Genomic DNA, 72089 nt, shown 5'->3' with positions numbered 1-72089 from the left:
CGTGGTCAACCGCTCCAGGATTAGGCAGGACGGGGGCCCTTGGGGGGGTAGCAATGCCACCAGAGCATCGCATCGGCCCCTCATACATGCGGGGTGGTGTTGTGGCATGTCCGATGAGGCGGCGCGCGTCTCCGGGGTGTGGCCTCCCTCACGGACGGCGATGACACAGTAGTAGGCGTTCTGCGGTAACGGTGCAGTGTGAATATTATTAAATACTTGGATTGCGATAAAATCATGAGTTTTTTACACGACGTGGGCACATGTGCTATAGGAGCGATGGTAGTTTTTCATAATTTTTGGTGATGAGAAGTATCCGAACACTTCCCTCTACGCGGATTGCCCTTCGCATGTCTACGACTGTGGCCGGCGGCCTCCGTGGGCTAGCATGCCGCCAATCTTGCGTGTGTGGCTTCTCACAAGTCTGAGAGTGTTGTGGCGGTTGCAAACACCCGGCACGCGTCTCCGGGGCGTGGCCCCCCTCACGGACGGCGCCGCCGCCAGCACCTGGAGGGGGGAAACGGACGCGTCGGGTCAACACGGAGGGGATGTAGCTGTGGGTTTGGCCCGGATGTTGCTCCCAGGTGTCCCTCTGTGCTGACCTGATACAGCCGGGTGGAGAGGTCCACTGTTCGAAGCCCGTCCGTGGAAAGTCAAAGGGGTAGATCTCGTGGTCAACAGCTCCAGGGTTAGGCAGGACGGGGGCCCTGGGGGGTAGCAATGCCACCGGAGCATCGCGCCGGCCCCTCATACATGCGGGGTGGTGTTTTGGCATGTCCGAAGAGGCGGCACACGTCTTCGGGGTGTGGCCCCCCTCAAGGACGGTGCCGCCGCCGGCACCTGGAGAGGGAAACAGACGCGTTGGGTCTACACGGAGGGGATGTAGCTGTGGGTTTGGCCCGGATGTTGCTCCCAGGTGTCCCTCTTTGTTGACCTAATACAACCGGGTGGAGAGGTCCACTGTTCAAAGCCCGTCCGTGGAAAGTCAAAGGGCTAGATCTCGTGGTCAACCGCTCCAGGGTTAGGCGGGAGGGGGGCCCTGGAGGGATAGCAATGCCACCGGAGCGTCGTATCGGCCCCTCATACATGCAGGGTGGTGTTGTGGCATGTCCGAAGAGGCTGCACACGTCTCCAGGGTATGACCCCCCTCACGGACGGCGCTGCCGCCGGCACCTGAAGGGGGGAAACGGACGTGTCGGGTCTACATGGAGGGGATGTAGCTATGGGTGTGGCCCGGATGTTGCTCCCAGGTGTCCCTCTATGCTGACCTGATACAACCGGGTGGAGAGGTCCACTGTTCGAAGCCCGTCTGTGGAAAGTCAAAGGGCTAGATCTCGTGGTCAACCGCTCCATGGTTAGGCGGGACGGGGGCCATGGGGAGTAGCAATGCCACCGGAGTGTCGCACCGGCCCCTCATACATGTGTGGTGGTGTTGTGGCATGTCCTAAGAGGCGGCACGTGTCTCCGGGGTGTGGCCCCCCTCACGGACGGGGCCACCGCCGGCACCTGGAGGGAACGAACGCGTTGGGTCTACACGGAGGGGATGTAGTTGTGGGTTTGGCCCGAATGTTGCTCCCAGGTGTCCCTCTGTCGACGACCCCCTCCCCCTTCACTCACCTGACGAACTAAGATACCCCCACCCCCACCATCGACAACCCCCTCCCCATTCACTCACCTGACGAACTAAGCTCCAGATCGAGCACGCGAGGCGGCGGCCATGGCGCTCCCATACCCGCGACCAGGCCACGGCCTTGGCGGACGAAGCTGCTCGAGTTCGGTGCCTCCCCTCCCCTCCCCTCTGTGTGGTTCCAGGAGAGGAGAGGGCTGAGCGGTTAAAAAAATAAAAAATCTATATAAAATAATAATACATAAAAATATAAAAAGGAAAAATATAACTATAAAAAAATTTAAAAATCTATGTGAAATAAAAAAGGATAAATATAACTATAAGAAAACACTAAAAAATTATATAAAATAAGAAAGGAAAAATAAAACTATGCCGACGGCAAAGTCGTCGGCATAGCTGCGGCCATACGGAAGGTGCTACGCTGATCGGTGACGTGGCTAATAAAAAATTTAAAATTAGTAGTAGATTTATTTTAAAAATATAAATTTGTTTCTAATAAGAAAACTAAAATTAAAATTAGTAGTAGATTTTAATTTAAAAAATTTAATTTGTTGCTAATAAAAAAAGAAAAAGATAAAAAAAATATGCCGACGGCTTATGCCACGTGGCATCGAGACATATGCCGACGGCTTAGCCGTCGGCACAGTTTCCCTTATCCATCCCCCGGCCGGTCACTCCCTCCACTCATTCCTCCCTAAGATCCCGCACGCACCCGAGCCCGACCCGCACCACCGCCGCCGCCCGCCGCCGCTCCTCGCTGCTCCACCCGCGCCCCTCCCCTTCCCTCGCCCGTCCCCTTCCCTCGCCTCCCGCTCTTCGCCGCCCGCTCCACCCATGCTGTGGCCGCCCGGAGGTCGCCTGGCCGCGGCTCCGGCCGGCTCGCGTCCCTGCCCGGCCGACCCTCCCTCGCCCGTCCCCTTCCCTCGTCCCTCCCCTTCCCTCGCCCGTCCCGCTCCCTGCCGCCCGCTCCACCCCGTGATGTGGCCGCCCAGAGGTCGCCTGGCCGCGGCTCCGGCCGGCCCGCGTCCCTGTCCGGCCGGCCCTGTTGCTAGCTCTGGTCGGCGGCCTCCTCTTCTCCGGCCGACCATGCCCAGCCCCGTCCCTCCCGGCCCCTCCATCGCCGTGACGCCCCTCTGCCTGGTGAGCTAGGCTCTTTTTTTCATTTTTCCTACTGTGACATTCATAGTTTCATGTTAATTTGCTGCAAATAACTACTATGTATGGAGCAATATGATATATAATGGATTATGACAATATATGCATGTGAGATTAATGGATTATGACAATATGACATATAATGTCCATAAGCCGGATCTTCTTTTGTGTTGCCATGCACAAGCATATGGGATTAATTAACAAAAAAATGTTTATATTTGTGAGTCTCGTGTGAGTCTCAAGAATGGTGTATTCAGCCCCTAAGTCTATTCACATATGCATGCAAAACAATTTTTTGAGTTAATGTTTGTGTCATCTTCTTTGAGTTGTTGACGTCTAGAGATGGCATGGATAGGAGGTGGAGCTGTGTCTAAATCCTTGCTATGTGACATTTAGTTTCTAAAATAGTTGTGTGAGATGTGCTCCGAAATTGGCATATGATGAGTGGTTATTTAATCATGATGATCTTGCTAAAAAAATTGAAGGACAAAATTTGACACTTGACAAAATATGAATTTTTTTCATAGTTTAAAGTGTCAATGCTTAACCTATTTTTTTGCACTCGGTGGAATTAATAGGATTTGTGGTGTTCCATCTTCATGGAGTGACCGTCGACGTTGGAGGTGTTGGTCCACGATCGTCCCTTCTTTGATCGACTACATCCTCTACATCAGAGGGTGAGCAACAATTCCATGACCTCGTCCACTTTTTTTCCATGTCACTAGATTAAATTTTCACATCACGTCGCGTAACCTAGGTCTCCCGTCCGAAAGGGTTGCATCGATAAATATGCATTCAATTGCATATTTATCACCGCAGCTCTTTCGGATTGTCCAGCGCTTTCCACGGACAGCCCGAGGATGTGTAGATTAGGTATGTTGTTCATGCTCTACCCTGTTCCGAGACGGGATTTCGGTGGCGCCTCCCTGTTGTTCTCCGAATGCACATTCTCTCGGCATTTTGCCGAGACGTGTATTTGGAGAACAGCGGGGAGGTGCTGCCGAAATTTTGTCTCGGAATGGGGTAGAGCATGGACAACGTACTCAATCTACACATTCTCGGGTGGGATTAGGACACATCTTTACCTATTAGAGATGTAGGTGGATTAAATGTCGTTTCTCGTCAACACTCTAAAAAATAAAATATTGATGTGAGTAATTTAAATGAATCCTTAATTTTGTTGTGTGGCTTCCAATAAAGCAGAGATGGCAGATAATCAGTGGATGTATAATGGGTTTTTCCGTCAGAATCAAGTAACAACAGAGTGGGTCGAGAAAAATGATGTGTTTTTGAAAGAGATATTCTGTAGTCCAATGAGGATGGTGCCAGAATGCCCGTGTGCCAAATGTAAGAGACGTATCCGCAGAGATAAGAGTGAGATGACTAAGCACCTTCGCACGAATGGATTTATGCCCAACTTTAATATGCCGATAAAATTTGCCCAGCGGGACCGTGGTAGAGAGGATGTGATACGACAACGCGTTGCTGGTTATGAGGATGATGGGGTTAGAGACATGCTAGGTGATGTCTTTGCTGCACAGCCGAGACCTCCGTCACATTTAGCGAATGAACCGGAGGAGCCGGAGGAAACCGCAAAGGCCTTCCTGGAAATCTTGGCCTCGTCAAAGAAACCTCTCTATGAGAGTGCCAAGCTGTCTGTGTTGGATGCCATCTTGCAACTGATGGCAGTCAAGGCTGAGTACGGCTGTAGCCGAGGTTTCTTCGAAGCATTTCTGGGAGTATGGGCTAACAGCCTGCCTGAGGGCCATGAACTGCCGAAAACCATGTACGCTACGAAGAAAATCATGAAGGCGCTCTCCATGGACTATGCGAAAATACATGTTTGTCCAAAGAATTGCCTTTTGTTTAGGCATGAGTATGCGGATGACAACTACTGTAGGAAGTGCGGTTCCTCTCGGTATATTGAGGTGGTCGATAAGCATGGTCAGAAGCAGCGGCTAAAAATCCCTGTGAAGGTTCTTCGGTATCTTGATTTTATAAAAAGACTGCAGCGCCTTTTCACCACCGAGGAGTCTGCCAAAATGATGAAGTGGCACAAGGAAGGGAAAAGGTACAATCCAAAAAAAATTGTACATCCATCAGAAGGTGAAGCATGGAAGTCATTTGATATAGAGTACCCGGAGGAAGCAGCCAAGGTTGGGAATGTCAGAATTGCTATAACAGGTGATGGGTTCAATCCATATGGTATGTCGTCTAATCCATACAGCTACTGGTCCCTATTTGTTATTCCACTCAATCTCCCTCCCGGTGCCATAATGCAACGCAAGACCATGTACATGTCGCTTATAATTCCGGGGCCTGAATATCCGGGGAAGAATTTGAGTGTGTTTATGCAGCCGTTGGTGGATGATTTGCACCATTCTTGGTACTTCCTGAGGTTGACATACGACCGGCATCTGCAGAAAAATTTCTTCATGAAAGTTTGGCTACTGTATTGCATGCATGACTTCCCCGGCTATGCCCTGTTCTACAGATGGTGTACAAGTGGAAAGATGCCTTGCCCAGTGTGCATGCAGGCCTTGATTTTCATTTGGCTGAAGAAGGGTGGCAAGTATGTTGCCTTTGACCTGCATCGACAGTTCCTCCCTCCAGACCATCCTGATAGGGAAGACAAGAAGAACTTCACAAAAGGCAAAGTTGTCCATGAAGTAAACGAGATTCCAACGTTTTCTGGTGCGGATGTGCTTGCTCAGCTGAAAGCTCTTAAGCCTACTGGTGAAGGGAAAGGCAAAGGCAAAGGCAAAGGCAAAGGCAAAGCCACAGGCGAAGATGAGGGCGAGGGTAAAGGAAAAGGTAAAGGGAAAATGTTTTGAAGGATATGGTGAGACGCACAACTGGACTCACATTACCCCCTTCACGCAGCTTCCCTATTTTAAGGACCTCAAACTTCCATACAACATCGACGTGATGCACACCAAAAAGAATGTCGCAGAGTCCCTTTTTCGCACGATCCTCAACATTCCTGATAAGACAAAGGATAATGTTAATGCTAGACTCGATCAACAGAATATTTGTGGTAGACCACGTCTTCACATGCAGCCTCCCACAGGCAGTCGAAAATCTTGGTTCAAACCAGATGCTGACTTCGTACTTAAAAGGATCATAAGATGGAGGCATTCAAGTGGTTGAAACACGTCGTGAAGTTCACTGATGGTTATGCGTCAAATATAAGTAAGGGGGTCAATCTTTCAACGGGCAGAGTGACTGGGCTCAAGAGTCATGACTATCATGTATGGATTGAGCGGATTATGCCGGTGATTGTTCGGGGCTATGTTCCCGAGCGTGTCTGGCGTGTTCTTGCGGAGTTAAGCCATATCTTCCACACGCTTTGTGCTAAAGAAGTATGTCCTGAGAAGATAAAAGAAATACATAAGAAGGCGCCGGAGTTGATATGCAAGCTAGAGAAGATCTTCCCGCCAGGCTTCTTTACTCCGATGACACATCTCATTTTGCACCTCGCGAACGAGGTATTGTTGGGGGGGCCTGTGCAGAATCATTGGCAGTACGGCCCTGAGAGACAGAACAAGCATCTGAGACAGAAATGTGGAAACAAAGCTAAGATTGAAGCTTCCATAGCTGAGGCAGTTATCCTAGAGGAGGTGGCAGACCTCAGGACAGCCTACTATCCGGACCATGTTCCCACGTTGCACAATAAGGTGTCTCGATACAATACAGAAGAACCCAAGTATAAACCCAAGTTGCCTCTATTCATCGGGCAAGGTGGCAGGGTTGGATGCTCGACACCTTATGTCATGCCACGAGATGAGTGGGAGGATGTCATGTTCTATATCTTGCACAACATCAAGGAAGTTGAGGATGAGTGGATGAGGTAATACTTTGCACCATTCGTTTAGTCAACTCGTTATGTTCACTTTGCCTAGTTATTATACCGCTTTTCTTATTGTAGTCGATTCATTGAGGAAGAGTGGACGGGAATGCTGCCTCCTACTGAAGCGGAGGCACTTGCTCTTCTCCGAAAGGGTGCTGATGGAAGGAAAAATTTTGTTGCGTGGTTCATGGAGAAAGTAATTGTTCACACTTCCCTATTACCCATTTCACACTTCCAATTAAACTCATGCACCCTATAATTTCAATTAAACTTGTAGGGAAATGATCCGAACGAATCAATGGATGAAGAATTGAGATGGGTTTCCATGGGTTTTGACCCTACCGTCATGACATGCCAAAAGTATGATGTGAATGGGTATCGCTTCCATACAGAGGAGCACCAGAATAGTCGTCCTGATCCCAAAACCATAAATACCAGAGTCTTCACCGAAGGAGATAATAAAGTAGATTACTACGGAAGGGTAGGAAAAATATACGAGCTTACATTCAAACATGGTTGTAAACACCTAAGTCTCACTGTGTTCAAATGCCAATGGTTCGACCCTAAAAAGGGTCTGAGACATACGCCTTCTGTTGGTTTAGTTGAAGTTAAACCATCAACCGTCTATGCCGGAGCTGATCTCTTTATCGCCGCTACCCAGGCCACACAAGTATATTATCTGCCTTACCTATGCCAGAAAGAGTACCTAAAGGGTTGGGAAGTTGTGTTCAAGGTGTCGCCACATGGTAAGATACCAGACCTGAACGATGATGATTACTACAACATAAACCACATGACATACGAGGGAGTGTTCTTTCAAGAGGAACATGATGACGTGGTCCGAAACAAGGTGGATGATGACTTGGGTTATGTTGACCTGGACCCAAACAACGACGGCGCACGGATTGATGGTGAGGCAGTTGTGAATCAAAGAGACATAATTATGCTTGAAAAGTTAAATGAAGACGCTGACGCTGACGATGAGGAAGAGCCTCCACCTCCGTCAGACAACGAAGAAGATGTGCGGGATAGTGATGATGAGACCGGTCGACAAATAGATTACAATAGTGATGATTCATATGGGTTCTAGAAAATGTAAGTTCTTTTAATGATCATTACAATAGTATGCTTAATGTGCTCTTCTGTTATTAATGTCTTTCCTAATGCTTGTTTTTTTATATCCTTACTAATTGTTTATTCTCTTCTCAATGCAGGTTTGCTAATCATGGGCAAGTCCAGCGGCGCCAGTTTCCTCAGTAAACTCAAAGGAGGAATTACTCGGAGTGGACGAGCCCACAAGGTTCCCTCCCGAACACACGAGGATGGCACCTCACAGGGAGGTGGAGGGGTCGGGGGAGGAGACCCTTGATACGTCTCCAACGTATCTATAATTTTTGATTGTTCCATGCTATTATATTACCCCTTTTGGATGTTTATGGGCTTTATTTTACACATTTATATCATTTTTGGGACTAACCTACTAATCGGAGACCCAGCCCATATTGCTGTTTTTTTTGCCTATTTCAGTATTTCGAAGAAAAGGAATATCAAACGGAGTCCAAACGGAATGAAACCTTCGGAGCGTGATTTTTGGAACGAACGTGATCCGGAGAGCTTGGAGTGCAAGTCAAGAAGCTGCCGAGGAAGCCACGAGATAGGAGGCCGTGCCGCCCCCCATGTAGGGCGCGCCCTCCTGTCTCGTGGGCCCCTCGGGCGGCCACCGACGTACTTCTTCCTCCTATATATACCTACGTACCCCGAAAACATCCAGGAGCACCATGAAACACAATTTCCACCACTGTAACCTTCTGTATCCGCGAGATCTCATCTTGGAGCCTTCGTCGGCACTCTGCCGGAGGGGGAATCAACCACGGAGGGCTTCTACATCAACATCCTTGCCCCTCCGATGAGTTGTGAGTAGTTTACCACAGACCTACGGGTCCATAGTTATTAGCTAGATGGCTTCTTCTCTCTTTTTGGATCTCAATACAATGTTCTCCCCCTCTCTTGTGGAGATCTATTCGATGCAAACTCTTTTTGCGGTGTGTTTGTCGAGATCCGATGAATTGTGGGTTTATGATCAAGTTTATCTATGAATAATATTTGAATCTTCTCTGAATTCTTTTATGTATGATTGAGTTATCTTTGCAAGTCTCTTCAAATTATCAGTTTGGTTTGGCCTACTAGATTGGTCTTTCTTGCCATGGGAGAAGTGCTTAGCTTTGGGTTCAATCTTGCGGTGTCCTTACCCAGTGACAGAAAGGGTTGCAAGGCACGTATTGTATTGTTGTCATCGAGGATAACAAGATGGGGTTTATATCATATTGCTTGAGTTTATCCCTCTCCATCATGTCATCTTGCTTAATGCGTTACTCTATTCTTATGAACTTAATACTCTAGATGCAGGCAGGAGTCGGTCGATGTGTGCAGTAATAGTAGTTGATGCAGGCAGGAGTCGGTCTACTTGTTATGGACGTGATGCCTATATACATGATCATGCCTAGATAATCTCATAACTATGCGCTTTTCTATCAATTGCTCGACAGTAATTTGTTCACCCACTGTAATACTTATGCTATCTTGAGAGAAGCCTCTAGTGAAACCTATGGCCCACGGGTCTATCTTTTATCATATTTGCTTTCCATCTACTTTTATTTGCATCTTTACTTTTTGCATCTATATTATAAAATACCAAAAATATATTTGTCTTATCATACTATCTTTATTAGACCTCACTTTCGCAAGTGGCCGTGAAGGGATTGACAACCCCTTTATTGCGTTGGTTGCAAGTTCTCAGTTTGTTTGTGTAGGTGCGTGGGACTTTTGAGGAGCCTCCTACTGGATTGATACCTTGGTTCTCAAAACTGAGGGAAATACTTACGCTACACTTGCTGCATCACCCTCTCCTCTTCGAGGAAAACCAACGCAAGCTCAAGACGTAGCAAGAAGGATTTCTGGCGCCGTTGCTGGGGAGGTCTTCGCTCAAGTCAAGACATACCAAGTACCCATCACAAACCCATCTCCCTCGCATTTACATTATTTGCCATTTGCCTCTCGTTTTCCTCTCCCCCACTTCACCCTTGCCGTTTTATTCGTCCTCTCTTTCCCAATCTCCTCCTCTCTTTTTCGTTTGCCTCCCCGTTGCCATGGCCGGATCAAAAAGAACTAAGGGCCATTTCCTAGGTTCTAGTACCTTGGATAACCCCTCTGTCCTCTCTAAGCTCATGAATAATGATGCTATAGAAAGACCCACCGGGGTCTCCAATGAGAGCTTGAATAATTTTGATGAGGATGACTCTGGAATTTTTCGCTATTTACTTGATGAGTCTTTAAAAGATGCTTGGGATAGGTTATTAAGGATTCGGGCCAGCTATGTGCCACAATATGAAATTGAAGATTACTTAAAAAGTTTTTATGTTGGCTTGCCCGCTTCTTTTAAACAAGTTTTAGATTCTATTTTTGAAGGAAGTTTTCTTGAAAGGGATGCTATAGATACTTCTGAAAAAATGAAAACCATATTTGGGCACCCTTTGAATGATAAGGTTGAATCAACTACTCTCTTGTGTTTTTATCAAATTAAAATTATCAAAGATATGAAGTCAAGTTTAGAGGCAAACTTCCATAATATTCTTAATCTTACTTCTTCCATTAATGGCCATGTGCTTACCTTAAATAGAAGATTGAATGCCATAGAGAGGAGATCCTCCTCTCCAAGTGCCAAAGATGGCACTCGTTATATCTATCTTCGCTTTTTATGCCTAGCTAGGGGCGTTAAACGATAGCGCTAGTTGGGAGGCAACCCAATTTTCTTTATGTTTTTTTGTTTTTGATCCTGTTTAGTAATAAATCTTGCATCTACCTTCTTTTTAGATGTGTTTTATCTTTTAATTAGTGTTTGTGCCAAGTAGAACCTATAGGATAACTTACGATGATAGTTGATTTGATTCTGCTAAAAAATAGAAACTTTATGCGCACAAATATAATTTTTTTAAATCACAGGAACGTGATTTTGCGTTGATTATTTTTGCTGATGTTCAATAAACAAATTGTCCAGGACTTCCTATTTTAGTAGGATTTTTAGAGTTCCATAAGTTTGCGTTAGTTACAGATTGCTACAGACTGTTCTGTTTTTGACAGATTCTGTTTTTCGTGTGTTGTTTGCTTATTTCAATGCATCTATGGCTAGTAAATTAGTTTATAAACCATAAGGAAGTTGGAATACAGTAGGTTTAACACCAAAATAAATAAAGAAGGAGTTCATTGCAGTACCTTATGTGGTGGGGTTTTTTTTCCACTAACAGAGCTTATAAGATTTCCTGTTGAGTTTTGTGTTGTGAAGTTTTCAAGTTTTGGGTAAAGCTTTTATGGACTATGGAATAAAGGGTGGCAAGAATCTAAGCTTGGGGGTGCCCAAGGCACCCAAATACATTCAAGAATAGCCAAAAACCTAAGCTTGGGGATGCCCCGGGAAGGCATCCCCTCTTTCGTCTTCGTTCATTGGTAACTTTACTTGGAGCTATATTTTTATTCGCCACATGATATGTGTTTTGCTTGGAGCGTTGTGTATTATATTAGTCTTTGATTTTTAGTTTGCCACAATCATCCTTGCTGTACACACCTTTTGGGAGAAGCCTATTTGATTAGAATTTGCTAGAATACTCTAGGTGCTTCACTTATATCTTTTGAGCTTGATAGTTTTTGCTCTAGTGCTTCACTTATATCTTTTAGAGCACGGTGGTGTCTTAATTTTTAAGAAATTGCTAGCCTCTCATGCTTCACTTATATTATTTTGAGAGTCTTCTAGAACAGCATGGTATTTGCTATTATCATAAAGTTGGTCCTAGAATGATGAGCATCCAAGTTGGGTATAATAAAAACTATCATAGGAAGTGAATTGGATGCTATGATCAATTTGATGCTTGATAATTGTTTTGAGATATGGAGGTAGTGATATTAAAGTGATGCTAGTTGGGTGATTATGAATTTAAAGAATGCTTGTGTTGAAGTTTGTGATTCCTGTAGCATGCACGTATGGTGAACCGCTTTGTGATGAATTTGGAGCACAATTTTATTTATTGATTGTCTTCCTTATGAGTGGCGGTCGGGGACGAGCGATGGTCTTTTCCTACCAATCTATCCCCCTAGGAGCATGCGCGTAGTGCTTTGGTTTTTGATGACTTCTAGATTTTTGCAACAAGTGCATGAGTTCTTTTGACTAATGTTGAGTCCATGGATTATACGCACCTCATCCTTCCATTATTGCTAGCCTCTCTTGTGCCGCGCAACTTTCGCCGGTACCATACACCCACCATATAACTTCCTCAAAACAGCCACCATACCTACCTATTATGGCATTTCCATAGCCATTTCGAGATATATTGCCATGCAACTTTCCACCGTTCCGTTCATATGACACACATTACTTTTGTCATATTGCTTTTTGCATGATCATGTAGTTGACATCGTATTTGTGGCAAGGCCACCTTCATAATCTTCATACATGTCGCTCTTGATTCATTGCATATCCCGGTACACTGCCGGAGGCATTCATATAGAGTCATATCTTGTTCTAGCTTTGAGTTGTAAATCCATAATAGTGTGATGATCTTCATTATTAGAGCATTGTCCTAGTGAGGAAAGGATGATGAAGGCTATGATTCCCCCACAAGTCGGGATGAGACTTCGGACTTTACAAAAAGAAAAAAAAGCAAGAAAAAAGAAAAAAATGAGAAAGGCCAAGAAAAAAAAGGAAAGGCCAAAGAAAAAAAAGAAAAAAAGGAAAAGAAAAAAATAAAATGAGAGAAAAAGAGAGAAGGGACAATGCTACTATCTCTTTTTCCACACTTGTACTTTAAAGTAGCACCATGATCTTCATGATAGAGAGTCTCATATGTTGTCACTTTCTTATACTAGTGGGAATTTTTCATTATAGAACTTGGCTTGTATATTCCAATGATGGGATTCCTCAAAAGTGCCCTAGGTCTTCGTGAGCAAGCGAGTTGGATGCACACCCACTTAGTTTCTTTTGTTGAGCTTTCATATATTTATAGCTCCAGTGCATCTGTTGCATGGCAATCCCTAATCACTCACATTGATATCTATTAATGGGCATCTCCATAGCCCGTTGATATGCCTAGTTGATGTGAGACTATCTTATCCTTTTTGTCTTCTCCACAACCACCATTCTATTCCACATATATAGTGCTATGTCCATGGCTCACGCTCATGTATTGCGTGAAAGTTGAAAGAGTTTGAGATTATTAAAGTATGAAACAATTGCTTGGCTTGTCATCGGGGTTGTGCATGATTAAATACTTTGTGTGATGAAGATGGAGCAACAGCCAGACTATATGATTTTGTAGGGATAACTTTCTTTAGCCATGTTATTTTGAGAAGACATGATTACTTTGATTAGTATGCTTGAAGTATTACTATTTTTTATGTCAATATGAACTTTTATTTTGTATTCATTTGGATCTGAACATTCATGCCACAATAAAGAAAATTACATTATGAATTATGCTAGGTAGCATTCCACATCAAAAATTCTCTTTTTATCATTTACCTACTCGAGGACGAGCAGGAATTAATCTTGGGGATGCTTGATACGTCTCAAACGTATCTATAATTTTTTATTGTTCCATGCTATTATATTACCCCTTTTGGATGTTTATGGGCTTTATTTTACACATTTATATCATTTTGGGGACTAACCTACTAACCGGAGGCCCGGCCCATATTGCTGTATTTTTTTGCCTATTTCAGTATTTCGAAGAAAAGGAATATCAAACGGAGTCCAAACGGAATGAAACCTTCGGGAGCGTGATTTTTGGAACGAACATGATCCGGAGAGCTTGGAGTGCAAGTCAAGAAGCTGCCGAGGAAGCCACGAGATAGGAGCCCCCCCCCCTGTAGGGCGCGCCCCCTGTCTCGTGGGGCCCTCGGGCGGCCACCGACGTACTTCTTCCTCCTATATATACCTACGTACCCCGAAAACATCCAGGAGCACCACGAAACACAGTTTCCACCGCCGTAACCTTCTGTATCCATGAGATCTAATCTTGGAGCCTACGACGGCACTCTGTCGGAGGGGGAATCGACCACAGAGGGCTTCTAAATCAACATCCTTGCCCCTCCGATGAGTTGTGAGTAGTTTACCACAGACCTACGGGTCCATAGTTATTAGCTAGATGGCTTCTTCTCTCTTTTTGGATCTCAATACAATGTTCTCCCCCTCTCTTGTGGAGATCTATTCGATGCAAACTCTTTTTGCGGTGTGTTTGTCGAGATCCGATGAATTGTGGGTTTATGATCAAGTTTATCTATGAATAATATTTGAATCTTCTCTGAATTCTTTTATGTATGATTGAGTTATCTTTGCAAGTCTCTTCGAATTATCAGTTTGGTTTGGCCTACTAGATTGGTCTTTCTTGCCATGGGAGAAGTGCTTAGCTTTGGGTTCAATCTTGCGGTGTCCTTACCCAGTGACAGAAAGGGTTGCAAGGCACGTATTGTATTGTTGCCATCGAGGATAACAAGATGGGGTTTATATCATATTGCTTGAGTTTATCCCTCTACATCATGTCATCTTGCTTAATGTGTTACTCTATTCTTATGAACTTAATACTCTAGATGCAGGCAGGAGTCGGTCGATGTGTGCAGTAATAGTAGTAGATGCAGGCAGGAGTCAGTCTACTTGTTATGGACGTGATGCCTATATACATGATCATGCCTAGATAATCTCATAACTATGCGTATCAATTGCTCGACAATAATTTGTTCACCCACCGTAATACTTATGCTATCTTGAGAGAAGCCTCTAGTGAAACCTATGGCCCCGGGGTCTATCTTTTATCATATTTGCTTTCCATCTAATTTTATTTGCATCTTTACTTTTTGCATCTATATTATAAAATACCAAAAATATATTTATCTTCTCATACTATCTTTATTAGATCTCACTTTCGCAAGTGGCCGTGAAGGGATTGACAACTCCTTTATTGCGTTGGTTGCGAGTTCTCAGTTTGTTTCTGTAGGTGTGTGGGACTTTTGAGGAGCCTCCTACTGGATTGATACCTTGGTTCTCAAAAGTGAGGGAAATACTTACGCTACACTTGCTGCATCACCCTCTCCTCTTCGAGGAAAACCAACGCAAGCTCAAGACGTAGCAACCCTAGAGGAGGAGGGGGTGGGGGAGAGCCCCTAGAGGACGAGGAGGTGGGGGGAGAGGCAGCCAGGGCCAAAAAACTCTGGGCCGTGTCCGAAATAGGAGGGTCTTCTTTGATGCCCTCCTATGCTGAGGCAGCTTCTGAGTCTTAGGAGGAGGAGTATGTTCCTGATGGCAAGGAGGAGGAGGGTGAGGAGGAGGAGGCCGAGGAGGAGGCCAAGGAGGAGGAGGAGGGTGAGGAGGAGGGCGAGGAGGGTGGAGGGGAGGTTGACCCTGAGTTGTGGGGTGACTTGCCACCGGGTGCTCCGCAGGGGTGGCTGCGTGGTACTGCCGGAGTACCTACACCACCTTCTATCAAGGCGCACAAGTGGCTCGTTGAACCTGCGGGGACAGAGTAAGTGCATCTCAATCATATTTTCAACACATGACAACATTTTCTTATTGTACACATGGCAACCCTTTGATTCTTTTGCAGTAATTGGATCCTTCGCGGAAAGGGTCGTAAACCGAATGGCCTTATCACTGTCCTGTTGAAGGAGTTTTGGCCTGGCCTATTCTGCCCGCGGCCAGACAGGGACCCGCAGCTGCGTGTTTTGGCCACAAGCTGGGCCCACTACGAGGCTTGCAGCAACGCGGAGTACGGGACGGCCGCTAAGGCCATGATCACCAAATTTTGGGTAAGTTCTCTTCTGAATCACTTGTCTTCAGTTTCGTTCATAGTTTATCATTGAATCACTCAACTCATGCCTTGTTTGCTTCTGGTTTATGCATGATTGCAGCAACTCTATAGAGTTCTTGACGAGCACATGGCCAGAGCCGACGTGGTCTTACTTGCGGCTGCAAAGAAGAAAGCTCGTCAGTTGCAGTACGAGGTGCATTGGGTTGCCGTCTCGCAGTACTACCACATCTACCTGCAACAAAAGATGACCAAAACTCAAGCACAGAAGCAACAACTTACCATGAGCAGGGAGCAGTTCATGATGGTAACTATTACTGACTTTTCATTGTTTCAAGCAGTCAACTATATGTTTCGTGCTCACATGTCATGCTTCCAAAATTTGCATAAGTTGTTCCTCGTTGGTGCTATGGAAGGCATGACGGATGGGCGAGTTTGGTGGATAGGTGGGTCGGTGACGATGCAGAGTTTGCTGCCAAGAGCATCAAGGCCCGGGCTAACCGTGGAAAAGACGGGACACGCGGCCAAGGAAACAGGAACCACTGGGGCTTCAAGGCCATGAAGGTATATCTATATGCATGATGCATTTTTGTTCTTCTTTACTGTCATGTTCTTATGTATGGCTAACTTTTGTTTGACATTGCAGGAGGACAAGTTACAGAGGCCGCTCTCAGACATGGAGTCGTGGAAGTTGGCCCGCGAGCGGAGTGATCGCAAGGACGGCGAGAGCCCGTACTACGGCAACACCGAGCAGCACCTGGAGTCTTACACTCAGAACTATCAGAAGTTGCATCCGGATGTTCCCGTTCCTGAGGTCACCCAGTCTCAGATCGACGACACGGAGGTGGTGGCCATCTAGGGTAAGTCCCATGGCCGGTATCCGTGTTTCGATGGCTTGATCACTTCGTCGATCTCATACACACGGCTTCGAGCTACCAACCCGAGCCCGTTAGAGAGTACGGGGCGTTTGCAGCCTCCCTTAGTCCACTAGCGTGCTGTAAGTACTTCCCCTTATCTTCTTTGTCTCTATCTTTCTTAGTTTATTTTCAGCACTGCCCACTTAGAAACAACCTCAATTTTGTAGGCATATCAGGCCTTTCTCGAGCATAGGCATATTGAGGTGCGGGAGTACTTGCAACGAGTGAAGGCAAACGATGATTACAGCCGTCAAGTGATGGCGGTTAGTTTTGCCCTCTTAAAACCAAGCTCAAATTTGCACTTTCATTCCTTCTAACTTTCTAGTTTGCTTGTTCAACTAACATCCAGGCTATGTTGGCGTCTTGGACTAACCGCACGGAGCCACCACAAGTTGGACCCCCACCACCACCTGCGGGAGATGCCCCACACATTCCCATGTTCGAGGAATGGGTGGCACTAGGCGGTGATAGTCCGGTTAGTACATTTGCCTAACTACTGACAAACTAGTTCTCGTTCATTCAACACTATCATGTCATATTTACCATTAGAATCTTCTCTCAAACATGTAGGGGACCGGTGGCTCGACTCCTACTCCGTCGACCCCAGTCACTCTGATCTGGCAGAGTGATGGTGGTCGCGGTGGCGGTTTTGGCGGAGGTGGTCTTGGCGGTGGTGGTTTTGGCGGAGGTGGACTTGGTGGTGGTGGTTTTGGCGGTGGTGGACTTGGCGGAGGTGGACTTGGCGGAGGTGGTCTTGCTTGATGTCCATGATGATTATGTGCATGTGGCCGTCGTGCCATGCCTTTCATGTTCCAACTTTTATGATGTTCCATGTCTTGCACTACTTTTATGTTCATGAACTTTCGTCGGTGATGATTTTTACATGATGAACTTGACTATGTTTAAATGATGATGATGAACTTGAGTATGTTTAGATGATGAACTGTCATATTTCTGCATAATTCCATATTATTCTGCTTTGAAATGCTGTCAAATGAACTGAAAAAGAGAAAACAGGGAAAATAATAATAATAACTATGCCTACGGCAAAGCCGTCGGCATATATAAGCCCAAGAGTTACCAGGACGCGCCACGTGGCAGAGCTATGCCTACGGCAAAGCCGTCGGCATAGATTTCCATCTATGCCGATGGCTTTGCCGTAGGCATAGCCCTGCCGCCAGGAGAAACCAGGAGACGACACGTGGCAAGGCTATGCCTACGGCAAAGCCATCGGCATAGATTCTAGTAGGCATAGCCCTACCACCAGGAGGCACCACGGATGCCAAGTGGCACAGATATGCCGACGGCTAGGCCGTTGGCATAGATTTCTACCTAAGCCGTCGGCATACCTGCGTCACGTGGTATTCCGTGAATCGTCAGCGCTTTTGATGGCGCCGTCCGTTGCCGTCAGAAAAAAAACACTGCCGACGGCTGGCCCGCGGCCGTCGGCATACGCACCTATGCCGACGGCTATACTACGCCGACGGTCTGACACATCTATGTTGACGTGGTCTACGCCGACGGGGCTATGCCGACGGCAGCCGTAGGCATAGATCTATACCGACTGCAAAGGGCCTATGCTGACGGCCCTGGGCCGTAGGCATAGGCCGCGAGTCTGGTAGTAAGCACCTTATTTCTCATCCATGGCTACGGGAGCCGTTGTACGGGACCAGTTTTGCAGCTGCTCGTTGCCTGAGCAACTGTCTGGCGACGCCGTCCCAGTCCGCCGCAGCAGCAACGGCCGTGCGACCAATCTGCAGGGCCATCCTTTAGGCGGGCGCCGCTGAGGCGATTAAAAGAACGCCTCAAAATCTACATCGGTTTTAGGCTTTTCTTGAGAACGGCTCCAATTCATGTCTGTTTAGCGGCAGTTTGAGAAAATTCAATGAAAGCTTAGTACAATGGGAGGCATTTTCCTGAAATGCCTTCTTATATACAGGAATTTGAGGCAATTCAAAAAAATGCTCCTTATATACAGTTTGGAGGCATTTTCCGAAACGCCCTTACCAAAATGCCTCCGATTAACAACCATGGTGTAGTGACTAATGATCACATTAGTTCTGGTTCGTAATGCGGCCGGGACTATTGCTCCGATCCCGCTAGAATCAAAGCCCAGTTTTCTACTAGTGAATATAGTTTTTTTTTTCTACTAGTGAATATAGTTTTGATGCCCTTGTAAAGACGATCGCCACGGTGAAAACGGATCATCAATCAGATGTGCCGTTAGAGAGGTAAAACATTTTGAATTTGTGGATAAGAGTGAATATCTATTTGACATCAGTTTCTCAAATGACGCTAAGCAGAAAAGCTAAATTGATGAAAGCGGCTCCAACCTAGCGTTTGATAGCTACACGTTCGTTAATAATATACTACCTTCATTTCAAAATAATTGAAGTTCTGGATTTGTTCAAAGTCAAACTTTTTAAGTTTGACAAAGTCTATAGAAAAAATATATTAACATGTAGAACACCAACTTAGTCTTTTGAGATTCTTTCTGACATATAGTTTCGTACTATGTGTATTCGATATTGTAGATCTTAGCGTATTTTTCTATAAAAATGGTCAAACTTAAGCAAGTTTGACTTTACAAAAACCTAAAACTTCAATTAGTTTGGAACGCAAGGAGTATCAATGTCCACTAAGAAAAAAAAGGAGCACGAAAGAAACCTCACAGGAATATATATACAACCAACAAGCTCAACTTAGTCTTTGATTAGTTTCTCTAAGAAATGAGGCTCGAGACGAGCCCAACTTTGAATTAATAAAGCCATCAACCGCATCGGGCATACAACCCAACAAGCACATTAGCACAACGAAACAACTAGACTGACAAATTAAAGCAACGAAAAAGGCAACGGCCCAAAAGATACAAAGGTGTTGAGAAAAACAGCTTACAACACAAACCCACCTACACTGATAGGAAAAGAAGCACCCCTTGAAGATGGGGCCGCCCTTCAAGCTCGAACACCTGTCGGAGAAGATAGAAACAGCGTCGGAGAAGGCATTGCCAGCCGCCTTGCCAACGATCTAAGAACCGAGAAGATACCACACCCCGTCACCAGAGAGCTTGATCTCTTGTCCTAAGATGAACTGAACTACCCCTCTCGCATCATGGATCGAGATGGAAGGTATATAGATTTCGATCCAACAGCTAGGTGGCTAAGCTAGCTCGTCACGATCAGCGCGTCATCCCATCTACGTGCATGGCGGGCGGCACGGTCGCCGCCACGCCGCCGCGCTGCTGCAGCTCCATGTTGGCGTGCCATCCTGCATGCATCCGCCGCAATTCAACATACGTACACCAAACGACGATCACGAACGCACGCACGCACGCACGCACCGATGTCCATGACGAAGCCGCGGTTGTGGAGCTCGCGGTACTCCTGGCAGAGGGCGCAGAACTCGCAGAAGCAGTGGACGCAGAGGTCCGGGTAGGGGGCCTCCTGGAGGCCGTACTGCGCGCGCATCTTGGTGCGGTAGAAGCAGGTGTAGACGGGCGGGAACCACCAGGAGGTGACCATCCCGATCAGCATGTACAGCGCCGCGCTCGCGCCGCTGGAGAGGGAGCCGCGGTCCACGATCTCCGCCACCAGCCCGAAGGTGACGCACGGGCAGAAGCACGTCATCCAGCAGTTCCCGGGGTCCTCGGCGCAATCGAACAGGCCCGTCGACCAGGGGTGGACCGGCGGCTGCGCGTGCACCAGCGCGCGCGTCGGCGGCGCGGCCGGCGCTGGCAGCTGCTCGGCGGCGTCCATGCCTGGCACGCGAATTGATTTTGATTCCTCCGGCTAGCCGCTTCCTCCTCCGGCCACCGGCGGGTGGTGTAAGCGCGGGCGCGGGCGCGGGTGTGGTGGCCTCAACAGGAGCGCCAAGGCTGTTTATATCATGGTTGATCCGGAGGTAGGTGACCATGCATGCATCCAAACAACTCTGATCCAATGCATGCATGATTGATCCCATGCATGGCTAATCCCTATCTTTAGCTACAACGGGCAAAAATAAGTGCCACGTGATTTTCCTGCCCTTTCTTCTCCGCACAAAAATAGTAGCACTAGTTTCAGTCAGTGGTACAAAATTTTCTCTTGAATTGTGACTTCAAGAGAAAACTAATTAAATTTGTATACAAAACATCATATATGCTAGTAATATGCATAAGGGGTCAAACAACGGACGCGGATTTTGAGGACATGCGGCCACGCGCTGCCGTTATCCCGTGCGTCCACGAGCGCGTCGTGATCGGTAGCTAATATAGCCTCTCGCCCCCCACGCGCAATACTGCAGTGTTAATTACTCACGAAATGGGAATACATCCGCTATACCCTCTCGCCTGCTCCGTTGCAGTGCGTGTTAATTGAAGTAATCAATTCATGCTGGGTGTCATTATTCGGTGCAGGGGAGCTGGGAGTATTGATGGTGCGCAGTGCCCTCTTTTATTGATGCATTCAAGTGAATGGCGGGTGACGACTAGGCGATGACTTCCTTTGGGTGGTCATCAGTAATTCATGACAACCCTGCTGTTTGGTGTATGCACATTTGCCTTCGACGTGTTTACATCTGTTTTATGATTAGGGGTAGATTAATTACAGTAGGGCGCGAGCTCACAACGGTGTCTAGCTAATTTTTGTTGATAAACCAGCTTGCAGCCTGCATGAGCAAGCTAAACATACGGCTGATACATGCAGTTCGGCTAGCAAAAGTAAAACATATAAAAAAGGAACGACAGTCCCTCGCAGAGGGGATAAACTACAGAGTTCTGAGGAGGCAGCTCATGGCCATGGCCGTGCGAGGGGTGCATGCAGTGCACTGAGCAGAAGAAGATGAACATGTAGCCAGCGTTTCATTCGGGACAACGGATGAGAGGGAGTGGAGGCATCTGATTGGCCGTGTGGTATGATGGAGGTGGTGTTGAACTACTATGGGACAAGGACGAACACATGCTTTGCAAGCTCAGCTAAGCTGGGAATAATGGAGAATGGAAAAAGACAGGGAGAAGCGTCGCCCAGATAGCCGTTGTGACTGAAGTGTGATCAACGCGCGTCTCGCTCCTGCCTGGTGCAGCTAGCCGTTGGCACTACCATGCAATGAATTCCTCTCGACGCGCCAGACGTTTCAATGCGTGTGGCTGCCATGTGGGCCTTTACTGCAGCGCGCAGAGAAAAATACGAGCGCTATACCAGCTGGTGTACGTTGCCCATGGGAGTTTATACGGCAACGTTGTATTGGAGTAGCACGAATCGCTAGGGGACGAGTGGTGCTGATAACGACCTCGCGTGGCTGCATGTGCACACATGATTTATCGTCAAACAACCTCTTATTTTCAAAAATAAAAACTATGCATATAGTATAGTTCGGCTTGTCACTCATACATTTCTTAAGCTGCAAATCGAAGTTGCATTTGAAATTTTGGGACATCGTAAGCATGTGTGTATATGTTGTGTCAATGATGTCAACAATTTCAGAAATTCTTAGTATCACGACAAGAGTCGTAAGTATATGGGTGAACATGGTTTTCACGTGCACCGACGTAAAAAAAGAAGGGGGGGGGGGGGGGGGGGGGGGGGGGGGAGGATACAAGCAAAATAAAAAGAATACTGGAATGTTGGGTATCACATTCTAGGCGGGAACGAAGTTTCGTGGAGAAATGACATGGGTATCTCATAGTGAAGAAAATACAATCCGACCTTATTATTCCTCCAAACGGTGCTTTCGAACATAGCTCAATTTTGTCATTTTGCCTAGAATGCCATGGGTGTCATTTCGTTGTAAAACTTCAGAATGTATGTTATAAAAAAATCAGTTTTTATTTTTCTCAAATTTACTATTCATAATTGGTGCACCCAAAAAATTCTTGTCAAGTAAAAAAAATCATGTCCTTTAAGAGGAAACATAATTCATATACAAAACACTCACGCTAGCACTATGCATACCGTGTACCTCCTTTCGAAAAAAAAACTAGACATGGCGCGGGGTGCAATTGGAGCCACATGCTCGTGGTTTTTTTTTTTTGCGGTAGGCTAGCATCTGGGCCATGTTGAAAGCAATGAAGATTTTATGAAAAAGGGTTTTCCCCCGCTTTATATTATAAAGCAATGAACCAAGCATCCAACAAGTCAGTACATAGTGCAATTAAGTCATAAAGTCATGTTGGGGGCACAGCGAGACAAGCCCCAAATAAAGCTAAAAAAGGCTAATCCGGCTCGGGAGGAGGAGGCGGCGGAGGTGGTGGTGGGGCAAAAGCCGAGGCCAAGGAACAGAGACCAGAAATGAAGTTGTTGATGACGTCGTGGTCCCGCTGCTTGCTAAGCGGTCTCCAAAGCTGTAAGAAGCCACACATTTTGTAGATTGCATCAGTCACACGACATGGAATCACACGTTCGATGACAAGTTTATTGTGGCAACACCATAACGTCCAGGCTAGGGTGCCCAGTGCCACCCAGATGGGTGGACGCCTGGGACCGGGTAAACTAAGGACCTCCTCAAAGAGGTCCGGGAGGTTGTCGTGGCACCAGTTGCCACCAACCACCTCCCTGAAACAACTCCATAGGAATTGAGCCGCCAGACACCGAAAAAGATGTGGTTGCAGTCTTCTGGGACCAAACAGATGGGGCACAGACCGTTCCCAGGTCCGTTACGCTTCTGGATTTCCGTACCCAAAGGTAAGCGACCACGTACCCATTGCCAAAGAAAAATACGGACCTTCAATGGAATTTTATTTCCCAAAGAACCGCCAGCTCAACTGGTCCCGGCGAGGGGACAATCGCCTGGTAAAGGGACCTAGTTGAGAACCGACCACTAGGTTCAAGGTGCCACGAGGGCACATCAGGCTCAAGAGAAGGGGGTTGCAGAGCGATACACGAGAGCAATTCATCCCATTGCTCACGTTCCGTCGCCCCCAAAGGTACGGCGGAATGCAATGGCGCCCAAGTCGGAGTGTGATAGGTCTTTTTTAGAACACCTTGAGAGAGTGGCACGAGGTCCTGCATTTCATTAAGAAAAAGAGAGTTGATCCAGTTTATAAGAAAAAACAAACCTGAAAACTTAACATTCTCAGCCAATGATGGAAAACCGAATGAAAACCCAAAAAAGATTAAGAAAAAAAGAAAACGAGGGGAAAAAAAGAGGCACTGGAACTTGGCGAGAGCGAACTCGGAGGTAGGTGACCATCCAAACAACTCTAATCCCATGTCTGATTAATCCCATGCATGGCTAATCCCTATCTTTAGCTACAACGGGCAAAAATAAGTGCCACGTGATTTTTTTCAAAAAAGGGTTTCCCCGTTGAAAGATCGTGGATGTCGCCTAGAGGGGGGGTGAATAGGCGTTTTAAAATAATTACGGTAGAGGCTTGAACAAATGCGGAATAAACCTAGCGGTTAATTTGTCAAGCACAAAACCTTACAACAACTAGGCTCACCTATGTGCACCAACAACTTATGCTAAGCAAGATAAGCAACTATGTGATAGCAAGATATATGACAAGGAACAAAATGGCTATCACAAAGTAAAGTGCATAAGTAAAGGGCTCGGGTAAGAGATAACCGAGGCACGCGGAGACGATGATGTATCCCGAAGTTCACACCCTTGCGGATGCTAATCTCCGTTTGGAGCGGTGTGGAGGCACAATGCTCCCCAAGAAGCCACTAGGGCCACCGTAATCTCCTCACGCCCTCGCACAATGCAAGATGCCGTGATTCCACTAAGGGACCCTTGAGGGCGGTCACCGAACCCGTACAAATGGCGACCCTTGGGGGCGGTCACCGAACCCGTACACTTTGGCAACCCTTGGGGGCGGTCACCGGTACCCGTCAAATTGCTCGGGGCGATCTCCACAACCTAATTGGAGACTCCGACGCTTGCCCGGAGCTTTGCACCACAATGATTGAGCTCCGAACACCACCAACCGTCTAGGGCACCCAAGCACCCAAGAGGAACAAGCTCAAGGGCACCAAGCACCCAAGAGTAATAAGCTTCTCAATTTGTAACTTCCATGTATCACCGTGGAGAACTCAAACCGATGCACCAAATGCAATGGCAAGGGCACACGGAGTGCCCAAGTCCTTCTCTCTCAAATCCCACCGAAGAAACTAGTGCTAGGGAGGAAAATGAGAGGAAGAACAAGAAGGAGAACACCAAGAACTCCAAGAACTAGATCCAAGGGGTTCCCCTCACATAGACGAGAAAGTGATTGGTGGAAATGTGGATCTAGATCTCCTCTCTCTTTTCCCTCAAAAACTAGCAAGAATCCATGGAGGGATTGAGAGTTAGCAAGCTCGAAGAAGGTCAACAATGGGGGCAAAAACGAGCTCAAGAGTTAAGGAACCATTGGGGAAGAAGACCCCCTTAAATAGGTCCCCACGAATCTGCCCATTATGTGCAGAAAGATGTAGGACCAGTACAACCGGTGCACGAACCGGTACAACCGGCCAAAGCAGAGGAAAAACCAACCTGGAAAAAGCTCTAAGTGGTACAACAGCCTGGGGAACAGGTAGTACCGGTTAAACCGGTAAAACCGGTCAACAACCGCCCAAGAACCGATCCAAAACAGAAACTAGTCCGGTGGTAGAGCGGTACATGGCCGGTACAACCTCCGGACCAATTCTCGAGCGGTACAACCGCTCCAAACACCGGTTGTATCGGTCAACCGGTACAACCTCTCTACGGGGCGGTACAACCTCTCTATGTAAAACAGGCAATATCAAAACAGCCACAACTTTCGCATACGAGCTCCGAATTCGATGAAACCAAGTTTGTTGGAAAGCTAGCAACAAGGGCTAACACAATCTTGATAGAAATATCAATAAGAAGCAAATGAGAAAAGGCCCATAAGAAAATGGTGAGAACCCTTCCTTGGATAAGACTGGTAAAACCTCCAACACCGAAAACATCATAGAAGACGCATGCGAACTCCGTTTTCGATGAACTCAAGCTTGTCATCAAGATGACCATAAGCTCTAAGACTCACAAAGAGAACCAAACAAGAAACAAGAAACATGATGCAAGGATGCAATGGTTTGAGCTCTCTACTAACGATACGATCAAGCTACCAACTTGAGAGCCCCCCTTGATAGTACAGCAAACGATCCTATAACCCGGTCTCTCAACTACCACCACGAGACCGGTAAAATAGAAAACCTATCAAGGGCAAACCTTTGCTTGCACATGGTTGTCAGGACCCCGACTCGATGTCACATCGATCTAGCCGGTAACACCTCATATCACTTTGCGGCCTCACGCACGGTATCCCACGGGTGTCGCCTTACCCTTGCCCGGGACCGTTTGCGCCTTTTGGCTCACGTATATGATTGTGTCGCTAGCATCCATATGATAAGGAGCCCGGGCTGACATGACTAGTCGTAAACCCAAAGTGGCACAGACTTACAGGGACAGGCATTCATGACCCAGCTTCGGACGTGTCGGTCATCAGCAAGTGGGTCCGGGCTGTAGCACTGGGCTAGCAGGACTCCGGTAAACCGGGCTGTAGCGGGCTAACAGGACTCCGGTACTCAAAGCGTGACATTTCCCCGAAGGGACAGACACAGGAACGAAGAAGGACACATGCCGGCCAGCCTAAGTGTTCCAGAGCAGTAGCAAGCTACCATGGCTCAGCGGTAACACTAGGAGACATTTCCCGGTAAGAGAGGCTACTAAAGATAAACAACTAGATCGTCAGATCCCACACATACCAAGCATTTCAATATCATACACACAATATGCTCGATATGTGCAATACAACATGGCATCACAAAATGACTCTACGACTCAAGTAGTTTATTCAATAGGCTCCGAGGAGCGAGACATTACAAACATGGGTCTCATGACCCAACAATCAGAGCATACAAGTCAAAGCACAAGCGGAAGCTATCATGTCTGAGTACAGACATCTATAAATGAAAAAGGCTGAGAAGCCTGACTATCTATCAGATCCTGCCGAGGGCACAAGATCGTAGCTGAGGTAACAAGCTAAACGTCGAAGCCCACGTGGAACTACTAGTGAGACCGAAGTCTCTCTGCAAAAACATATAATAGGCAAACGTGAGTACAAATGTACCCAGCAAGACTTACATCAGAACTAACTACATATGCATCATTATCAACAAAGGGGGTGGAGGAGTTTAACTACAGCAAGCCAGCTTTGACTCGGTGGCTAACCTAACTACGACTGCAAGCGACTCTTTTGAGGTGACGCACACGAGTCCACATATTCACCATATCAATACACCACTATGGATCCGCTCCCGTCTCCCTACGAGAACGCCATCCATAGCACTCACGCTTATCTTGCGTATTTTAGAGTATCCACTTTCACTTGTCTATGAACTATGCAAGGGGTCCAAGTTTCCATATCCGAGGAATCCGGCTATTCGAATAGATGATGTTAACCCTGCAGGGGTGTACTTCTTCACACACGCTCTCGCCACTTACCGCCCTGTACACGTCATGTACCTCGGCAACCTTCAAGCGGAAGCCGGGCGAGGGAGTCGGCCACGACCTGACTAACCGAACAAGTCTCTAGTCCAGGTTTATCGCCTATTCGGGTTCCATCCGCAAGGAGATCCGGCCGGGGTGTCGCTTACGGCCCCAAACGATGTGTGCAGGGTTCCCAAGCCCACCAACCGGGTGCCACTTGGTACACCGGGCCACTGTGCCTAGTCTGTCCCAAGCCCACCTGTACCGGGTGCCACTTGGTAGACTACTAACACTGCCTACAAACACCAGAAACTAGTTGCAACTCCTGGACAGAGATCAAGTTGATTAATAAGTCGAGAGGGCTTGGAGCGCCCGGAGCCCAATGTGTGGTAGTAACTGATCATGGATCACAAACACAGAACTCAGTTCCTAAGGACGGCTGCAATGAGACAACCCACCATGTACTCCTACATGGCCTCTCACCGCTACCTTTACCAAATCGTGTTCACACACTTAGCTCACCCACATTGGGACATGTTCACACGCCTCTGATTCATCCCCGATGAATCAGACCTGACTCAACTCTAAGCAGTAGCAGGCATGACAAACAAGCATGAATGAGTAGGCACATCAGGGCTCAAACAACTCCTACTCATGCTAGTGGGTTTCATCTATTTACTGTGGCAATGACAGGTCATGCAAAGGATAAAGGGTTCAGCTACCGCAGCAAGTATCAAATATGTCGTTGTTGTCCTAATGCAGTAAAAGAGAGCAGGAGCGAGAGAGTGGGATTTTATCGGAATGAACAAGGGGTTTTTCTTGCCTGGCACTTCTGAAGATAACATTGAGTCTTCATCAGTGTCAACGATCACGTCATCGGTATCACGTCTATCGAGAGGGGACAAATACCGGCAACACAGAAAGGAACACAATCAATGCAATGCACAATATGATGCATGATCATGACATGGCAAAATGAATGTGTTTTGAGCTAATGCAACTAGCAACAGATTAAATGAAGTTGGTTTGAATACAAGATTCAAATTCAAACTCCATATGTGATTATTCAAATGCCATTTAATTGATTTGTGCTAAACAGCAGCTATAAGTTGTTCTAACATGCATGAAAATGGTACAGATGGATTCCTTGAATTTTTCTGATAATTTTTCATATATAAATTATTTAATTTGGAGTTACGGTTAATTTTCTATGAATTTTGGAAGTTTTAGGCATTTTTCTGGAATTTCAGAATTAAATTAAATCCAGAAAGCATTACTGCGTCAGCATGACGTTGGCATGACGTCAGCAAGTCAACAGGGGCCGGCTCGGGTCAAACCTGACGTGTGGGGTCCACACGTCAGTGACACAGGGGCTAATCCCGCGTTGACCCGGGCTTTGACCCACTACGGGGCCCACTGTCAGTGTCACGGGGTTAGTTTAACAGGGTCATTAGTGCTAATTAGGCGTGCCACGTCGGCAGTCGCCAGAGTTCGGCCGGCGACGACCAAAACTGCGGCGGGAGCTCGCCGGAGTGGCGCTGCGAGCGGTTTTGGGCCAAGCCAAGGGCACCAGAGGGTTGCCCTTGCTTGCGCGCATCCAAAGGAGGCATGCGGGAGGCGCGGGGTGGCCGGAGCTCGCCGGAGTGGGGGCCGCGGCGGCTGCCGGAGCTCGGGTTTGGGCGGAGCGAGGTTACGGGGCGCTAGGGGGCTGGCTGAGGGGCTATGCGGACTCCTGGGGCAGCTAGGAGCACGCTAGGCTCGTCGGACTGGCCGCAACAGCACGTCAGTGCCATGCCCGGCGTCCATGGCGGACGGCGGCGCTCGGGAATGTGGCCGGGGTGCTACGGCACGAGAACGAACAAAATGAAGGAGGGGAAACGGAGTGGAGCTCACAGGGGTTGCGACGGTGGCCTCGGGGAGCTCGGGGAGGCACCGGAGCCGACGAATTTGACGAAGATGGCCGGCGGGTCCGAGGTAGAAGACGACGGCGATGGCGGCGATGCAGGGGCTCCCGCGGTGCGCTTCTCGGCGAGGAGGAAGAGGTTGTCGGGGCGGATCCCCTGGGTACTTCGGGTGGCAGTGAGGAGCACGGTGGCTACGGCGAACGGCGACGGCGACGACGAGCTCCGCTCGGGCGCGTGCAGGGAGAGAGCAGAGGAGGGAACGGGGTCCAGGGGAAGAGAGAGGCGGTCGAGGGGGTCGAGGCGTCTCCGTGGCGTCGCGAGGGAGTCGGGGAGGCTGCCACGGCGAAGCAGGAGGTGGCCGGCGCTCTTCGGGCGCGCGCCACGCCTCGCCTCTGCCTACTGGCAGAGGAAGAAGAGGACAAGGGGGGGAGGAGGTGGGCTGGGCCGCGCTGGGCCGGTCCTGTTGGGCTGCACGGGTAAGTGGCCAGGTAAAACTCTTCTCTCTCTTTCTATTTCTGTTTTTATTTATTGTTTTCTATTTTGTTCTGTTTTGTTTTAGTTTAGTAAAATACTAAACCATTTTAATAAATTCTGTAGTTTATTATGTGGCTTACTAAAATATATACAAAGCCACTCACAAACTTCCAGAATTATTTGGAGTCATATTTAATATATATTAAATATAAATCCAAAGAAAATAGTTATTGGATTAATTCAAATGGCCAAAATAAATATCTCTGTGACTCCAAAAATATTGGTTTAAATTTTACCTCTCACCAATATTTCCATGGAATAACAGGAACATTTTCTTGGACTCATTTGATGAAATTTAAATGTTGGTTATTTTTAGAGGTCTTCTGAGGCTTTGAAAATTCCTCAATTCAATTTCATTTGAATTTAAACATGATGCTCACATGAGGTCTAGCCTAGTGCATTACCAGAAGCTAGGGATGTGACAATGGTCCACTTGAGCTAGATGATGACGATCTTGACTCCCTCAAGTTGGACCACCTTTCTTGATTGTGTTGGCTCGATGAAGACTAGATGATTGCTCCCCCACAGTCCACTATGGGTGAGCGACTCTTCGGCACATCTTCACAAGTCCATAGACACCACAATGGATGGCAAGATTCAAACTTGATTTCTCCCCCATACTCCATTATGGGTGAGCCACTCTTCGTGTTGCTCCACTTGAACTTGCACACTGCAAACTTGATGACGATCACCACTTGATGTCATCCTCCATGGGTTGTATGGGATCTTCCTCTTGACGCAAGACCATGGAAACATACCTAACCCCACAAAGAACTCTCACGTAGACCATTGGTTAGTACACAAAGCTTAATGGATAATGCTTACCATACCATGGGAACACTTGGTCCCTCTCGGTACAACTTGTGCGCTTTGTGTGTTGATCAACTTGAATCACTCTCTGTACTTAGTCTAGATCAACCTTGAATCTTTCCAACTCTCTTCATTTGGATGATGTCTTGAAGGTAAACATGAATGATCACACAATCTTCTTCTTCAAGACATGCTTGCAATAAGCTCAACACTCACATGACCGATCTTTGGATAATTCCTTAATAGCACCGCGGTCATCACAAACTCTCCTTGAAACCAACAAATGGACTCAAAGAAAAACCTATGGACAAACCCTTCAAATATAACTCAAGGCAACCATTAGTCCATAGAGATTGTCATCAATTGCCAAAACCAAACATGGGGGCACCGCATGTTCTTTCAATCTCCCCCATTTTGGTAATTGATGACAATCACTTTCAAGAGAGTTTATACAAGGAATTATGCATCACCATGCAATGCAACAACCAATAGTGCATGCGAATGAGATGCAAATGCTAAGGAACAAAACCAAAGCAAGAGGAGACAACTCTCTAAACTTCTCCACAAAACTCTCCGAAACTTCTCCCACATTGGCATCAATTGCCAAAATGGGCTAAAAGCTTAGAAGGCCAATATAAAATTTGTTCCTCCATAAATTGTGTATTTCTCAACAAGAGAGTGGAATGCAATACACATATCCAACGGTAAATACTTGGAGGAAGACAAACTATATTGAGGCCCAAAGATTGCAAAAGGGAGATATGCCACAAAGACATAATCAAAGAGAGAAAACAAGCAATCAAAAGATACCAATTGAAGTAAGCTATCAAAAGATACCAATTGAACCAACTAGGCAATGATCCTACGAGCCACATGAATAAAGGGTATTATGATAAGAGTGGAGCAGTGTTCTAAAGAAACTAGAGAAGCTCCACATGATTTGTGCACATCAAGAATTTTTTGTATTTGGATACAAAGTGCACAAAATAGGATCATATCTCCCCCAAAATCAATAGAAACTTACAACAAGTGCAAGTGAGCATATAGGAAACAAAGCCTAGTACTTGCAACAAACACATGGTTGAGCAACAAGTAAAAGAGGCAACTTAAGAATGGGCTCAACCAAAAAGATGTGTGTGAGTCATGGCGAAGCACTTGAGAAGACTAAAATTAGGATGAGCATTAAGCATCAACATAGTCTTGAAAGAATGAGGCACACGGTGCAAGGCCTGTCATTCCCACACACAACTAGCAAATGGGTTCACAAACTTACTAATAAGCATATAAAGAACTTATGCTTGTGACAACCTGTGGTGAAGATAGAAGATGAAAGCCTCATCAAGACGAGGGATGCCAATTAAGATGGCAAAAGCCTCGTAACGATAAGCATGAGGAAAATAATCTTCACCACACAAGAGTGCATCAAGATGCAACGATAGAGGACACGCACTCAAGGCAAAAGCTTTCACTGAGCCACCAAAGAAATAACATAAGAAAGACAAGGTGGACGTGAAAGAAAGGATATCAACTAGAGATGTGATTTCTCTCAAGTGTATAAGGTTCTATGTAGACGAAATCATGATGATATATATATCTACAAAGAAGAATGTACACCCGAAATAGTTACAACATGAAGGAACAAGATATCCACAAGGAAGTCATAAATATACCAATAAGATATTTGCTTGAAAGCATAGCACTTGGCTAGATATGGTCTTATTGTATATAAATGAAGTCCAAACACACATCCATCAAGGGCATCACAACTAGCAACAAGAGATCATCGTTGGGATGCTTTGAGAAAGGAAACAAGTATCACAAGATATGAAATGAAAATCATGCCAAGATGCAACCTACACAAGGTTGAATGCAAGAGGAGAAAGCATGAATAGATACTTGTTACCGAGATATCACTGGAAGGATGTAGTAAATACCAATTGAAGGTAGATAGTAGTTCATTGATCATCCTAGCTTGACTCCAATATGCACATGGTGACAACACCTTCCTTGTGAGTGAGCCGAGCATCCAATGCATCTCCAAATGTTCCTAGAAGAACAACACAAACTAAACGGTACCCAAACTCATCGGGACCAAATAGTTAGAAACACCAATACATAGGACAAACTCCACATAAATATGTGCATATAGATATGAAAATGAATTTCATGCACATCTCATCCAAATTGAGACTAGGTGGAGTTTCCCCTATATATTGAGTCAAAGAGAGAAAGCATGCCAAATGAAATACATGAAGTAAACATGCATGCTCAAGACTTTCAAAACCCGAAACCAAAAGACAAAGAAATGCCAAGGGAAGAAAAGATACCAAATGAATAAATCATCACTTGGAGGATGTCCATAAAATATACATCAAGGAATGAGATATCCATTGATACACACGAAAATAAAGATGTCGAACTCCCAAAGAGAGGATGGTTCCAAACAAACCAAGCTCTCAACAAAGTTTCATGATGGCACAAAGTACCAAAAAGAAATGGCTTGCCTTCCACCAAAACACACTTGATGAGGATCACAAGATGAGCGTTTTAGAGAAAATAGAATAGCTCCCCCACAAGTTGTGCATTACATAGGATTTGCATTTGAATACAAAATGCACAAGGTGGGATCATCACTTTCACTATATCTAGAAAACACTAGACAAGAGCAAGAAATAAACAAGATCCACAAGTGGTAGGGAAGACAATGGGAGTTGACACAAACTTGGCAAGAGATAAGGCAAATAAAAAGCAAACGCCAACATGAAGATGATCAATAATTTCTACCACACATAAGTGAGTACCAATTGTCAAAAGACAAGAAGTATTTGGAAATAATTCCCGTTGGTAGATAGCAATGAAATCCAACATCATCTTCACACCAAACACACGCAAATTGCAACTTGTAGAGCTAACATGCCACCTAGGAACAAGATAATCTACAATATCAATTCTAGGTGACAATATCTCAAATGTACACATTTTCTAGGCTTGTAATATGCACTTAGCATATTACTCCCCCATAATGTGATACCAATAAGAACTTAACAAGAGGCAATAAGAGGAACAAACAAGAGATAATTAATGGACTATTTAGAGTTTGAATTTCTCATGAGAGATATACCACCTAGCGACTAGATAATCTTGTAATATCAATACTAGATGGTATTCCTCATGTACACACATTTATAGGATTGTGAGGTGCACAAAGCACATCACTCCCCCAAAATGGGATGTTCCATTAATCTCTCACACGAGCCAACTAGGATACAAACAAGAAACATAAAGGCTCAACGCACGACACACGCGTACATGATGTGCAAACCAACACACACATACTTGATTGCTCAAGATAAGCAAGTTGGAATCACAACATATACAAACACATGCAAGGAACAAAACCAAAACATGCAAGGGGCAAGTAACTTTGAATGTAAGCAATTTTAAGTACAAGTTACCGCAAGGAGGCACATTGGATATAAGATATAAACTTGATGATTCAATTGACTTGGCTTGAGACAATAAGAGTGATGAAGTCCCCTTAATTCTTCATAATGTAGCCAAGTCTCCAATGCCCTCCAACAAAACCTATTGATCAAGTTTGAGCTTGTTGGTCCCCAACCAAGTTGGGTCCTAAGAGGTTAGTCACAATAGGTTTGGCTACCCAAATGGTTCTTTGCTTGACACCACTTTGAGTACCAACAAACTTGGCAAACACATTGCCAACCTTATCCTTACCAAGAGAATAGATATCATCAATAATAATTGGGTTTGATAAGTTACCATTAGTGCATGAAGAAGCGACGTGACCTTTCTCACGACATAAGTAGCAACGTCTGCTCTTCACTTTCTTCTCACTTGATTTCTCAATTTGAGAAGCATTAACTTGAGTCTTCTTGGGAAGAGGCCTTTCTTCAACTTGAGGTTGAGCATGAGATTGAACTTGTGCCCTCTTCCCTTTTTGCTTGACACTAATGGCCTTCTTCTTCAATGGGCAAGATCTAACATGATGCCCTTCTATTTTGCACTTGAAGCAAACAATCTTGGCCGAATTCTTGACTTGTTCTTGGCCCTTCCTTTTGTTCATCTTGGACTTCTTCTTCTTATTATTGGAGTTGAATCCAAGTCCACATTTGTCATTGGGGTATTTTTGCACACTCAAGATATTGTTGAGTGTGGATTTCCCTTCATGACACTTTTCCAAGTCTTTCTTCAAAGAAGTGACTTGGGTCTTGAGCTCTTTGATTTCCTCTACATGGTTAGTCTCAACACAAGTACTAGAGGAAGTATAAGCTTCATCGTTAGAGCAACAAGGCAAGAAAAGCAATTCATCACAAGATGTACCAACATTGTGAGTAGATGAATTACAAGGACTAGCACATGGCAATATACTATTTTGACTAGAAGTAGTGCTAGTATCCACATGAGGCTCACTAGATGTTACCTTAGCAATCATGGCCTCATGAGCTATCTTTAGCACACTATGGGATACTAGAAGATCATCATGAGAGCTTGAGAGCTTTTCATGACTTTCTTCCAATTTCCCATAATTGCAAGATAGCACCTCAAGTTGAGCCCGTAGCTCAACATTCTCCTTCAAAATGGATGCTTCACAAGTAATAGAATTAGTAGCACAAGCATCATCATTAACAACAAGAGGAGAAGGCAACTTGGCAAGCTCTTTTAAATAAGAAGCTTCAAGTTGAGCATGAGACTCGGTGAGTTTTATGAGCTCACCCTTGATGACCCTTGAGCCATTTTCGAGGTGCTCAAAATCCTCAAGGAGTCTAGCATGAGCAACTTCAAGCTTAGCATTTTTAGTTTCAAAAACATTGGCCACCTTAAGAGCTCTATCAGTAGATTCCTTCACTTTAGACAATTCCAGAGCAAAAGTCTCCTCAAGAGATTCCTTGGTGGTTTGTTCAAGTTCAAGAGCTTAAGAGAGGTCCATAATCTCATTAGCGTAATCACGCCCATGACCTTCCATTTTATCAATGGTGGCCTCATGCTCCTCTAGATGAGATTCCAACTCCTCAATGTATTTCTTGCCATCAATGGCAATGGACATTATGTCCATGAAGTTGGAACGAGCAATTTTATTTTTATGAAGAGCTTTAAAAATCATTTCCCCCTTAGTTTTTAAGGAGGCAACATTATCATTCTCTTCATCATTATCCTCATCATCATTAGCATCAACATCATCATCAAGAGACATATTGGGGTACAAAGTAGGAGATACCTTTGACGCCTTAGCCATAAGGCAAAAAGCAATAGATGATGATGTAGGATCCCTTGAGGCACCATTAAATACCACATCTTGTTCCATGGAGTGTTCGGTTTCCACTACATTGTTAGCACAACAATTCAAGGAAATAGATGCATTTTTATCATGGCAACAAGACATAGCAAGCATATCATCATGAGATTTAGTCAAGCAATTTCTACATGATATGCAAGGACTATCGACACAAGCATGTGAAACATTTGGAGTGCTCGAAGTGTTAAAGCCCAAAGAAGGAGCATTGCAATAATATAGTGATGAAGGATCATCCACAATAAGCATACTATCATCATTGCAATGACCAACACTACTCACCATGTCATTACCTTGTGGCAAACCACATGTAGGTGAAGTAGAAGAAGTTGAGAAGACTATACGACCGGAGGTGGAGGGAGAACAATCATCCCCACAAATCTTGGACACAACATATTTATCTTGAAGCTTCGTCCACAACTCATGAGCATCTCGGAACGGCATGAGTTGAAATATAACTACATTGCTCAAAGCATCGAAAAGCACATTAGAAGCTTGAGCATTGAGATAAGAGTTTTTCTCATCCTCTAAACATAATCTTTGGGGATCCTTTGGAGGAGAAAAATCCATATCTACAATTTGCTCTAAATTTGGGTCCATGACCCTAAAGAGATTAAGCATGCGAATTACCCAAACATCAAAATTTGTGCCATCGAAACTAAGAGTGTCAGAGAATCCTAATCCCCTAGTCGACATCTCTATGCGGTAAAGCCTAATAAAGAGAGACGAGGCTCTGATACCAATTGAAAGATCGTGGATGCCGCCTAGAGGGGGGGTGAATAGGCATTTTAAAATAATTACGGTAGAGGCTTGAACAAATGCAGAATAAACCTACCGGTTAATTTGTCAAGCACAAAACCTTACAACAACTAGGCTCACCTATGTGCACCAACAACTTATGCTAAGAAAGATAAGCAACTATGTGGTAGCAAGATATATGACAAGGAACAAAATGGCTATCACAAAGTAAAGTGCATAAGTAAAGGGCTCGGGTAAGAGATAACCGAGGCACGCAGAGACGATGATGTATCCCGAAGTTCACACCCTTGCGGATGCTAATCTCCGTTTGGAGCGGTGTGGAGGCACAATGCTCCCCAAGAAGCCACTAGGGCCACCGTAATCTCCTCACGCCCTCGCACAATGCAAGATGCCATGATTCCACTAAGGGGCCCTTGAGGGCGGTCACCGAACCCGTACAAATGGCGACCCTTGGGGGCGGTCACCGAACCCGTACACTTTGGCAACCCTTGGGGGCGGTCATCGGTACCCGTCAAATTGCTCGGGGCGATCTCCACAACCTAATTGGAGCGCTTGCCCGGAGCTTTACACCACAATGATTGAGCTCCGAACACCACCAACCGTCTAGGGCGCCCAAGCACCCAAGAGGAACAAGCTCAAGGGCACCAAGCACCCAAGAGTAATAAGCTTCTCAACTTGTAGCTTCCACGTATCATTGTGGAGAACTCAAACCGATGCACCAAATGCAATGGCAAGGGCACACGGAGTGCCCAAGTCCTTCTCTCTCAAATCCCACCGAAGCAACTAGTGCTAGGGAGGAAAATGAGAGGAAGAACAAGAAGGAGAACACCAAGAACTCCAAGAACTAGATCCAAGGGGTTCCCCTTACATAGAGGAGAAAGTGATTGGTGGAAATGTGGATCTAGATCTCCTCTCTCTTTTCCCTCAAAAACTAGAAAGAATCCATGGAGGGATTGAGAGTTAGCAAGCTCGAAGAAGGTCAACAATGGGGGCAAAAACGAGCTCAAGAGATAAGGAACCATTGGGGAAGAAGACCCCATTAAATAGGTCCCCACGTATCTGCCCGTTATGTGCAGAAAGCTATAGGACCGGTACAACCGGTGCACAAACCGGTACAACCGGCCAAAGCAGAGGAAAAACCAACCTGGGAAAAGCTCTAAGCGGTACAACAGCCTGGGGAACCGGTAGTACCGGTTAAACCGGTAAAACCGGTCAACAACCGCCCAAGAACCGATCCAAAACAGAAACTAGTCTGGTGGTAGAGCGGTACAGGGCCGGTACAACCTCCGGACCAATTCTGGAGCGGTACAACCGCTCCAAACACCGGTTGTACTGGTCAACCGGTACAACCTCTCGACGGGGCGGTACAACCTCTCTATGTAAAACAGGCAATATCAAAACAGCCACAACTTTCGCATACGAGCTCCGAATTCGATGAAACCAAGTTTGTTGGAAAGCTAGCAACAAGGGCTAACACAATCTTGATAGAAATATCAATAAGAAGCAAATGAGAAAAGGCCCATAAGAAAATGGTGAGAACCCTTCCTTGGATAAGACCGGTAAAACCTCCAACACCGAAAACATCATAGAAGACGCATGCGAACTCCGTTTTCGATGAACTCAAGCTTGTCATCAAGATGACCATAAGCTCTAAGACTCACAAAGAGAACCAAACAAGAACCAAGAAACATGATGCAAGGATGCAATGGTTTGAGCTCTCTACTAACGATACGATCAAGCTACCAACTTGGGAGCCCCCTTGATAGTACAGCAAACGATCCTATAACCCGGTCTCCCAACTACCACCACGAGACCGGTAAAATAGAAAACCTATCAAGGGCAAACCTTTGCTTGCACATGGTCCACTTGAGCTAGATGATGACGATCTTGACTCCCTCAAGTTGGACCACCTTTCTTGATTGTGTTGGCTCGATGAAGACTAGATGATTGCTCCCCCACAGTCCACTATGGGTGAGCGACTCTTCGGCACATCTTCACAAGTCCATAGACACCACAATGGATGGCAAGATTCAAACTTGATTGCTCCCCCATACTCCATTATGGGTGAGCCACTCTTCGTGTTGCTCCACTTGAACTTGCACACTGCAAACTTGATGACGATCACCACTTGATGTCATCCTCCATGGGTTGTATGGGATCTTCCTCTTGACGCAAGACCATGGAAACATACCTAACCCCACAAAGAAGTCTCACATAGACCATGGGTTAGTACACAAAGCTTAATGGACAATGCTTACCATACCATGGGAACACTTGGTCCCTCTCGGTACAACTTGTGCGCTTTGTGTGTTGATCAACTTGAATCACTCTCTGTACTTAGTCTAGATCAACCTTGAATCTTTCCAACTCTCTTCATTTGGATGATGTCTTGAAGGTAAACATGAATGATCACACAATCTTCTTCTTCAAGACATGCTTGCAATAAGCTCAACACTCACATGAACGATCTTTGGATAATTCCTTAATAGCACCGCGGTCATCACAAACTCTCCTTGAAACCAACAAATGGACTCCAAGAAAAACCTATGGACAAACCCTTCAAATATAACTCAAGGTAACCATTAGTCCATAGAGATTGTCATCAATTGCCAAAACCAAACATGGGGGCACCGCATGTTCTTTCACCCGTTTTATATTATAAAGCTCAAATACAGCATCGAAGCATACGATACAAACGCACGCCACACAGACCCATGGCAAGATACACGAATGTCGGGCACCGACACACAACCTCTACGACACAAAGCATCAAAATGATGAGCAAAAAGGATCCGTTAAGAGTCGACGGAGACCACCACCATAAGGAGCGACTGTGCGGGAGGATGTGCGACGGACACGCCGGACCGAGGATTCCATGACGGTGCCTTCAGGAAGAGCATGAGCACGAACGTCGCCACCGTCCGACCCGAAGTTCAAGTTTTCACCCGGAGTAAGATGGAGGGAGTAGACGCACCACGACGGAGCCTGCAAGGAGGAACATGACGTCCACGGACGCCGTCATCATCGACCAGAGCGGGACTGGGTAGGTGATGTACCCCGGTGCTTCAACTCCCCAGTCGTCACCCCGGTCCGCCACCCACAACCATGTCGCCCGAGCGGCCATGGTTGCCTGCCCGCATCCGAGCCGCACAATCCGCCCACGACCAGCACGACTCCCACCGCCAGGGCTGCCGCCCCGCCATGAGACCACGCCGAAGACACCAAAGGCCACGACTTTGCCCAGATACATGACCCCAACCACCTCCAGAACCGTCGGCGGCCAAGATGCCTCGAAAAGGGTCGCGACCACATCGACCGGGGGAAGGGGAAGGCGGAGAAGTGGCCCATGGCCATGACCGACACCCGTGTCGGCTCCAGCTTCCCCTCAGAACCGTGTCCCGCCCCCGCATTGAACGCCCAGAGCATCAAAAGGCATCAGCCGTCGCCAGAAACCGGGGAGGGGGGTTTCTGAGCTGTCGTCGCCGCCGCCTGAAGACGCCACGAGGGGATCCTCCCGAGCCGAGCGCCGCCACCCAGCCGCGAGGGCCCGACTGGGTGGGAGCAGCCCACCACCTCCGCTGTCGCGCCCTCCGCCCCCCCCCCCCCCCCCTCCCCCTCCTGTGCACCACGGCATGAGGGCCGCCCGCGACCCGGTCAACCGCGACCCGCGGCGCCGGACGCGATGCTGAGGCGCTACCGGAAGCACCGCCGCCGACGCCATCACCAGCCCGCACCACCACCATGCCGCCCAGCCGCGAGATCTGGCTCATGCCATACCCCACGCACATGGGACGAAGGAGCCCCGCCGCCGCCGGTGACGCCCCTTGGCGGTGATGAGGGTGGAGGAGGAAGGAGGAGGGCAGTGGCGTAGCTAGCCCAACATGCCAGGGTGGTCCACCAATGCAAAATATTCACATAAATATATTTATTTATTATAAAAAATATATTTTTCTCTATGCTATATAGATTATGGGGAAATTCCAGGGTGGTCCATGGACCACCCTGTCCACCCCCTAGATACGCCACTGGAGGAGGGGGTGTGGCGGCGGGGATCAGGAACCCTCCCCGACGCCTCGCGGGTGGCGGCGGGGGAGGGAGGGTTCATGGTAGGAAATGCTTCATCTGCCACATGATTTTCCTGCCCTTTCTTCTTCCCACAAAAATAGTAGCACTAGTTTCAGTCAATGGTACAAAGCTAGTTTCCTCTTGAATTGTGACTTCGAGAGGAAACTAAACTTTGTATACAACACATTCATGCCCGACGTGTTTGGGTCACTGGAGATTTCCTGGAGTTGCATTGGAGCGTGACGAATGGCGAGAGCGAGCTCGGAAAATTTGCACGGCCGGGATGTGTTCGTTTAGGATATGGACGGTAGATTTTACGCGCGGTTAAAAGCAACTTGAATGGAAAAAGAAACCGGAACAAGATTCGGGATTGAACCCGACGTGAATCGAACACGCAACCTTCTGATCTGGAGTCAGACGCGCTACCATTGCGCCACGGATCCGGTGTGCTTATAGCAACAGATTACGCTATAAGAGCAACTCGTACGATGTTATATAATGCCTTCATATGGATTTGTAGCCCGTCTGTCCTATGCGTAAACACAAACGTGTTGCCTGTATAAATTCCCCTTTTTATCATTTTCTTCAATTTTATAGGGGCAATTTAAGCTGAATTTAATCTAACCAAAGACAACAGCTATACTCTATGGCCAAAATATGTCGCTTACATATAATTAATTAGTGATTTGAAATGGCGTCTATCAAGATTTTCAAAATATGCAATGTCGCTATTCAGCATTGCTACCTACACTAGTCAGTTGTCGGCGCCGTCTAGTCATCCTCCTCCAAGCGATCGCTGAGGAAGATGTAGGGGCCGGACTCACGAGCGACAGACTCGAGTTGTCGCTGCTCCTCCTCTCGTTGTTGCGAGCTTCTAGGGCGGAGAACTGCATCACAGCATCAACTGACTCCGACTCCGACTCCGGCTTCGGAGGAGCCTCGGTGGGGACGCCGCCATCGGCAAATCCGGTCGAAGACGGCCACAATAAGAATTTTCATCCTGGTTGCCGAAACCAGCCACCAAAGGCTAGCACATTGGCAAGGAGACTCGCTGTTTAGAACTTTCGTCGTATTTTTATGTGTTGCACTAACCAAATACCATCCAACATGCCCCGGTTGAAACACCTGCTTGCAAAATCACTTAACTATATATACACAAATCCAAAATGTATAAAGCTACATCTATATTTATTTAATTCGGTTTACATGAAAACGACAGTGAAAGTGTGGTGCATATGAATCCCATGTCAGATTTCAAAACGACATTCGTGATCCGGAGGGGCTTTCTCTTATTTCAAGCCATACAAGAACTCTTTTTTGTTTATGTTTTGATTAAGGGAAGAAGTCGATTGGTATTTTTTTTTAACACAGTACGGATGCAATCGGTCATATATACACGCATACACTCACTCCAATGAGACAATGAACACACACATGCACAGCCTACCCCTATTAGCACCTTCAAAAGACTGAGCCGGCATATCATCTTGAAATTTACGAAGTCCTTGGTACTTTTTTTTTGCTGCAATACTAGTACGCCTAATTATATATACACGAATCCAAATGTATAAATCTACGCCCGGCGGTTTGGTTCACATAATTTGTTTTTGCTCTCGATGCAGCCTGATCAGTTCTCGAAATTGTCGTTCCGCTGTCGCAGAGACCCGAGTTGTGCTGTGTCTGAACTGAACTGACATTGGGCCGCTGTCTGCAGTGAAACTGCCGTGTTCCAGAGCAGCCAGCGTCCAGCTCTGCGCTTGCTTAACTACGTGGCCGCCGCCGATCTGTCACGATGCACCGCCGGATCGGATCACCAGCCGCCTTTGCCGATGAGCCCGCCGCTCTCGGCGCGCCGGTAGGGCCGGCGGGGGCTCTTGAGCAGCGACTTGTCCTCGATGGGGAGCCGGTACGGCGACACCCGGAACCGCACGGCCTCGCGCCGCCGCCGCCGCTCCCTGGTGTGCACCACCCACGCCGCCACGGCCGCGGCCACCGCCACGGCCACGGCCGCCAGCGCCCGGTACACCCGGCCGCTGTGCCGCCGCAGCCCGGGGCAGCCGTCGGCGACCACGGCCTCGAACGTCCGCCGCACGAACGTGCAGTCCGCCAGCCCCGCGAGCGCCGGCCCGTAGCCCACCAGCCCCGCGCTGGCGTTCGCCACCGCCAGCGCCTGGGCGTACATCGACGGCGTGAGCCGCCCGGGCGTCGCGCACGTCTCCTGCCCCGGCGCGCCCGCCGCCTGGCACACGTGGCCCCGCCACGCCTGCGGCGCGAAGGCGGCCGGCACCTCGCCGGCGGCGCAGGGGCGGTCGGAGAGGTCGGCGCGGTAGGGGCTGCAGAGCAGCGGCACCGGCGGGCCGGACTGGTTGTAGTTGAGGGGCGGGCCGGCGCCCGGCGGGAAGGTGTTGGCGTTGGAGACGTTGGCGAGCACGTCGTTGAGGGTGGCCACCAGCTGGTGGTTCACCTCCTTGCTCCGGCGCAGCGCCTCCGAGGTCGCCGCCGCGTCGGCGCACGGGAGGATGTCGTCCAGGGCGGTGCTGTTGCTGCTGCCCGGCGGGCGGAGCACCCATTCCTCCATGGCCACGCACGTGTCCCCGACCGCGCTGAAAGGCACACGAACAGAGGCTCCTCTGTCAGTCACTCGGTTGAGCAGAGCAGAGCTCCGGATCGCAGAATTCAGACAGAAATATATAAATGTTATAGGGCTCCAAAAAATATAGCACACATATTCCCTTTCATAGTGACACTTTTGGATACGACTTTACTAGTTTACTCGTTTTGGATATGAGGCGCAATTTTTCCCTTCATGTCTTTCCATATAAATATGTTTGTTTGTTTTTTTGCGGAGATATAAATGTGTTGGTTAAAATACAAGTTACATATAAATAAGTTCCTTGATCTAACAAATCAAATGGTAGCATTTTAACCGAACCAACTGTAACACTGAAGTACAACCTCCGTCCCAAAATTCTTGTCTTAAATTCGTCTAGATACGAATGTATCTAATACTAAAACGTGACTTGATACATCCGTATTTAGATAAATCTAAGACAAGAATTTTGGGACGGAGGGAGTACTTTATAAAGAACTTCGCTTCGATACACCCCTCTAACGATGCAGATTAAAGATGAAGATTAGAAGTTACTCCTTCGGTCATAAATGGTAATATAGTCTTTGTGTCTGTCTAGGGCACATCTCGATGTGCCTTCTTTTGCATCAAATCAACCCATTTAATACGCTTGATCTAATATGGCGGAGCCATTTTAAGTAACTTTATTTAAGAGTAGTACACACTTTTAAGGCGGTGTCCCGAAACCAAACTCCTTTATATATGATTCAAAGTTAGACAAATTTGACTCAATCATGCTATAATTTAGAACTTATTAAGTACTGGATCACACAACAGAACATTTGCTCGAAGGTATGGTGTCATCACCTAATAAAACTGATTGCATAAACTGTGTTGTTGTTAATTTTTTGTGGCCGTGAAGGAAGCTTACTTGTGCAAGAGAAGGAAAACGCCGCCCAATATAAATGTTGCGGTAACGAGGATCCATCCCAGTAACACTAGGCTGCAAAGTCACACAACAATTATATTTTCTATTAGCATATAAAATATGTACTGTGAAGGTCACAGTGGAAATCAAGGAAGAACAATTAATATCACCCGCAAAAAAAGGAACAATTAGTATGCATATATGTAATTTATCTGGAGGGAAGAGGATGTTGTGCAACTTACAAGCGAACGACTGAGCTCAGGCCAGCCAACGAGAACACTGCAACAAGTTGACGACGAAAAAAATGTTATAGTAATTATCCATAGTTTTTATTACAAGAAAGTACAAAGTTGGCTTTGTTTCTTTTTATAATTACTTGTGGGAAATTGCTAAATTTTACTAGATGACTGGGTCACCTAGAATTGCAAAAGTCAAGAAATGGATAATTTTTTTAATATATATTCACCAGAAAGTTAGGCATGCATGATTAATTCAACCAAAAACTCAAGCAACTTTTAGAAAAATATACAATTTCTGACATCATAAGCCATATGTCATTGTCGTAACGGAAAATCTCACCGAGGCCCAGGAACGCCAGCACCAGCATCACGGCCGAGACGCCGATCAGGATCTTCCTTCTGCAACCACACGCCAAGATCATCATCATCATCACCATCAGCTAATCAGTCCATGGCCTGATCGAATCGGGTCGATGGATGTTTTATACGATATATACTACGTACGTGGTGTCGAGCACGGTCCGGATCTTGCGGGCGTTGCTGGCGGTGCGCGCGGCGAGCTCGTCGGCCGCGGCGCCCACCCTGCTGGCGACCTGGTCGACCTTGGCCCCGAGGTCGCGCGGCATGGCGGCGCCGCCGGACGCCTTGGCCGTCTCGATGAACCCGGCGAACCCCCGGAGGCTCGCCGCCGCGCCGTCCGACTGGCGCACCACGTAGCGCAGCGTCGCCGACGTGCTGCCGTCCAGCTTGGCCTGCCCGTCGTACAGCACCGCGCACCCGATGCTGCGAGTCTGCAGAAGTCAATCCATGGTTTCCGATTTCCATGCGCAGGATTAAACTAATGGTTCTAAGGAATACTAATGGATTACATGGCGGCGGCGGTGAAGGCGAGGAGGAGGAGGAGGGAGGCGGCGAAGGTCCCGCGCGAGTAGGAGTAGTCGTCGTCCCTGGTGGGGCTGCCGCGGCAGCACCGGCAGCAGCAGGCCACGAGCGCCGCCAGGGCGAAGCCGACGAGCCAGACCGCCGCGGCCGCGAACACCGGCGCCGCGCTGAAGGCCACCGACTGCAAGCATACGGTGCAGCATCAACGGTGAGCACAAGCGCAAGCATGAGTTCAAGACAAGTAGGTGAACTTGAAACGGGTCGACTTACGGCGATGTAGTGCCTGTCGCTGATGTTCCAGCCGCCGGCGTAGGGCCGGAGCCCGTCCAGGGGGTCCTTCCGGCGCGTCCGCTCAGCGGCCAGCGGCTCCGCCCCCGAGCAGGCGCACAAGGAGGACGCGAGGAGGAGCAGGAGGAGCGCGCGCCGGCGAGCTGACCCCGCCATGGCTTCGACGGTCAAGAGTACAAGAGATTACACTGTGCACTTGGGAGATCAATTGTAGTACATTACATTACATATACGCGGAAGTGAGAAGGAAAGATTGGAGCCGCTTGGAAGTGGTCGCGGTGTGGTGGTTCAATTAGATTAGCCCGGAGTAATCCCATTCCAGGTCAGGTCATAGCACTGCTGGTGATTTGGACGCGTGCATGCATGCATGGCAGCATGGGCCGGGCCGCGTCCACTCAAGCAAATGTACAGACCGTTTCGCCCGTTCGTCACCGCCAAACGCAACACGCTTTTCTGCTCGTTTGTGTGCTAGCTAAGCTTCGTCGATCCCTCCGGTCTAAATTAGTACGTGTCGTCGTCCTAGAATGCATTATTCAAGAGACACAAAGCTGTTTTATACTCCCTTCGTTTCAAAATATTTCAAGATTCAACTTTGACCATAAGTCTAACCAACGAGACCGGCTGCGACGGAAGCAAAAATTATACCAGTGAATTCATATTCAAAAAAAGGTTTTCAATTATATAATTTTTTTTTCCGCCGCAGTCAGTCTCTTTAGTTAAATTGATGGTCAAAATTGAATCTCAGAAAGCGCGGGCGTGCTATATTTTGAAACGGATGGAGTATTCTCTCTCGGGAAAAAAGATTGGTGGTGCTTTAGACATGACGTACGTAGCCTGAAAATGGACCGTGAGTGTATGCAACATATGATTTTCAGGTTTTCAGTCTAAATAGTTAAGACGTTGTCGGGGCCGGGATCAAAATTCTAAAACAAGCCGAACGACGCTGACTTGCGGGCAAGCGCTTGGATCCTTCATAGCTTCGGAGAGGCTTCGGGCCTTGCAGTGAATCTCTCCAAAAGCATGGCATTGCCCATCCGATGCAACACAGTTGACATGGAAAGAGTGGAGCAGATCCTGGGATGCCTGACGGGCACATATCCTTGCAAATACCTCGGCCTCCCGCTTACAGTAAGAAAGCAAACATCGGCTCAGCTCATGGGGCTCGTGGACTGTCTCGCACGCAAGCTGCCAACTTGGAGGGCCTCCTCCATGCCAAAGAGCGGCCGCCTTCTTCTAATCAATCCGATCCTGTGTGCAACCCCGATCCGTGCATTGATGGCGCTTGACATTCCTCAGAAGGTACTCACAGCCATGGGAAAGATTTTGCGAGCGCGAACGGTGGACAGTGCAGAGTTGCCTGGGAGGCCATTTGCGCGCCCAAGTGGGCGGGTGCCCTGGGTCTTCCAAACCTTCGGTGGCTGAACATCGCCATCCAAGCCCGATGGCTTTGGCTCCAACATATTGATCAGTCGAGACCATGGGCCGAATTCCAGATCCGAGTTCCTGAGGAATCGCAGCAACTCTTCAGGGCGGCCGCAAAAACTACGCTTGGCGATGGCAAGAGCGCCCGCTTCTGGGAAGATAGGTGGCTTGCAGGTTTAACGATCCAAGATGTTGCCCCATCCATAGATGACGTCGTCGCTCCCAATGCGCGGGTTTCTCGGACGGTCCACCAGGCTGTTTCAACGGGGGACTGGGCCTTGGACATTGGTCCCGACCTCTCCAGCGAGCAGCTAAATGAATACATGAATCTGTGGGATCGGGTTACCAGCACTGCGCTCAGGCCGGACGAGCCAGACCGCACCACTTGGAGTTGGGAGGCCAATGGAGTCTACTCCACTAAGTCTGCCTACGAGGCCAGGTTTGTGGGACGAGAGGTGGAGCCGACGGCAGAATTCATGTGGAAATCAAAGGCCCCGCTTCGCTGCCGCTTCTTCCTTTGGCTGGCGATGCACAACAGGTGTTGGACCTCGGACAGACTCGCGAGGCGAGGCTTGGACCACCAGGACGCATGCCCCTTCTGTGATCAGCACGAGGAGACCCTTGATCATCTTCTTTTGGGATGTGTCTTCGTGAGAGAAGTTTGGCATGTCATTTGTGGAGCTCTGGGTAGGCCACAGTGGGCGCCGAACCCGGACTCGAGGCTGCGGGACTGGGGTGCCGTCACGGCTACTCCGGGATGGGAGGCAAAGGACACACGCGCTTTCCTACTGCTAGTGCTATGGAAATTTGGAAACACCGAAACGCAATTGTCTTCGATGGCGCCTCCGTCTCTTCGAAGACGCTAGCGAGCCGAATCGACACCGAAGGACGCGCATGGAAGCAAGCCGGCATCTTCAAAGGCAACATATAACCTACTATTGAGGGTTTAGTTAGGTGGGCTGAGGGGAGAAGTTAGGCTTTGATAGTGTACGGCTAAGCCAGTGGAGTTGGTCCGCATGTAACATTTTTCGAGAAAACGGTCCGCATGTAACATTGTAACATGTAAACACCAACCTGGACGGGCTCTTGTCATCATCCCCTTTCTTTAATATATAGTACGCACACTCGTGCGTATTCGAGAAAAAAAATTCTAAAACAAATGGCACATAAATGTTCCAAAAGTTTTTTTTAGGGATGTTTCAAAAGGTTGACCGAAAGCAATGTCCAAAAGACATCGTGTGTTTGTGAACGAGAGGAGTAGTTAATTAGTTAGTTAATAAAGAATGAAATTAAAGACTTGTTTACCTGGTCAATAATACACCCCGTGTTTGTAAATAGACGGTGTTTTACACATTGACATGGTCTCTACAAGTATCTTTGATTCACTTTTTCATAACTACTTCCTCCGTAAACTAATACAAGACGTTTCCTTTTCAAAAAATAAAATAACATAAGACGTTTTAGATCACTTTAACAGAGGGTACATTCTAGTGAAATTTATGAAAGTACTTTTATTGATAAATTTCATGATACTATTTTCCATTTTACAAATATACCTATTTCCATGAAAATTGCTTTTGGAGGCGAGCTCCATGGAGGCCTCCATTTGTAAAATTCAAAATTACTATTTTTACATGTCAATAAATTCTAAAAATAAATACAGATATACATGGAAGCATAATCTACATGTGTGCAAATTTGTAGGACAAAATACGTTGAGATGAGGGTTGTGCAAAAATAAACAAATCTGGGGCTTTTCAGCACATGGATACTATTCATCCTCAAAGTCCATGAATTTGTCTTTTTTGTACAAGTCGTATTTCAAGGTATTTCATCCTGAATTTTTATACACATATACATTTTATCCTTGTATACTTGCATATATTTTTTACTTTTTTTGTAAACCGGAAAGTTTGGATTTTGAATACTTTTCCAAAATAAAGGACTCCATGGAGCCCAGTGTCACCAAAACGCCGCACTCCCTATTTCCTTTACAAGTCATCAGATGAAACTTTTGACCGGGCGGTCTTTACAAGTCATGTAGTTAGGGCATGTACAATGGTTGATAAGATAGTCTTATCTTAAGTCTTGCATGTAGTTTAGAGATGACAAAAAAAACATGTCTACAATGGGTCATCTCTTAGCCTTATCTTCAATAATTAGTTATTCCTAAAAACGTGATGCATAAATTATGCTAAGAGATCATCTCTTGTCTTCTCTCAAATAAGAGAAGACAAGTCTTCTCTTATGATTTCTCTCTCTTTCACCTCATCAATTATCCTACGTGACAGTCCTAAGATAGAACCATTGTACATGCCCTTACGAACGGAGGTACTACTAAAAGAAATCCCCTACGTTCTCTCTCTCAAAAAAAAATCCGCTTAATTTCTATATGTAACTACTAGGTAATATCTCCCGGTATCTAGTAGTACATCATAGTAAGATACGTAAGCTTTTGGTCATACAAAAGTTACATGATGAAAGTTTGGCGGCATCTAGCGATGACACACATGCAAGACCAAGTACAATTGGCGACAAGAAATCACCAGGTGTGAAAGAGTTCCAGTACATGTCTCAGCCATTCCATGTCCTCATGCCACGATCCAAACACCCTTCGCTTGTTTCAAGGCTGCCTTTGTTTTGAGGTTTGCTTACGTGGTACTCCCTCAGTTTTTATGTACTCCTCATATTACCTTTGTTCCAAATCAAATTTTATACTGTTTGACCAAATATATAGAAAACAACATGTAACATTTATAATAACAAATATATATGATGTGGAAATATATTCAATGGTACATGTACTGGTATTGATTCGGTATTGTACAGGTCATTTTTTCTACAAATTTAACAAAGTTTGACTTCAGACAAAGTTAATATGCAGAGTAAACTTTTTTTTCAAGGAGGGAGTAGGCCAACATCCCCGGCATAATCACATTTTATGCCATCACATCAAGTAATAAGAGAAAAGGTCTCAGTTAGTAGAACATTGTTAAAAAGATGGTTACTTCTCCGTTACATCATCAGGCCTGGTCACAAGTCTCCATTCAAAGCATGCACATCTCATTCAGCAGCTCAAGCAATGTTAAAAGTATAGAGAGGCAGGTAAGCAACCTGTACATTATATATAACCCCAATCCACACGCTTTGACTTTGGACATTCTGCACAGTATATATAACCTGTCATCACGCAATAACCTTCACCCACCATACCATTGCCGATTCAAACATCAGTGATTAGACCAGACCAGGTGCAACCCCAGGCACGTGCTTTGCTTACCATTTCTACATCTATATATCCAGGACGTACAACTACACCATCTGAATATTCACAAAAGTTATACCGCTACATTTTTACAGCAAGAGGCCAAATAGTTACAGCGGAGCCTCTGCGGCTAACCTAGAGCTTGTCTACACTCCCCAAATTTTTTTTACCTCGTATGTATTTTTCTGACTCCCAGCGCCTAATAGGAAGAAACGGGCAAAAATAACTGGGATGAAGCTAAAAGGAATGTACAAGTGCGCCATCCCTCCCCTCGCTACGGATCAGCAGCCTACGTTAGGTAGTATCTTGTTACTGCGCTAGCCCCTCGATCGCACTTTCGGCGTCGTTGAGCGCATCCGCGCTTTCCTCGAGAAGGCGATTGCAGATCTTCAGGAGCTGGTCGGCCAGCGGAGGGATGTGAGGATGCCGCGTGTCATTGTAAATGTGCGCGTTCGTTGCTATCTGTGCAACGTCATGCCTGAATTCCTCCCTGTTTCTGTACTCCATCTTCCTCGCCTTGTCCCTGATGGTGCCCAGATCCATTGGGCGCTGGATTACGTCATAGTAATCGGGAGCGACTTTCTTCGTCACTGGTTTAAGAAACAGCAACGATATGGAAGTTTGGTTCCGCAAGTGGTCAACTATCTTATCCAGTATGTTGGAGAGCTCAACCTGCATCAGATGTAAAAGAAGAAGTTCAGTTCGAACATGGTTGTAGACAAACATTATTAATTCCTGCATCAGGATGCATCATGTAACTCCTTGTGAAGACGGAATCAGCAAAAACGGTTGTAGGCAAACATTATTAAACAATGTACAATTCCACCAAACATGAGTGAAAACATCGGAACAAGTACCTCTCCTCCTCTGCGCCGCTTGGCCGATGGAGCATTTTCTGCCATATCAGCTGGGGTACGTCTCTTTGTTGCTCGATCTCTTTCAGGTACCCTTCTGTCATTTCTGTACGGCCTGTGATCAAGAACGTCGTCATCTCGAAATTCGTGTCTTTTCTTTTTCTTGTTTTTCCTCTTTGACTTCTGGAGCTCTTCCTCCCTGCTTACTTCTTGCATCCTAGCTTGAATTAGCCTCTGTTCCTGCATCACTCGCTGCTCTTTAAAAGCACTCCAGGATTCATCACTTCCTACTACTTTGCTTTTCCTGTTACCATCCAGACCCAACCTATCCTGCGAAGAATTCATTTGGCAGGGCTCTCCAGCATACCAACCATCATTCTCTCTGATGTTCTCTTTAAAACTTGGCAATTCAGAAATTTTCCTTAGCTTTCTGGGTTCCTGACCACTCCTATTTTCGATAGCTGTTAGCTGGCCTACATGCCCTTCAGGCTGCTTGAAAATGACCTTCTTACGAGGTACATCCTTTTCTGCCTTAGCACAAAGCCGTATCACGATAGATGGCTTAGGAGTGTCAGGAGGATAGTCTTCAGACTTGGTCTTACTGCATATTTTAATTTTGCTCACATTTCCAGTAGATCTCAAATCATTAGCATCCATTGTGAGTTTATCAGAAACCAAAGAACCTGCCACTGACATATTCCTCTCCAAGGACTTCTCAGGTGCGCCACATCTGAATCTTACTGGTTTGATCTTTTCGATGCAATCGGGCCCTTCAGTTTCAGGAACTTCAGAAGAAACCTTGGCTACCAACCTCCTGCCCGGTGGCTTCGTTGTTTGAACATGACTTGCTTCATCAAGAGGATTAGATCTGTAGGAAATCACATCCAATCCTGAGGTTTCTGGATCCTGCCCATACTTGGGGCAAAGTTTGTTGGTCCGCATGTGCCCAAGCTATGCAATAACAACGTGACACAAAGTCAGGGGGGAAATTCAGAACATGCGAGTAATTCAATGTACCATGCCTTACCTTTCCACAAGCTCCACAGACAAGACACAAAGTTTGTTGGTCCCCCTTTGCTCCCTGCCTCTTTTCCTATAAAGAAAGGCAAGCCACATAAGAATAAAGAAAGGAAGATATGATCACCGCTATATTAAATGATACTGCTATTAAAACAAGTCTAGAAGTTCAAAACATGAACCATAGATTCTTGATACAAATTCAGTATGGCGACAAAAATGAATCGGAAACAACCAAGACTAGGTTTAAAACTTCAGATGAACTTCTGATACCTCTTTCACAACTCTTGGCGTGCTCTCCTCTAGGGTCAATGCACTTTGCCTGGGCTTCGTTTTATTGGCACCCTGGTTATACATAGAGGTGCCATAATTTGTCATTTCCACAGGTTGTTTCTTCCCCTTTATGTCATTACCACTCTCTGCAACATGATAGTCCATCAATAACAATTACTAAACTTGGTATTTGGAAAGCAAAACTATGAAAGTAGCAATCAACGACCTTCGAGCAATTTTTTTACTAGAGCAGCTTCTGCCTGATCATCTTCCTCGTTAAATTGGACTCGAGTAGAGAATTTTCTCATTTTAAGCCCTTCCATATCGTTTCCTTTATCACTTCTCAGATCTGCATTACCAACATCTTCATTGTCAAATTCTTCAGCATCCAGTAAGTTTTCAAGATCCCCAGCAAACGAGTCGAAATCGCTGTTGGCTTCTGTATCACTGCCATTGTCATCATCGTCTATGGCAGAAAGTGACTGAAATTGTCTGTCCCAAACTTCCTGACATTTCTCTTTAGCTTGGTGATGAAGCTGCAGAAAAGACATCCTTTGTTCACGTGCAAACTTGCTAACTGGAATTTCATCAATCATAATTCCTGACGCTGCTTGCTCACTTGAAAGCTTCCTCACCATAGCAATTCGATGCCACCTTGTTAATTTATCAATTTGTTCGTCTGGAACGCCGAATTTGAGAAGCAACTATTGCAATGTTATCAATGGAAAGCATTAGTGAACAAACTGTAAAAAGACAGAAAAATAAGGTGTGCCATAAATGTAAATACGTCAGATTGTCTACCATGGTCAATCACATGTGGGAGTGGATCCCACTTCTCGTTGTCATAGCCAATGGCATTTTGGCCACTATACATCTTCTTTTACTGTATGGAGGTAATTATTCCGTTTTTTGCAGGGATCGACATATAACTTTCCTCACAAACCAGTCAATAAAATAATCATGTGAAAGACTACCAATAGACATCTATGTTTTTACTGATTCATGTTCCATGATCTTAAGTCATGCCAACGCCTGGAACCCCCTGGCAATGTCAATGTGTATAGTGCTGATAGATGGTACCTCTCGGGCGGCATCCATGCTCAACCTGCGAAGATCAGCATCCGTCCCAGTAACAGTGGTGCCTTTGGCTGCAGCCGGCTTTTTCTTATGAGGTAAATTGGAGACAGGATTTACTCTCACATAGCTAAATCCTAGCCCACGGCCAGATGGATCACCAATACCAGAGATTTCTAGCCTTTCTATATTTTCTCTGTCCTGCATACACGCAAAAAAACTATATTAGAACAGTTGAGCCGAATCACACACCGATAGACAAGGAACACTAATAATGTACTACATTTTTATTTATTTTAAAGAAGGCACATACAAACGTGGATTTAAGACATATATACATGCACCATCCAGCAAGATCTGCCACTGATATGGGCAAGAAATATAATACTGGTCAGTATCGCACAGATCATACAAAAAATTATCTCTCTGAACACCCCATTCTGCCAGGATATAGTTTGTCATGGTGTTGTTGTAGTGAATACCGCTCGAGCTCACAGGGGAGAAGGCTGATCCCTCCATGTGCCCCCTCCACTAATCTCTGTCCTCTCATTCCCTCTCCATCTCTTCCCCTCTACCCCGTACCCACTAGGTATGACCGTGCCCGCTCAGCATAACCGCTTCAGTGGCAGACTACACCCTTGCGCCCAAAAGAACTTAGACTGGTAGAATCAAAATCAAGCAATGTGAAAGGGCTGGCTCAGCACATACACAAATTTAGTACATATATACACACACCAAATACATTGCACGGTGTTTGGCTTTGATCAATGATTCAATGATCATCAGTACTACACTACGTTGTTTCACCTATCTGCAAGATTGTAATTTTGTTCCTTCTTTTTCTTTTCTCTTAATCCCACTGTATTAAATGGACTTTGTATAGTTTTCAGTTTTATGAAGTGGTTCAGGCTGGCGTAAACCCACGAAAGTCCCCATCATCAAAATAAAAAAAATCACTACTGCATACAGGAGTGGAGTATCCCAATGTAACATTGTGAAATTAGGAGAACATATGGTGCACCGAGGCTTGTGGTGCACCTGATGAACCCATTCTCAGTAACCCTATGCAGAAGTTTTAGAAAAAACTGAAAAAACAAAATCATGGATCTAGACAGATCACATATCTACCATGTTACAAGATTTCAAATCCAATGAAGAAACAAAAACTGGGCTGCGCCCAGCCCACTTTCACTGTAAGCACTGGATTTGTCATTTTTGTATCTGTGACCCCTTTTTTCCAGAAAATTTTAACACTTTCAGATAGGGCAACCGAGGCCGGGTGCACCACAACTGCGGGTGTACTGGATACACTCTCATGTAACTAGTCACTTACTCGCGTCTCATTTCCATCTTAAACTGAGTATTTTTCCTGTAGCTGCATGGTAGACTTGTTCATACTCTCTCAATATATATTCAGCAAACCATAGCAGATGAAGGTTATCCATGGTATCTCTAGAACACATCAAAGATATTCTTTGCGCCAAAAGTGGTTTACTGGTTTTAGTTCCACAAACCATCATTAAATGGGCAAATAGGTACCTGGTTCATACAAGCAACAAAATTACTGGTAAGGCTCCAGCTAGTGATTTGCAATTCCCTCTCAATATGTGCTGCAGCAGCAAGCTCAATTGCCTTATCGGGAAGCTGATCCATTGCGGAAGCCAGTCCCACAGGCTGGGTAAGCTTGTGGATTCCTAAATGCTTGAGACGATGCTGAGCAGCTTGCATACTCTCATGACAGCAGACCTGAAGAAGTGGAAGTTTTAGACTTTCAATTACCATATACTCAATAGCAAGATAAGACACTACTTACAAAGCAAAATTAAACTGTAGAAGAACAAGGTTGCATACACTACTTCAAAGCTCTTCTCACGTTACACATTAGAGAGATAATACTTCCAAGCTTTTACCGCAGACGCTCGGTTAATCGCTGATTTTTCCATGGGTTATCAGTTTGTATTGGAATGCTGGACGCTTAAATATTTAAATGGATGTTCAGTGATATACTTCTAAACACCTTTGTAAGCACTAACCAATGCAGAGATGCTCTAAGAGTGAAATGCATGACCTTGTCAATCACACCACTACACACACACACACACACACACACACACACACACACACACACACACACACACACATATATATATATATATATATATATATATATTCAGCCCATGGATATGATGAAACAGCTCGTGAGTATCTTTATTTACTTAAGAGAAGTACGAACAAATGGTTGTCGACCTAGCCGCTAATCTTGAGCAAGTCATGGCCATCAATTCCATCTGAAGCACTTCCTAGAAAGATGTCTTCCGCTTTATCTAACAGTCTCTATACAAGTGCCTGGAATCTCCAAAGCACATAACCTCAGCTTACTAATTTTCTCAAAAATGCAATTCACTTAACACCACTTATTAATATTACTCTGAAGTTAATAAGAGTGCTGAAACTGACAGTCATCTCTTATATTAGAATTAAATATAAGGTCTAATTTTCATTTTGTCTTCTTTGAAAATAAAGAGTTCACTTCAAACCCCTGTATTGTGTCAAGAGGGGGAGGTTTAAGCAATTGATCATTCCTATAACAACGAATACTTAGTACAAGTTTTCTATGTCCTTGATTTTGCAATTCATGCACGAGGGAATGGGGCTTTGGAATGGTGGAACTGAGTAGCTGATCAAGCTGGTGATCCTTGTATAGCACGCGTTATGACTGACCAGCACAAACATTTCGAGGTGAGACTGTCAATTGTCATCAAGAGACAAGTAGTTGTTTGTCACAAATGACAAAAGGAAAATTTGAGAAACTCACACTTTCTGGTGACAACATTCTTCTAAGTTCATCCTCTGACGGAATTCGAAAGTCAGCTCTCTGTGTCCAGAAAAGATGTCCATTGGGTCTTTTCTGTTAAAATGAATGCAGGTGAGCATTAACTAAAACAAAAGTCCATAGCTGGAAAACAAAAGGATATTACAGATATAACTGCTGAAGTAATAAACATGGGTGATAGATCTACCTCCAGGTCTGCACAATGCTTCAATCCTTTTCTCATAATAACATCTGTCAGAGGATGCTCAATAGGTATTTCATCAGCTCGAATCTGAGAAAGAACACCAGGCCTCTCCCTCACACGGAATTCACGATATACATATACGAGTATCCGATTCAAAAGATAATTCTGCAGATTTTTCGGTCGTGGTGAAAATACTTCCATATGTGGTTCCTGCCAGGAGAGAACAAATCTATCATTTGACGGATGAAACTGTTTGAGATTTATCGCAAGTATATCCTATCCAGGAATGATGAAATGCAAGAAATAGCAAAAAATGCTTATTTATGGATATTGTAGCAACGTTTAGTTGAAGATTTTCCAGCATTACAAACTTGCAGCACAATAAATAAACAAAATAACTAAAGCAACCAATCCAAAATTAGTTGCCTTCAAGTAAAAACTCCAAAAGTCAAAAGAAAAAGAGCGACAAAAATGAACATCCTAGAGATATAGAATAGAGTATTTCAGCACAAGAGTTTACTTGTTGGCCAACAGCATATAGCTTGTCAATGCGGCGAAGAGAAAGCATCCCTTTTGGCGAACGAACTAAAAGATAATCAGTCGATGCCACCTTATGAGGAAATGCAGGTGCTCTGTACATGTTTGTCTCAAGACATGATTGATGGGACCCAGAGCGTACATCTCCCAGAAAAGGAGATTTACCAGCAGGCTCAATAGCAAGCACTGTGCCCAGTCCATGATTGTTGCTTCGCAGGGATGTAGCTGTCTGATCATCAGGTGAAGTTTTCTGGTAGTACGTACAGAGTCGAGCACCCATTCCTGCATTTGCGAGTAGTAAAGGTCTCTCCTCGCAGTATCTGCATTGAAAGCGAAAGATAACACATGGCACATTAATAAACAACATACACGATCAAAACAACAAGTACAGTATATGGCCATTTAAATGATCAATAGCAGATTCTGCGTGCAGTAAAGTAATGTTCACCACTTGGCCAAAGTAGTAGTAAAAGTACCAATGTGAATTTCACATAGGAGTACCAATAATTTGCATATGTACACGTTTATGAAAATTACTATATGTGTGTATGAAAGGAAATATTAAGATTGGACTTACTCCATCAAAAATACATGTCCATCCTTAACGGACAAGTCAGATCTTTTCCTGAATGCCCCTGGAGGACGTAGAGCCTTGTCCTTGCCAGGTAACCTCTGTGCTTTCGGCCATAGATGTACTTCAGTGCGAACAACATGCAGAATAGAGTTTGGCCGCACGTTTTGCATGGCCAAGGAAATGTCATCCTCAAGTTCTTTTCCAGAACCAAACAATTTGATCTTTTCAGATGGTCGGAATTCTGCATGTAGTAAAATTAAGGCACCATAAAGTAACCATTGATGCCCTTCTAAACAAAAGCAAATAAACAGAACAGAACAGGATAATGAATAAGTACTGGCCTAATTTCTTGGAAGCTTTTGATTTTACTGATAGTGGAGTTTCCTCTGCATTGACGAGAAGTTTCACTCCTTTTCCTCCCAAAGTCAGTACTATAACAGTCATTGACCCATGACTACAAGCAACTCCTTGCAACTCAACAGCAAGTTTATTTTCATGGGGGTACCACTTAGCTTTTGGTCTATGGAAATTTGCAATTTCATTACTGCATGGAAGTTTAGAAAAAAACTTATTAGGAATGAAGTCAGCAAAAAACAGACAAGAATAAGCGGTAGACTCATATCCTTTCTTCCTTAATTCATTATTCCATGAAAATGGATTATTCCATGAATTCCTCAAAGCGAGGCTCATCAAAATCAAAAAATCTAAGACTACTATAAGACTACTAAAAAAATAATAAAACAAGAAAAAAATTTGAACGATTAAATTACTGCTCCCGAATATTCAACTGACCGATTAATTTCTTATAAAGTACTCTATTTCTCTTTGCCAAATAAGCCAGCAAACGTCGACGTTTTCCCAAAAGTCTTCATAGACCTCTTTCCGATGAAAAATCTTAGTCAGTAGGTTAGCTACGCATGATAACTAAACCCCGAGAAGTGTACTTGCTAAATATAGCTAAGAACAAGAGTGTACGGAGCCAAGCCTCACAAATAGATCTGATGTTTTTCACTGGAAAAACTCAGTGGAAAGGCATTCTACAAGAATTATAATCTGATAATTTCGACTTCCAAATAGTGCTGTCTTTATAGTATACGAGCAGCTGTCACAAGTTCAAACTATATCCAACTACGGATCTCCAAAATAAGCAGGAAGTTCATATTATATTATATAAAAATTGTCATGGAAAACAGTAGAATAAGAAGCCCAGTCGCAGAAACCAGAAGACCAGCGAGGCGGTGGTAAAATATATACGCATATACACATGCAAAAGGTACCCAAATCTATTGTTACAGAAATATTTCCCCAAGATAACAGAGCAGCCGGTCGTTCACTTGACCATACATTATTGATGAACAACTGATATGTCACACTATTTCTGTTGAACTGTTTTAAAATGATCTGTCACCCTATTTAAAAAAATAATCATGCCACCCCATGACCAATAATTATCCCCGTAATGAAATAAGTGTACAAATATTGCAAGATTTATCAAATACAAGTTTGTCAATCCAAAATGAGACGAGAATCATAGATGTGGAATTATATGGAAAGGGGGGAGAGACTCATACATGCTCAGGTTTAGCTTCATGGTCTGCAGCTTCAGAGCAGGAACAGAGTGTACCACCTTTACGCCCATTGAAGAACGCTTTTTAGTATGAGATTTAGCTTGCTGTGAAATCTCCTTGTTGGAATAAAATTTGTCATTGGAGATGTTGAATTGGCCATCGAATGTAATTATTTGGTTCTTATGGCCAAAATTTTCCACTGTTGAAGTCCTCACTGACCGACTAACAATCATTGCAAAAGCATGAGAGCGGAGGTGATTCCCATTCTCTTCATCTAAAATCTCAAAAAGCATCTGGTCATCTTTCAGGTCCATGATTAGCTTAGGCTTAGGAGCATCCTCACTGTGATCCCAAATTATGTTGTCCAACCAAGATCCTTCCAACAGTTCCTTGTTCAGTAGAGAGAGGTTGCTTAAACACTTCATTGTAGCGATTTTAACTGCTCCATTTATGTTATTTGGTTCTGCATGGTCTAGGTCATTCTTCTCCAGACGAGTCTCCTTTGTCAATGGAGGGTAACTATTCTCAGGGGAATGACAACTAGCTGAAGCAGGCATTTCTGTAAATCCAAAAGGCTCTGGAGAGCCATTATTTCTACTCTGTACATCACAATACCTGGACACATAACCATAATCCTTAGCCTCGTCTTCGCTGTGAGTATCAGAGCTCTCTTCAGATATTACACAGCTTTTTAAACAAGGCCGACTTTCACTTGCTGGTGAATTGCCCCAAATGATACCATTTTCCCAGTCTTCGTGCTCAAGTGGATAAACATCAGGACAAACTGGAGCTTGTTGAGCAGTAGGGAAATCTTTGTGTGCTTCCTTCATTGGTTGTTCAGAAAGGCACGAATCTTTAAACCCAAAAGTATCACTAGAAATTAACTCATCACTGTCACTCTCAACCAAATCTTCATTCATCTTGATATGCTTCAAAGATGAGACATCTTGAATAGCACACCTTAGAAATACTTCCTCGTCATCTTCAACAATGTCAGAGATGTTTGTGATCCGGACATCTGGAAACAATTAATACCAGAGAGAGGTCTATGGCCAGTCAGAAGTGATAAAAAAAATTAAACTAGTCTTCTATTAAATTGGTCGCACATATATGACTTTTGGGGGACTTTTTAAATGCACAAATGTGACTTTCCAAAATCACATGCACCGACCCATACAACCACATATATTCTCCCTATTAAGTTAGGGCTGGGCCTCAGGTAAAATGATCTAAGATCGGAAATCAAACAAGCAGTAATAAGCATAAACTCTCAGCATGGTTTGTGCTAATTAAATTTATTTATATTCAGATTTAACAACCTAAGCAGAAACAGTAAGTAATTCTATGTAATCATTACTTTCAGATTAATGTGCCACCAATCACACACCAGCTATGTATACAATACTGTCAAGGGGTCATGACGATCTTCATAGATTAGTTTCTTATAGTGAGCCTGTTGAATACCTTTACTCACTGGCCGCTTATGGTGATCTGTCTTGGCTTTTCTTACAGGCTCCTGTACGCCAAAAACTTCAGAGAACTTCAAGATCGCACTCCCATGCTCTATGCATAAAACAGGGAGGGAAGTCGCAGATTTAGACTCCAGTTGATCTTCTTCAATGTCAATTTCTTCCTGCTTTATTAGAGACAAGCAGTACAGTAAGACAGGTAGATATATCATTACAAAGCAACTGCAGATTTGTGAGTAGAAATATGTTGAGGCATACAGCATGAGAAAGTGTCTTACAGGCTCTACTGGAATAAGTGTCTACAGCATGAGCAGTCCAGTAAGACAGGTAGACATACTTTTCTACTGGAGTCCGTAAAGGTGATGACTGGGAGAAGAGGTCACGGGTGGTGGATCTGGGAAGGAGCTCGCTGCGCTGGATCTGTAAAGGAGGTCACCGGAGGACGAGGGTGCATTTGGAGGAGGTGGCGAAAATCTAGGGCAGAGACAGTCATGGGCGAGAGAAGGAAACGAGTTGCCCACGGGGGAGAGGAAGGGGCTGGCTGTTCAGGTTGGGGTATACCAGCGGCATTTGCAGGTAGTAACAACCCAACTCTAGGGGCATTTGGACATTAGGTGGGCATGGGTCTGAGGTGAAGCTGGTGGAGCAGCCTTTTTCGAACTCCACTAAAATGAGCTAGGAGTTTAGGTGTTTGGGACAGCTTCACCAGATTCATTTGTGGATGAATGGAGTGAAACTCTCACAAGCAGTGTCCCCTAGCCAGTTTCCCCAAAATAAGCATAATCCAACCTATAAAGTAAATTTGGCTTTCATCCAAAAATATTCAATCCTAACCCAAACATGTTATTGTGTGACGAGCAGAAATACTTAATTAAAAATGTACCAAATTCTGAATGAACAACAAGTGTAACTGAATATGCCAAGTAATTCAGAATTCATGGGGGAAACAGTTCAATTTAAATACTGTGTACCTGACAAACTTCATATTCAACATCCATACTTTCCTCTAGTTGTGGTAACGAGCTAGATACCATTTCGATGGCAGGATTGTCGTTAGAGGGTGATATACCCAGCTGCTCAGCTGAAATGACATCCAAATAGATAAAGGGAAAGGAGACTTACGTCAACTAAGCAAGATGAAATCCATATAAATAAAATTCGAATATAAACTATATAGATACATATAAATAATATTCAAACATACTCCCCCTGTTCCGTTTTAGTCTGCGTTTTAGAATTGTCTCAAGTCAAACTTCGTAAACTTTGACCAGCTTTATATTAAAAAATGTACATCTACAATACCAAATAAATATAATATGAAAATAATATTCTACAATGCATGTAATGATATTGACTTGGTATTAAAAATGTTGATATTTTTCTGTACAAACTTTACAAAGTTTGACTTCAGTCAAAGCTAATATGCAGAGTCAAAAGGACCGGAGGGAGTACTATATAAGGTGTTGACTTCAACAGGTGAGATTGGTAAACTATATAAGGTGTTGACTTCAACAAATGAGATTGTACTGTTTTGCTTGCAAACCTATTCTTCGCAAAATAATCATGGAGAGCGAAATGCATAAATAGAAGTTGCATGATGTTTTCAGATGTTCAAAATGGACACAGTTCGTGAAAACAATGGACGTTGCCACTATGAACAGCACTCACACAGGCCAAACAAAAATAGTAATAAATTAATAATAAGCACAAGCACATTCATAAGTACAGATATTGCCAAACCTTGTATAAAATAATCACCAGGTAACTCCATATCATTGGGTGGTTCTTCATCCTCATCATAGTTCTCCTCATCAAACACTGAAACTTCACTGCAGACCGAAGCAAACATTGTGTTTGAGGATAAGTAATCTTTCTTCGATAGCAAATGATCTTCCTCCGTAGCTGCTTCAACTTCAGGTCCATCATATTGTTCATCAATATCTTCATAGTCAATAGCATCTTCCGCTTTCTCATCATAGTCTACAGTACAGAAAAAAGATGAGGCATCAACTATTTCGTACAAATATATAATACAAATGGGAAACATCGAATATCAAAGCTGTCAGAAACAACAGAATAATGAATAGTTCACAAATTAGACTCGACAAAGACCCATTAAAACTTGCTCATGCTTATACAGAATTACAGAGATGTACCACTTACCTTGCTCATAAGGATCATCTGGAACTGAGGAAGACTTAGTTAGCTATAAGCAAACAAGATAGTATTAATGCATTTTGAAAAGAAAAGATTAATCCCATTAACATTGTGATTATCATTGGATAACATACATCAATGTCTTTCAGTGATGGACCAAGCTTGTCTGCCAGCGCAAAAAGATGGTCCTTCGCATCCTGATAATTCAAGAAAAAGTAAGTCATAAGAAATGAAGCACAAGCATCATTACATTACAAAGACAACTAAATAAACTCTTGTTGTCAAAAGTTCAAGCAAAAAATCAAACAATGGAGGTAAGTCTATGCTGCAGAACTGACTGCTTTGGGTTAAAGAAGACCTACTGAGGAAAAGCCAAAAATGCTTGGATGGTTTTCCAGTTACAAGAAAACAGTAATATGGACAGAGGAATCATCAGCGGATTCTTTGAACTTTAACTGTCATTTTAATGGCAATCCTCCTATCCAGGTCCAAGCCACTCGTGTCATTTTTGAAATTTTCTGAACTTGACTCAATATCGAAAGTGTACCCAGTTATGTAGTGGCTGCCTCCAAAAAAGACAGAAATACTATTCCTACTTGTATTTCGCATTACCAATAATAGATACTGTATTTCCTATCGCCAAATAAAATAAGTTTCTTGGATGTTGTACCGTTAATCTTTCTAAACTGCTAATGTTAGCTGCTATCAGATTACAGATCACTCTAAACTGCAAAACCATACAGGTAGCAGGCAAAATGATAATAAGCACTTCTGTCAAATAAAGTTAAGCTGTACTGAATTATCGGGTATGAAACCTCTCCAACGATCCACGGAACCAGGGTGTTGAAATAATAACTCATATGCTGGTGACGAGATGCAACTTGTGCACTCGCGACAACCATATCACACTGGGTAAAGCTTCCCCATCAGTCTATTCGCATCATTGGAGACATATGACAGTATTGCACAAGTGGGAAAAAAATGTCTGCATTTGTATCATCTGAGAGAGGCAGCCAGTTGAAACCGTACAAGCACAAAAGCATGAGATTCCACAGGAGAACATAGATTGGCGCTAACACGGTATTCACCTCGTCGAGGTAGTCAGCGTCCAGGTCACCAGCATCGTCGACGTTGCCGAACATAAACCCCAGGAGGCGATTCCCTCCGCCAGGCTCCTCGTAATCGTCGTCGTCGTCGTCATCTGGGAGGACGCCAGAGGTAAGCGAGATGGGGCAAATAAAAACCGGCTCGATGACCGATCGATCGGTCAGCCCTAGAGGGCGGGAGGGCGGCGGGCTCACCTGCGGCGCTTGTGGTCGCAACGTCGTCTTCGTCGCGCTCGCCGTCGCTCATGGCTTCCGCCTCGGATGCGCCGTCCGCGGAGGCGGCCGGGATCCGGGGAGGGGCGCGGCGGCGAGGAGGGGAGGCGGGGAGCGGCGGCGCGGAGAGAGGGAAGGGGGATGGGGACAAGTGAGGGCTGCGGTGCGGAGGCGGTGCGCGTCGGGGTGCGGGAGCAACCGGGCCGGGCTGACACGAGCCTTGGCCCGTTATAATAGACATGGCTGCGCCGCCTTGAAGCCAGCGCCAGACTGGGCCGGCCCGGTGCCACAGGCCTCAAAGCGCTCGTTTTTTTCACTGGTTTTCTTTTCGCATTTCTAGTTTCGTTCTTGAATTCGATCAGTACTATATAAAACCCAAGTATTTTATTGATCAGGTTGAACTGGGGATAAAGGATTTGCAGTCCCCTACCTTACTGTGCCGCCAAAAAATTTGATCGAAAATCTAGAAAACAGCAAGTATTCATCCACGTTTTCTTATGAAAAGCCCCTTTCTTTTATTTTGAATATAATTCTACTTATATTTTTTCAATATTTTTCAAAAAAAAACCTATTCCTGCTTTATTTGACCCAGTTTCGATGATCATAAAAAAAACAAATAAATCCAAAAAAGAAAAACATATTCCTACTTACTGAAAAATCTAATCCTATTTATTGAAAAAATTATTCCTACTTACTGAAACATCTAATCCTACTTATTGAAAAAATTATTCCTACTTACCAAAAAACAAATAAATCCAAAAAAAGGAAGAAAACCATCCAAAAATGATGAAACAATGAAAACTAAGAAAGGCGCAAGGAAAAATATAGGAACTCAAAACAAGAAATAAAAGTAGAAGATAACGAAGAAAATAAATGATAGCAAAAAAAGAAACAAAGAAACCGAAAATAAATTATAGAGAAAAAGAAAGAAAAAACCAATGAAAATCGAGAGAAGAAACGAAAAACCAATGAAAAAGTATAGAAAGGCAAAAAAACAAAAAACAAATTGAAGAAATGAAGAAAATCGAAAGAAAAAGAAAAAAGGAAAGAAAAGAGGACCCAAAATCAGTACAATCCACAAAATAGATAGGTTCACTAAGAAAATGCGAGCGAGCGATCCCTCTTATCCTGAGGAGAATAAATGGCTCGGATCCTTCAAATATGCATCCTTCCAAGTTTTGTCATGTCCTACCCCTGAGAGTATCCATGCATCCTTCTAGTTTTTCTCTTCCCTCAAATATGCATCCTTCTAGATTTTGTCGTGTCCTACCCCTGAGAGTATTCATGCATCCTTTTACTATCAATATTCATTTCTTAAAATACTTCAACGTTTTCCTTATGAATTTAGCCGTACCAAATAATATTTGTATTTCGTTCTTCGGAAGTGCAATGCGTTTTTATGCTTTCATTTCATTTTCAGTTTTAACATGTGTTTTTGTCATTCTACCAAGTTACAATCTATGAAACGGACCCGTTTTGTCACGAAACTTAGTCTGCTTATTCAGTTTTGTCGTTGGAACTTGTGTTGCCTCTGCTGCCTGGTTTCCTAATTATTTATCACTGCGCACAGCGAACAAGTTGTGCCGCCAACTTAGCTAACATTAATATTTTCGGCGTGCAGACCGAAGACGCCTCATATTCCTTCTCGCTCTTGTTTCCCCGTCATCTTCCTCCTCTCTACTCACATCCTCTAGATTTCTCTCTTCAAACTCGTACCAGACATTGTTGTCGCCGCCTGTGGGGTGTCGACGGTCACAATGGCGGACGAGGAGGACATTGTCTACTTTTGGTTGTTTAGGTTGCCCTGCGAAAAAGAGGCACATAAAAAAACAATCGACCTCAGTGCAGTTCATGTGGAGGTAAATCACCATGTATCCTTTTTTAATCTCGTCCAAATCAGGTTCAACTACTTTCTTGTATTAAACCGTTGTTGGTACTTTTATAGTGCCCGGTTTGTCATGACCACACAGACTTGTGTGACGAGAAGAACGTTCTGAAGAACAATTCCTTCTCTCTCTTCACTCGACATGACTGTACAGAAATAACGTCAAGTTTACATACTCATTCGAATCTTGTTCATCAGATGTCTGATTTGATGACAGTTCAGTATATGTTTTGGCTATGTGTTCTTTTATTGACTGAACAAGATTTAAATCCAACATTCTTTCAATCGCCTCTGTTTATTTTGTCATGTTTCCAAAATGTTGCCTTGTTTCAATTATCTAACATGTTCCCTTTTAATATACGTGATTTGATGCATTTTACGTACCGTTGGATCACTACCTAACCATACATATTTTCTGTTTGGATACCTGACTTGGGCCAAATCCATAACCCTAAAGTTCTCTTTCATAGGCTAACTAAGAGCTTTTGGATCGCATCATGCCTGCACTATATTTATGCCTCTATATCTCTATCTTTGTGTATTTATGCTTACTAATATCAAAGAGTGAGTTGCGGAGATCCAGTTAATCATGCTTGTTCAACCGTATCTATCCAACGGTCTACCCCGCTTAGGTGTTTAGCAGTAAACATGTTTAGCACCCTCTACTAATTAATATCATGTCTAATACCAACGTCAACTTAATCAAGTAATACGAAAAGAACGTGTGATTGGTTGGTTAGGAGGACAGCGGCATCTTCAGTCCATCAGAGTTCAAGGCGTGGCCACTTCGTCAATCTAAGATGATGTGCCGGCTCAGTCTCTCGAATGTGCTCATAGGGTAGGGTCTGCATACGTGCGTACATTCATAGAGTTAAGTACATGTGTGTATGTATGATCGTCTAAGGACGCATCCGAGACTTCTTCTCATTTTTCTTCCCTAACCCTAGACGGTTAGGGCAAACTCTTCCCTCCAAACTTCGCCGGCGAGCCCGTGGTTTTCCTCGTCTCTGCATGCGGCCGGTGGCGGGAGGGAAATCCGATGCCTCTGCTCCGGTTAGTAGTTTACTTAGGGTTTTTTAGTCCTCGCAGGTGCGGTGCTCGGGCGGATGGATGTGCTACTTTTTGCATTTGTCTTCCGGGCTTTGATCCTCCTCGTGTTTGTCCATCTGGACGTAATCCACGAAGCTCCAACGTAGATTCCTGCCATCTCTTTGGGGCTATAGGTTATGGTTTCTCGTCTTGTGGCGAGATTTAGTGTCAGGTGTTTCATATCTAGGCAAGGGTTCGACAGCGACGACTGTGGCTCCAGGGCGTTGGTCTTTAGGGGCACGTGCGCGAAGACTTCCCGGCTGTCATCGACAAGGTCAAACTGGCTCGATACGTGAGCGGCGACAGCGGCACGTCGGCGGCTCGTTCTGGCGGTTGTTTGGGGTCTTAAAAACTCAATGTAATTTTTATTATGTTCGAGATGCTTTGTATCTCCGATGAAATTTGATAATAGATCTTGATCATTTTCGCAAAACAAATAAATATGTATGATCGTCTATGTCTGTACTGTACTCCCTCTGTTTTTTTATTTAGTCCGCGTATTAGCTTTGGTCAAAATCAAGCTTTGCAAACTTTGACAAAATTTGTAGAAAAAAATAGTTACATATAGAATAACAAATCAATACGAATAGATTCATTATTGAATGTACTTTCACATCATATAGTTTTGTTATGGTAAAAATTTATATTATTTTCTATAAACTTGGTCAAACTTTATGAAATTTGACTTCAGTCAAACCAACTCCCCCCTAAATAAAAATTTATATTATTTTCTATAAACTCAGTCAAACTTTACGCAGAGTAAATAAAAACGGAGTGAGTATTTAAAAACATTAGTCAAGCAATTATATCCTACATAATATTAGTGCGTAATTTATGTTTACCTGATATTAATGTACAATGGTGTAACAGAAAAGGAAAGGGACGACGAGTTTGCGAGGCCTATGCAAAATGTATTTAAAAAGGGATAACTGATATTGTGCCCTTAGTTTTGTCCCACTCGACTGGTTTGCCCCTAATTTTGAAAACCCCGTGGTCTTGCCCAAGTGCGTTTGGTTGATACGTCCATTTTGCATCATGCTTTTATATCGATATTTATTGTATTATGGGCTGTTATTACACGTTATGTCACAATAGTTATGCCTATTCTCTCTTATTCTACAAGGTTTACATGGAGAGGGAGAATGCCGGCAGTTGGAATTCTAGGCTGGAAAAGGAGAAAATATTAGAGACCTATTCTGCACAACTCTAAAAGTCCTGAAACTCCACGAAAGTCATTTTTGGAATTAATAAAAAATATTGAGCGGAAGAAGTTCCAGAGGGGGGGCCACCCACCGTCCACGAGGGTGGGGGCGCGCCCTACCCCCCTGGGCGTGCCCCCTGCCTCGTGGGCCTCCTGGCAGCCTTCCGGTGACCATCTTCTGCTATATGAAGTCTTTACCTTGGAAAAAATCATAAGCAAGCTTTCGGAACGAAACACCGCCGCCACGAGGCGGAACCTTGGCGAAACCAATCTAGGGCTCCGACTGAGCTGTTCTGTCGGGGAAACATCCCTCCGGGAGGGGGAAATCATCACCGTCGTCATCACCATCGACCCTCTCATCGTGAGGGGGTCAATCTCCATCAACATCTTCACCAGCATCATCTCATCTCAAACCCTAGTCCATCTCTTGTATCCAATCTTTGTACCAAAACCTCATATTGGTACATGTGGGTTGCTAGTAGTGTTGATTACTCCTTGTAGTTGATGCTAGTTGGTTTATTCGGTGGAAGATCATATGTTCAGATCCTTAATGCATATTAATACCCCTCTGATTATGAACATGAATATGATTTGTGAGTAGTTACATTTGTTCCTGAGGACATGGGAGAAGTCTTGCTATTAGTAGTCATGTGAATTTGGTATTCTTTCGATATTTTGATGAGATGTATGTTGTCTCTCCTCTAGTGGTGTTATTGTTGAGGAACGTAGTAATTTCAAAAAAAATCCTACGCACACGCAAGATCATGGTGATGCATAGCAACGAGAGGGGAGAGTGTTGTCCACGTACCCTCGTAGACCGTAAGCGGAAGCGTTAGCACAACGAGGTTGATGTAGTCGTACGTCTTCACGATCTGACCGATCCAAGTACCGAACGTACGACACCTCCGAGTTCAGCACACGTTCAGTTCGATGACGTCCCAGGAACTTCGATCTAGCAGAGCTTTGCGGGGGAGATCCGTCAGCACGACGGTGTGATGACGTTGTTGATGATGCTACCGACGCAGGGCTTTGCTTAAGCACCGCTACGATATTACCGAGGTGGAATATGGTGGAGGGGGGCACCGCACACGGCTGGGAGAGATCAACAGATCAACTTGTGCGTCTAGAGGTGCCCCCATATATAAAGGAGCAAGGGGGGAGAGGTGGCCGGCCAAGGAGGGCGCGCCAAGGGGGGAGTCCTCCTTTCCTTGTTGGAGTAGGAGAAGGGAAGGAAGGGAGAGAGAAGGAGAAGGAAAGAAGGGGGCGCCCCCCTCCTTGTCCAATTCGGACTAGAGGGGGAGGGGGCGCGCGGCCGCCCTAGCCGCCCCTCCTCTTCTCCCACCAAGGCCCATTAGGCCTAATATACTCCCCAGGGGGTTCCAGTAAATGTCTGAAACCTCCCGAAACACTTCCGGTGTCTGAACATAGTCATCCAATATATCGATCTTTACGTCTCGACCATTTCGAGAATCCTCGTCATGTCTGTGATCATATCCGGGACTCCGAACTACCTTCGGTACATCAAAACACAAAAACTCATAATACCGATCATCACCGAACTTTAAGCGTGTGGACCCTACGGGTTCGAGAACTATGTAGACATGACCGAGACATGTCTCCGGTCAATAACCAATAGCGGAACCTGGATGCTCATATTGGTTCCCACATATTCTATGAAGATCTTTATCGGTTAAATCGCATAACTACATACATTGTTCCCTTTGTCATCGGTATGTTACTTGCCCGAGATTCGATCGTCGGTATCTCAATACCTAGTTCAATATCGTTACCAGCAAGTCTCTTTACTCGTTATGTAATGCATCATCCTGCAACTAACTCATTAGTCACATTGCTTGCAAGGCTTATAGTGATATGCATTACCGAGAGGGCCTAGAGATACCTCTCCGACAATCGGAGTGACAAATCCGAATCTCAAAATACGTCAACTCAACAAGTACCTTCGGAGACACCTGTAGAGCATCTTTATAATCACCCAGTTACGTTGTGACATTTGGTAGCACACAAAGTGTTCCTCTGGTAAGCGGGAGTTACATAATCTCGTAGTCATAGGAACATGTATAAGTCATGAAGAAAGCAATAGCAACATACTAAACAATCAAGTGCTAAGCTAACGGAATGGGTCAAGTCAATCACACCATTCTCCTAATGATGTGATCCCATTGATCAAATGACAACTCATGTCTATGGCTAGGAAACACTAGTAGAAAAAGGACCTAATATGAGACACATTAGTGCCGGTTTGGTTTTGAGCCGGCACTAATGTGTCCATTAGTGCCGGTTCCAACGGCTAGCCGGCCGTTCTCATTAGTACCGGTTCATGGTGAACCTATAGTACCGGTTCATGCCACGAACCGGTACTAAAGAGGGTGGTGGCAGGGTGTTGTCAGTCTGGGGCCCGTCCAACACCTTTAGTATCGGTTCGTGCCACGAACCGGTACTAAAGGTCGACGTACATAAACCCTTCGTCCGCCCGAGACACTTTGTTCTTCCCCTTTCCCCTTACTTCCTCTGTTCTTCCCCATCTCTCCTTGAGCTCCTCACAAATTTTGCCCAAAATTTGTCAAGATTTGAAGGCCCCCATCCATTCAAATGATCACAAAGGTTAGCAACTTTGTCCTTTCAACTCTCATTGCTAGATTAGCTCTTGCAATGCTTTGTATAGTGATTAATTTGGGAGGAATAATTATATTTGCTAGTATTTGATTTATATGCAATTTGAGGTCAAAAATAACACTTAGTTTGCATATGTAGGCGTGGTTTACTTAGTGCCTTCTAAATCTCCGTCGTAACCACCGTCGATCGCCCGCACCGTCCCGTCGCCGGCACCACCTTGTGGTGAGGCTCTTGTTCATGAATTTTTTATATTACCAAATTGATGTTTATGTGATTTGGATATATAGTTACTCGTATAATTATCTTACCCGTACGTTGTTTGTTATACATAGTGCCATGGTTTTGATATCCGTCCCCGTCGGCCCTCGTCCTTGTTATGATTCGGATGTGGTATATTCTCTTTTAAAACTAGTTGTTGCATTTTGTGTTTATGACAAATTATGCCCATCAAGTTGACATAGATATTTTTATCTAGGAGGTATGTGAACCGGAAATTCCAACCGACCCTATTGTCGAGAGGTTAAATTTAGTTGAAAGAGAAAACGAGTATTTGAAAAAAAAATTGAAAATAATTGAGGGGGAGAAGATGGAATTGGAGTTGCATGTTACCGATGTCATCGATGATCACAAGATCAAGATGGAGAAAATGAGGTTGAAGATTAGAAAGATTAGAAAATATGCCATTGATGGTGTGGCTTGGTATCATTATGCTGTTGGATCAATTGTTACCTTAGTTGCGATCTTCATCGCATTTGTTGTTGCATTTAAATTCTTTAGCTAGAGAGTTATTTGTATGTTGCATTTAATTAAGTGCTATATATGAACTTTATGTATGAACTTTATGTATGAACTTTATGTATAAACTTGTATTAATTTGGTCTATTTGGTGTTGTGTAATGAAGATGAGCCGACAATGGATGTATGATGACCGATGCTCTCCCGAGTTCATTAATTGCGTGCATACTTTTCTGCGGGCCGCTGAGGCAAACAAGCGGGCGGATGGTTTTATGCCTTGTCCATGTGCTGGCTGTAAGAATGGTCACAGTTACTCTACAGAAAAAACCATTCACGTCCACCTATTTAAGTCCGGTTTCATGCCCCACTATAATGTTTGGACCAAGCACGGAGAAATAGGGGTTATGATGGAAGACAATGAAGAAGAAGAGGACGACGACGGCTATCCTGGCCATGGGTTCCCTGAATACGATGATACAACAATGGGGGAAAAAGCTGAGCCAGCAATGCGGGAAGAAGCTGAAGAAGAGGCATCAGATGAGCCCGCTGATGATCTAGGTCGGGCCATTGCCGATGCAAAGAGAAACTGTGCAAGTGATCTGGAGAGGACGAAGTTGCAGCGCATGTTAGAGGATCACAAGAAATTTTTGTACCCAAATTGCGAAGCTGACAAAAAAAAGTTGGGCACCACACTTGAATTGCTGCAATGGAAGACAGAGAATGGTGTATCTGACAAGAGATTTGGAAAGTTGCTGGTAATGATAAAGAATATGCTTCCAAAGGACAACGAATTGCCCGAGAGTACGTATGAAGCAAAGAAGGTTGTCTGCCCTCTAGGGTTAGAGGTGCAAAAGATACATGCATGCCCTAATGACTGCATCCTCTACCGCGGTGAGTACGAGGATTTGAACGCT

The 72089-nt window shown here is 45.1% G+C and overlaps 3 protein-coding genes and 1 non-coding gene across 5 annotated transcripts; all 4 read right to left on the bottom strand.

Annotated features, from left to right (window-relative positions):
- Positions 1-19112: 19112 nt before the first annotated feature.
- On the bottom strand, positions 19113-20226 carry LOC123161932 (cell number regulator 2). The gene is made up of 2 exons (XM_044579744.1): positions 19730-20226; positions 19113-19656 (listed from the first exon to the last, which is right to left on the bottom strand). The coding sequence occupies exons 1-2, from the start codon at positions 20142-20144 to the stop codon at positions 19568-19570; spliced, it is 504 nt and encodes a 167-aa protein (XP_044435679.1). The 5' UTR covers positions 20145-20226; the 3' UTR covers positions 19113-19567.
- A 20324-nt stretch (positions 20227-40550) lies between these two features.
- Positions 40551-40622, bottom strand: TRNAW-CCA (transfer RNA tryptophan (anticodon CCA)). Its single transcript has one exon. It is a non-coding gene; the product is annotated as a tRNA-Trp (tRNA).
- Positions 40623-41664: 1042 nt separating this feature from the next.
- On the bottom strand, positions 41665-45256 carry LOC123162796 (uncharacterized). The gene is made up of 7 exons (XM_044580560.1): positions 45068-45256; positions 44785-44978; positions 44420-44698; positions 44256-44314; positions 43919-43955; positions 43680-43751; positions 41665-42782 (listed from the first exon to the last, which is right to left on the bottom strand). The coding sequence occupies exons 1-7, from the start codon at positions 45239-45241 to the stop codon at positions 41990-41992; spliced, it is 1608 nt and encodes a 535-aa protein (XP_044436495.1). The 5' UTR covers positions 45242-45256; the 3' UTR covers positions 41665-41989.
- Positions 45257-49628: 4372 nt separating this feature from the next.
- Positions 49629-63818, bottom strand: LOC123160311 (transcription initiation factor TFIID subunit 1). 2 transcript variants are annotated; one of them, XM_044578115.1, is made up of 20 exons: positions 63614-63818; positions 63401-63513; positions 62447-62509; positions 62319-62361; positions 61896-62135; positions 61127-61236; positions 60151-60322; positions 58690-59704; positions 57460-57662; positions 57122-57359; positions 56528-56864; positions 56011-56217; positions 55806-55898; positions 54530-54736; positions 52997-53191; positions 52143-52620; positions 51917-52062; positions 51654-51719; positions 50630-51577; positions 49629-50444 (listed from the first exon to the last, which is right to left on the bottom strand). In XM_044578115.1, exons 1-20 carry the CDS (start codon positions 63663-63665, stop codon positions 50082-50084), a joined length of 5289 nt encoding a protein of 1762 aa, XP_044434050.1. In that variant the 5' UTR covers positions 63666-63818; the 3' UTR covers positions 49629-50081. The 2 variants fall into 2 exon arrangements, with proteins under 2 accessions (XP_044434050.1, XP_044434051.1); XM_044578116.1 differs by having other exon boundaries at positions 60151-60319.
- Between the last annotated feature and the right edge of the window lie 8271 nt (positions 63819-72089).

This window comes from Triticum aestivum, chromosome 7B (genome assembly GCF_018294505.1).
Source record: "Triticum aestivum cultivar Chinese Spring chromosome 7B, IWGSC CS RefSeq v2.1, whole genome shotgun sequence".
Lineage (NCBI taxonomy): Eukaryota > Viridiplantae > Streptophyta > Magnoliopsida > Poales > Poaceae > Triticum > Triticum aestivum.
This window is presented reverse-complemented; position numbering and strand designations above follow the sequence as displayed.

Bases quoted from the DNA above. Each gene is read 5' to 3' on its own strand.
- LOC123161932 (XM_044579744.1), bottom strand. From the start codon at position 20,144: ATGGACGCCGCCGAGCAGCTGCCAGCGCCGGCCGCGCCGCCGACGCGC. The intron at 19,657-19,729 runs GTGCGTGCGTGC...GGATGCATGCAG, and splicing joins CGGCTTCGTCATGGACATCG to GATGGCACGCCAACATGGAG.
- LOC123162796 (XM_044580560.1), bottom strand. From the start codon at position 45,241: ATGGCGGGGTCAGCTCGCCGGCGCGCGCTCCTCCTGCTCCTCCTCGCG. The intron at 44,699-44,784 runs GTAATCCATTAG...GCAGACTCGCAG, and splicing joins GCCTTCACCGCCGCCGCCAT to CATCGGGTGCGCGGTGCTGT. The intron at 43,752-43,918 runs GTAAGTTGCACA...GTGACTTTGCAG, and splicing joins CTGAGCTCAGTCGTTCGCTT to CCTAGTGTTACTGGGATGGA.
- LOC123160311 (XM_044578115.1), bottom strand. From the start codon at position 63,665: ATGAGCGACGGCGAGCGCGACGAAGACGACGTTGCGACCACAAGCGCC. The intron at 61,237-61,895 runs GTTTGGCAATAT...ATGTCATTTCAG, and splicing joins TGGTGATTATTTTATACAAG to CTGAGCAGCTGGGTATATCA. The intron at 56,865-57,121 runs GTAAGTCCAATC...CTTTCAATGCAG, and splicing joins GGACATGTATTTTTGATGGA to ATACTGCGAGGAGAGACCTT.